This window comes from Apteryx rowi, unplaced genomic scaffold, assembly GCF_003343035.1.
Source record: "Apteryx rowi isolate R43461 unplaced genomic scaffold, aptRow1 scaffold_123, whole genome shotgun sequence".
NCBI classification, from domain to species: Eukaryota; Metazoa; Chordata; class Aves; order Apterygiformes; family Apterygidae; genus Apteryx; species Apteryx rowi.
In genome coordinates this window covers 88,809-152,670 of record NW_020447453.1, presented here as the reverse complement: position 1 = coordinate 152,670, position 63,862 = coordinate 88,809, and the positions used below count along the sequence as shown (strand labels likewise).

The window sequence follows — 63,862 nt, the reverse complement described above, 5'->3', positions numbered from 1 at the left end:
TACAAAGGACCTGCGCGTGGGTTCCCGGGAAGTGCAGCTGCCGCCCCGAATCGCTGCGCTCAACGTGCCCCGGGGGGTTGTTTAATCAGCGCGGAATCAATCCGCGGAGCCGGATTGTTGGCGCGTTCCGCGGGCGCTTCAGGAAGCGCGCGGCTGGGGGGTGTCGGAAGGAAAGCCAGGCAAATGAACCGTGCATGAGATGTTAGTGTTCAGTGCTGTTTTTCCAGAACAAAAAATTCCTATTAAAACAATTCCAAGTATTTTTGCTGTCTATTTCTTATATGTGCTTTCATAGTACGGCACTACTTCCTGAAATAGAGCTATTGTCTTATCCAAAGACACCAAATATGCCTCGGTGAGTATTTGCTAGAGCAAAATCCCATTTTTATCAACGTTATTTTTAAAATGAACAGCACTAAAGAGTGATCATGTGGGGAAAGGCCAGCACCTCACTCGAGCTGAGCTGCCTTCTTTAGAAAGCAAACACCAGTAAGTATCCTTCAGAGCTGCCCTGCTTTACTTGGACTGAAATAATATCATTCTAAACCATTCAAGTTTCAGAATATTATGAGCAAATTAGAACAGTCTATTATAAAAAAAGCAGGATAACTAAGCTATTTGTATCACTGCCCATTACCATCCTTAAATCAGAACAAGGAACTGGCGTGATAAAATGAAAAGCTGGTAGTATTTGATTGCCAAGATAAAAAGAAATCTCTAAGAGGAGAAGACAGTTGGGGAATATGTTAGGCAGGTGAAAATCAATGCGGGCAGGTACAAATGATTACACATCAGAAAGAATAATTTGAATTATGTGTACGTGAAGTACATCTATTTCAGTATCTGTCATTAACCAGGAAAAGAATCTAAATGTTGTGGAATGATTCCCTGAAGAGGTTTGATTGCTGCGCGATAAGCAGGTTTGGTTCTGGACAGTACTACAGTTTTAAAGGAAGACAGCAGCATTAAACTGCTGGCTTGTTGTTTGTTTGCTCCTTGGCAGGGCTCAGTTTTGCTTGCCACATTTAGGAAGCCAAACATAGCAAAACATTAGCATGGCAGAGACTGCATTTCTGTACAAAGAGCAAAATAAGCTATATAGTTTGGAAAAGGAAAGGGATGATATGCCAAAAAAAAAAAAAAAAGCACTCATTTTAATGAGTCTGTCAGCAGGGCTTCCTTATATCATCTATATAGATAAGTACTCATTCTGTGCCAGCTGAAAGTATTAATGCCCTTAGGGCTTTTTCTAATCAACTTTGGGCAGTCCGCCACTTTACTTGTAGGCAGCTTCATGAATGTCTTTAATTAACCTCACTTTGATTGAAGTGAGTTGGGGGTCTCCCACATCACGGCTCCTCGGAGGGAGCCGCTGGGGGCAGCCACCCAGCTGCCGAGCAAGAGCGCCGTCTCTGGCCAGCACAGCCTGACAGAGGAAGGCACCTGGGCAGAGCTTTACTCGCCCCATATGGTAGTACACGTGGGACTGAAAGGGCAGCAAACCCCAAGAAATCAATTAACAGCCAGGGCACATCAATGAGCACAGCTTTTATGGTGCTTCCTTTAGAAAGTACATTAATAGATTTAATAGCAAGTGAATTTTGCACTGTGTTTGCCAGTGACTTTAAAGATGACAGCCCTAAAGCATAATGCACTAGCAATGTAATCTCAGAGTAACAAAGGCATTTACGAAGAGCATGAGAGCCCCCTCCAAACAGGTATGTGTGCAAGACACATAGTACTGACAGCTTTGGAAAGTGCTGTACCAAGGGAATGTAGCAATTCAGTTTCAGTGATTGGCTCCCAAGCCTCTGCACTTTACAGAGAATTTGCCTCTTGACTTTGGGGTCTGATTGCCATTTTCATTTTGTTTTCCCCTGCATTAGTAATCCCGATTCCTAATAATCTCCATAACATGATATCAGAGCATTCTGGCATTCTAATTAACTTGTAAAATTTAGTCCAGAGTACTCTGGCAAATGATTTAATAGAATTCACAAACACCACGAACTCGAAGGGAAAGATGTCACCCATTCCAGTCCAATATAATGAGAGGCTGTGACCATTTCCTTCTAATGCAATTTTTTCAGCTTTAATTAGACATATTCTTATGGTGTTCTGTCTCCAGAGCACTTTAAGTGCTCTTCTTCCATTATTGTTAAAATGCCAACATGTAGTACTATGCGGGTACTCTAAAAACAGTCACAGAAATGACCATGTTGAATCTCCATGCATTCAGAGCTACACAGATTATCAGCATTTCTGACATCGAAGAAACAAGACCGTTACTATAGGCCTGGGGAAGAAGTGAGGAAGGAAAGGTTACTGGAGAGGCAGACAAGAAAGACGCTGCTTGGTGAAAGAATTCAATAGCCTGTCTCAGCAGTAGGGTGACAGCTGTGATTACATGCATCACTATCTTTACATTAAGTTCTTTTTCATTACCTGAAAAGTATTTTACGATTTTGTCATAATGATATGTAGAAACTTAGAGTAAATAGGAAYCCAGGCACTGAAAAATTAAATATCACTGCATAATCTTCACTATCTCTTTAGCTGCAGTATGGCTTTCGGTAGATCTTCCTTATGTAAAGGCTTCAGTCTAGAAAGACAGAGGCTGTCAAGCAAAAAAGTCCTAATTTAGGATTTACTACCTGGGGTCCTGTCTGCTCTCAACTTCAGATTGCCATATTTGTTCTAGCTTTTGCTTTTTCTCAGAACTTCATGAAACTGCAGATGCTATTCTTCTTCATGCTGTTATTGACTCTGAGTGCCTGTTAACACAGAAGCTACACATTTGTTATCTTAATATAATCAATGGATTTCAACTGTAAACAGTGTCAGTGTTCTTCATCTCATACCTTCAAAGCTATGAAGCTAAAGCAGCAGCAAAGGCATCCTTGAATGTCTTCTGACCATTTAAGTATGAATAATTTTTGAGCACAGGACATTCAGCTGAACATTCCTAGCAACACCTTTAATGAATTCACAATTCACAAATTATTTAGGTTTCACATTCCTGCTCAGCATTAATACTTTTTTCACAGCTCATTTGTAGAAACAAACAAACTTTGACCACTATTTGATCTCTATAAAATATTTTTTGCTATTTTTTTAAATAGCATATAGCTTACTCAGAATATGAACAGGCTTGTTTTAGTGATCATTTTGACTTACTTATTAAAGCAAAATCAAATTTGGGAAAACAAAACTGAGAGGAGTGGTTGATACACCAGATGGTTGTGCTGCCAGAGGGACCTGGCCAGGCTGGAGAAATGGCTGACAGGAACCTCATGAAGTTCAACAAAGGGAAATGCCAAGTCCTGCACCTGGGGAGGAATAACCCCATGCTCCAGTACAGGCTGCAGGCTGACCAGCTGGAAAAGTAGCTTTGCAGAAAAGGCCCCGAGTGTCCTGGTGGACAGCCGGTTGAACACGAGCCGGCAATGTACCCTCGTAGCAAAGGCGGCCAACACCATCCAGGGCTGCGTTAGGAGGTCGAGGGAGGGGACCCTTCCCCTCTATTCAGCCCTGGTGAGGCCACATCTCGAGTGCTGGATCCCGCTGGAGTACTGGGTTAAACATGGGAACAGGTTGCCCAGAGAGGTTGTGGAGTCTCCATCCTCGGAGATATTCAAAACCCAGACATGGCCTGGGCAACCTCCTCCAGGTGAGCCTCCTTGAGCAGGGGGGTTGGACCAGACGATCTCCAAAGCTCCCTTCCAACCTCAGCAACTCTGTGAAATTCTGCTTCATGCATGTTAGACACTTCAGTATATTTAGCTTCACCTTTTCTTGGAGGATGGAGAGGGACAGTACAAGAACGGGGATATCAGTTTTGTAGATCAGTTTCAAAAATCTGCAAAAGTGATCATTAAAATTCTGTATTTAACAGTAAAAATTTCTGCTTCATGACAAAGTGAGTAATTGGATGGAAATACTAATGGCTACAGATAAAGCCAAAGTTCCTATGGTATTTTCAAAAGTAGCAGTGGCTTTTAGTCATCATGATGTTATGCCTACATTTTTATTTAAACTTGTATACAACTTGCATGTAACAGAAGAATGTGGAGAATTGCCAACAAATGTTTATTGTTAGTGATGCTTTAAAAAAAAAGTTCAAGGTGTCTATTCCAAACTGAAAGCTAGTTCTACATCAATACATAAAGCTGTAAAAAGAGTTTATTTAGTACACACAGTTATCCTATTTGTCATGCTATTCTCATTATGCTCCACCCATCATAAAAAATAAATTACCCTCTGAACCATCCCAAATTCCTAACCCACTCATCAGAAATAGTCTTTCAAAGCCATCACTGTTCATCTAGAAAAGCTGGGGAACACATCTGATGGCAAATCCTGCTAACAAACCCCTTCCTTTTCTATCACATAAAGACCATTATTTTAGCACAGGCGTTTCTATGTATCACAAGATCCATGGTACCACCAATGAAAAAAAGTCATTGCTTAGGGGTGACAATTTGATGGAATCAATTAAAACTACATATGCAAATACCAACAGTTTGTGCTCCACTCAAAGATAAAAGGCCAGGACTGCAAGTCTTTCTGCTAGCCCATTCACAATGTCTACTCCTTTGTATGATTATTTGGAGACTTTTGCTAAAACCAGGATTCTGAAGTCCTGCAAATAGAGAAAATGTGTCTCAAGAGTCAGGAAGCACAGGAGGCAGTCAAATAGCTGGCTAACTTCCGCTGTTGGGATAAGTAGAAGGGAAAAAACAACTCATAACTCAATGTAACGTAAGTATGCAATTTTTCTGTTTAAAGCCCTTTGTCAGTGCAATTTCCATCCTCCACAGAACATTACAAAAATCTATCCTCCTGCAGGAAATGTATGATATATCCACCATCCCTTACCTAACTCTCTGCAAACAACTGGTTTACCTAGTTTCCGCAAAGAAAGGCTGGTAGGGGTGTTAGAGCACTGACACAGAGTCACCACATAAACAGCAGGAGCTGTTTTAAGGTTTTATTGCTTCCATCTGCTTCTCTCTGCCCTCCCAGAGGCTGTAGCGCCCTGCCTGTGGCGCTGACTGAACACCTGTCTGTCTGCGTGCAAAGGTTGGCAGCCTAATGCAGATTGCTGTGGTTGCAAATTTAAGTAAATCTTGTGAGTAGTCACAATGGGAGGTATTAACTATTCTATATAAATATTTAGATACTAAAAGTCAAAATGATATGGTTGGCCTTCTGCATTGCCAAAATTAATGCTGAGCATCAGCAACTTAACTCCTCCAAGGGGAATAAGGACAATAAAGTCCATATAAATAAAATACCGTATTTAGGTAAAAGTCTTTTATGGCATTATGTAATGGTTTTCATGGTTTTTACTCTCAGATGTTTTGCATGCTACAAAGGACAAGAGAACCAAGAAATAATACGTACATCCACTTAGGAAAAGGTTTGAGTGTTCTCAGAAGAGGCTTCAATTTTCAAGCCATTAAGGCTTCCAGGAGAAGCAATTAAAAAACAAAAAAAACCCAACAAAAACACCACCACGTTAAAGAGCCCTGTATGCATATACAGCTGCTATCCAATGCCTATCAATTTCAAACACTTTGAAAGGCCATTATAAGAGGACTGGGACTATGCCCAAAATAGCACATTGGTGCTTGAACTGTCTGATTATTTTTAGCTTTTTTCTTCATAAGAAGCCTACAGGCATTCAACTGATAGCAAAAAGAATAAATTGCTAATACCAAAGAGTATTTAATTGCTGAAGCAGAAACTGATGTGTATATTTCTACTTTATTTTACTATCCTCTATCTTCATTATTTAGTCCAGCCTTCATCAGTAGGATGAGCCAGAGGAACACAGGCCTGAAAGGAATCTCTTGAACTGCTACTAAAATCTGCCCTCTTGTCCTTGATCTATAATATATTGGCTTACAAGTTCCATCCCAACAGTAGCCAGATTATTCTTTTCCTTCCTCTAAGCATGTATATATTTATGTGAAAGCTGTTCAGGTTAGAAGTTCACTTTAAACTTCAGGCTTTCTTTCTTAACTGACTATTTTATACCTATTTGTTCTTATGTCAACATCTTTTCTCACCTTATGATCCTCTCCCTGACCGTATGCTTGTAGAATAATCATACCTTAAAAAAAAAAAAAAAAAAAAGCCGAGGAGATAAACACACCAAGCTCTCACTTGAGAAAAAATACAACCAACCTATTTATTTGTAGAGCATCCTTTTTGCCCAAGGATGGCTGTGTAGATATCCCAAAAGCATCATAGGGAATTAGAAAAGAGGTAGTTACATCCAAGAATTACTTCAAAGTTGAGTGCTATTAGCAAGGAGAGTTCAATGTTGCAAGAGTGCTGATTTATAAGAATAAGATGAAAAATCTAAATGCAAACCTTTTAAAAAGCACATTAATACTTTCTGCATCCCTCCTCCCCTCCAAGTCAGATATTATCACTAACAATCTAGTAACATATTTGAAATAGCTTAAATCAGCAGTCATTTTTGAAAATTTAATTACATTTTTTCTAAAAAACAATTTTTTTTTCCTCTTTCATCCAAAGAAGTATCCAACACGGTTATCATGTTCGAAAGTAAAGACTGCACTGCTACTACAACAGTCCTTCTACAGTAGATCCATACACTCTTTTCTCTAATACCACAGTAAACACCCCTTGGTTTTCTACCTTGAAACAAATCATCTGATCAGCATTTTCTCAGGTAAGAASAGGCATTCGAGGGGACAACAAAACAAAAAAAGGTACACAGCTGAGTAAAGATGAATTTTATTGAAGTGATGGCCACATGGAAAGGACACCACTGCTTGGAAAGTCATGTTTCCAACCAAAACACTTTTATATAGTCAGACTAGCAATTCTGAAATTACTGCAACACATATTTTTACCTCTTTATACATGTTGTGTCTCAGACGGTGGGTGATAACTGCTGTTTGCAAGGTTCTGAAGGGAGGCATTTTCACAGTACCAGCAACAGTAGGACTATTAGGTGAAGTTAAGGAAGTATTGGTGCACCAGGTGAACCCAAGGCATAAGCCAGTGTAGGCAGTAAAGCTGCCTTCAGAGCCTCTTAGAACATCATTACAAACACAGGAGTTTCTAAAGATCCCTCCACAATTTCAGGATATATTTTTTATTATCAAATCAAAAGGATGGAGGGAGATAGGGAAAGGAAGATTAAGATTTAGAAGATAATCTAACCACATAGTCTCTCAATTATGCTTTGAGAAAAGAAGATGGGGAAGCACCTCTATTTCCCATGATGTACAACCTCTAATACTGGTTCCCTTTGGCTGTTCCCTGAACCCCAGATCCAACTAGCCACATCTGCACTACAGCCTTACAAGTTCTTGTCTTCCTGTTTCTCTTTTGGAGCATATTTAGCTTGCACAGATGGGTATCCCTTCTGTGGAAAGGAAGAATACAGAAGGCACATACTGTTGCCAGTCCAGTACAGGTAGTTAAAATGCAGCCACAGTGCACACCCAGGCCTGGGAACTCAGAAGCCCTCCCATTTTTGGTTATTTGTTTGTTTTCTACATATACTCTACACAGTGACAATAGCTAGAGTCACATTTTTAATGACTGTGATCTCCTTAGGCTTGGGCTGAAGGCAGGCTGACAGAAGAGTAAAATTTGGTCCTAAGCTTGTAAACTCTTTGGGCAGGGGTTACATTTTCTGGGAAACATCCTAACAACTATGGCACTGTAAAAAAAAAAAAAAAAAAAAAAAGCATCATAGAACCAGAAAGCAAAGTCACACTGCTCTTCCAAGAAAGAACACCACAATATGACAAGGAGCAGCAGTACTACTTATAATTAAGATTACTTTTTGACAGCAAATCACAGCTAGAGTGCTATACATTACAAATGCAAATATATGAAATATAAAATGTTTACTATGCAAAATAATCCTGCTTCCAGTCAACATTCTTCTATGCCACTTACTGCAAGTGCATTTTAAACCTTGATATATTTGCTTTCTTCAGACAGTAGCCACAAAGGCAAGTTCTGGCAATCTTAGCTATAGAATACAGTTTAGTAGCAGTTATTAAAATATTTTTACATTAATCTTTCAAAACCTTAAACTTCCATAATAAAAAATAAATAGTAATGCAAGAGGTGTCCATTACATTCAGAAGTACAATACTTGAATTCTAGTAAAATCAGTGAGCATGCAACTCCAACCTGAAAAAAGTCAATAAGGAACTGGTATTTCATACAGCCAGGGATATATGCTACTTACATATATTTATTCACAGTTTACAAAGTTAAATAATCTACAGTTCTGAAATATGTGCACTTTAAAAGAAGTTGTCACAGCTATTTAAAGATAGTTGAGCAGGTATCGTGCAGAAGAGACTAAATCAGGTCAGCAAACTGAATTTGAATTAAAAAAAAAAAAAAAGTCATACCATTTCACTCATGTGCTTCCATTGTTAAAAATCGCAGCAGGAGAATGACCTGCACTTATTTTTTATGCATATTTGAAATCCCTCTCCCCTAGCTCCGGTCTGGCATACTTTTAAATGACATTAATGGCATCCAGATGCAAATTAGAAGAGTTTGGAATTAAACATCTGAGATCTGGAGCAAGTCATGAATGTTGAGGATATGATTATGGTTTCAAAAGCAAGTGAAAGAAGGCCCGAATGTAGCCTCATGTTTACTATCTACATTTCCAAGCTGCAAATGCCTAAGAGGCTCATCCTTGCTCTCCCAAATGTCAGTTCTGTGATCTGAAAGTCCACACCAGGTGTTTCCAGTTAGAGCACATGGTGGGGAGGGAAGGTACTTAAAACCATGTGGAAAATAATTAAAATATCTAAATAAAGTCCTTTGGCTTTGTCAACTGAGTGCTGAAATATATATAAGAAGCAAAAAATGAAGAAGCCAAAAGCACAGTTACTGAACAGTTTATTCTCAAGGTGAGCTAACTTCTTCTGCTCTTATATCCAGATTAATCTCAATCCGGAATAAGGTAATATTTAAGAAGTGAGCATGATTTCCTCAAGGGCCTCAACTAGGATAGACAGGGAAGAAAGAACACCATTTAGTGTAAGTATGTATTCCAGGGAATGATTTAACACTGTAAAACAGCACAGAGAAGATGAAAATAAAAGTGTGATAAAAAAAATCAGAAGACTCCAGTTGGAAGATGAGCAGGATGTATAAGGAGATGTACACATTTTACTAACATACAAATAAATTAAGATAGTGAAAGGCAGCATGGGCTAGAAAGGGAAAAAGAAGACCGAAGGGGGGGGGGAAGCTGTGTTCATAATAAAAGAAATAGTTATATTGCAGTGATGTATTATTTCTTGAAAAAAACTGTTCCACTGAAGAGCCTAGAACAGAGCCTAAATCACCCGTGAAAAAGAGTTGTGCAAACGAGATGTGTGCAAACATGGAGAAGTGAGAGAGAAGGATGTAACTTCTTTAATCATGTACCTACTGGCAAATGCTCTTTCCTTTTCTCAGAAGTTATTCTTAGGAAGCTGGCTATAAATTGAGACTTTCCTTTAGTGTCTCTATGACTTAGTCAGTATGAGCTGTCTTTTCACTCAAGCACAGGCATCACTAAAGAGTGATGCTACACTTCTTCCTTGTCTTAAATGCAAACTTCCAACCTCAGTCTTAAAAGTCATAGCTTAAGCCCCTTCTTGTGAAGTTACAGCTCACTTACAACCTCTGATGCTTGAAGTAATATCCCAAGACTTCCACAGATGCCATTAATCTCTACTACAGTACCACACCCCAGATGTGTCAAGCATACTTAATAAAGTTTTATGCAGCTGTGACATTTTGTAGACCCTTGCCTTCCTATTTTCAATCTACCTTTAGCACAAAAATATAACCAAGACTAAATTTTTAGTCAGGTCAAAACAGAAAATACCATTTCTGTTTTGAAATGATCTTACATTTTAGAAGTATCACTACAGAGAGGAATTACCTTGATTTTTAGCTTCTTCAACATGCAGAGAATAGCATGAACCATACAGAGTAGTGAGCTGAAGGAAAATATGTGAAAGAAACTGTAAACACTTCAAAATTCTTTAAATCTGAAGTGCAGTTAATTCCAGTTACTACATTAAATTATGTTTTTAACCAATATCACAAGACCTGTCACAGGTGTGTCAAACTGTTTCCAAGTAATTTACAATCAATTTGTCACTTCTCATTATGCTTCTGATCTTCAGGGGKTTTTTTTGTTGTTTTTTTTTAAACATTTACAAGAGAACTAAGTAGTTCGCTGCTGTCAGGACATAAAATAGGACAGTCTTTCAGAACTACTGAAGGCTTCTTTCTTAGACTAGTCTACAAAGCTCAAAATAATACATGGAAACAAAAATATATTGGTCAATGCTACAATACCTCTGGTTTACTCCTCTACATTAAGATTTCTCTTTGTGCAACTGTGGAATATATTTAAAGACTGGGTGTGTCTACTGTCTCATCGAAGTCCTGACCAGCTGTGGAGGTACGAAGCCCACCCAGAGGGCCGTGAAGTACTTTCTTCCTCGCCTGAAGGAGAAGAAAAACATATTTTAAATTAAGTTTATTATACCAGACATTGAATCATTTGGTTAAGTGACCTTGATTTTTTTTTCCGCCCCTCTGTCAGTTTTCAAATGCTGTCCTTGTAAACCTGCTGATAAGGTAACAACACTCAGTACTCATACTCAGGTTGCCAAAGTCATGTACACGTATTTTACCACCATGTACGCTTTACTTTGGGTACTTAAAAGGGCTTCTTAAAATTTCCTTATCAGCTTTCCCCTGAAAAATTCAGTCAGCGTTCATTAACGGCGCCAGAACAAACATCCCAATTCTATGGATTTAATTTACCTCTCATCTTTCCAAATGCAAACCCTTTCATGCAATGCATTACTTTACTTTTAAGCACTAATAACTAGTGAAAAAATATCCCACATGAATAAGGATTGTGGTACTGCATTTACTCTTGATATCAATTTTTAAATAAAGTACAGGTCAGCTGCTAATGAAGCACAAGCAGCTACATGTTATTGAGAAGATACAGAGAATCACTTAAAAAGTTTAAGAGGACAAACCAGAAAATAGGGTATTTGAAGAGGGGCCAGAACACTATTATTCAGTCAGCTCTTTGGGTTAATTCCTTGCAAAGGCTTAACTCTTCTCCCTCCTTTCCAAGTCCCTATATTTCTTAAACTAAAAGCATGTTCTGTTGAAGTGATTTTCAAAGCTAACATATTGATACTAGATTGATATTAGATCTGCAATACGGCCTTGTGAGGACCACTTTTAGCATCTTTTCAGATCATATGCCAAAAAACAAAACAAAACAAAAATCCATTTATAGGAACCTCTATTTCCACGTCACTTTGATAGAAACCTTGTAATTCTATTCAAAACATGAACCCATTAAATTTTTACAACTTGCTGTCATTTTTCTAAAAAACAAAAAGCAAACATAAACCTTCTCTTGTTATAAAAAGTCAAGCAAAGATGTATAATTGTTTCAGAAGAAGTTATACTTTACCTTAATTTTATTTATACTTTGGAGGTATTTGTTCTGTTTTATGAAAGGATGAATACTAACTCCCTGGTTTATTGCTAGCTCATTGGCACTGAGAAAAAAACAAAGTGGAATAGCACAAAGGTCTACATAAATTAAAGTACAAAGCCTCAGTTGTCTTTTCTATATTCACTTCTCTTTTTTATGACAGTGTTTTGAAGTGAGCATACCTTGGGCAATTGCAACTAGCTTTCCTTTCTCTTCTGGGCTGAGCTGCAGCATGGTATCTATTACTGGAAGAAGCCTCTCTCTCTCACTTCCCGACTTTAGAAATATAAATTGCAATAGAACATTCTTCAAGTATTCTAGGTTAGCCACAGACTTTTCTCTCTCTTGATTTCTTTCCAATCTTCTTATTTCATTCTTAAGAAGCTGCAGATGAAAAAACATGCAATATTCTTTGCTTCATATAACAGATAATTGAACAAAGGCCTTTTGAAGAACAGAGCAAGTTATGCAGCCTGCTTCTGAAAGAGTAACATGAGCACAGCAACATACTTGGGACAGAAGCCCCATGAAACCCGAAAATGTGATAATATCGTCCAGAAATAATTTCTTATTGATCTAAAATAAGTTATTCTACTTAAGAGATATAGTATTAACTATTCAATTTCAGTGATCAGGATTAAAAGTTGAACAGTTAAAACAAGCAACATGGAACAAAGGTTTAACAAAATTATCATTAATTATGAAGCTATTTATATAAGAAAGCTTAGCATGTTTAGCTAATAGGTGGCTTCAAAAATGTTCACAGAAAGCTCAGGGAGGTACAATCAAATCAAACCAAACTCTATTAGTACCTGTATATCTTCAAACATCTTTTAACTTAAAACAGTTAAAAGGGGTTACAGAAAGAGAAACCTGACATAACATTTCTCTTTGCATATACCGCTTTTATCTGAGTGAAAACAGCAAAAGGCACTTTATTAGATGTTAAAACCCCAGATTCTGGGGGTTTTGATAGTAGTTTTTAAACAGCCACCCCATCCCCCCAAAACCCTTAGAAACTAGAAAAAAATCGAGGCAGACTTTGGAAGTGTTAATTAGTCCTACAGAATAAAGCACAGACACCCCCAGCCAAATTAACTTTTTTTAATCACCTAATTTTTAAATACTGCAATTTTCTGAAATATATTTGGTATTAAACATTTGGTCTGGGACATAGACTGTAGGAGTTAGAGCTGTTCCCACATTTCCAGCATGTCTGCTAACCTTGATTTGTTCCATTAAGATTGCATTGGTTGCTTCTGATTCACGAAGTAATTCATTCAAGTGATCAGCACTCTTTGCTGTTGTGTTTAGCTTCTGAATCAGTTCATCCTTGGTCAGCTCTGTTTGCCACTGAGATGGCTCTGCAATTAATTGGAAAAGAAAACTGAGAAAAGGATAAGCCACGTGCATTTACTTTATGATACTAAATTAACATTAGGACTTTATTAATGTAGTTTTAGGTCTATACAGGAAATGAAATCCAAGCAAAGTTGGACTTCAAAATTAACAGCCATCATTGCTGCTGCTGCATGCTCAGTTTGTTACCTACTTTTGTATATGTAAGTGTATTAGAAGCAGATCGGTAAATCAGTTCAAAGTAAGCCAGGATATATGGTTTTGTTTTAACCCTCGTTTCTAATCCATAGATGGGAACTTTCAACATTTCTCCAGAAGCTTTCAATAGACTTCTTAAACCTGATTATATGCTACCATATATTTTCCTACTTTTTAGGACTCTTAAGACATCATTCTTCATGCTGGCTTTCATTTTCCTAAAAAACCTAATCAATGAATTCCTGTTCTACTTGGCCACATTAAGACAAACAGACATTACATCCTTTCATTAAATGAATTAGATCAACATGTAATTGTCTCAAGTAGAGACTAGTCCAGAATACTCCAACTCCTTTAACTATTCACTGACTTACTGACTCATCCATTCTTTTCCCTTTAGGAAGTCAATATATACGGAATCTTCAAATCATAAAATCCTGTAGCAAAGTTTTATTGTTAGCCCTCACTCAAGGACAAAAACCATATTGAAATTCAGGACACCGTACACTCAGTGGCACTAAATAGACTGGTGTCTTGCACCTAAAAGCATGAAAACATAATCTTCTCAGATATTTTAAGGGTACAAATTTCTGCAACTTATATATAGGCAAGTGCTTTAAAAAGCCACACATTCTACTTACCATGTTTTGCTTCTGGGGAGTTCAGAAGTTGTTCCAAGGATGGTACATAGGTGCTGGCAGAAGAGACAGACTCTGTGTCAGTTGTTTCCATACCTTCTCCCTCTTCCCTAGCTACAGCATGCATATCAAGAACAGGAAGGTCAGTGTTTCGCCGTTCTCTTAAGTTCTTCATTGCTGGATTTGAAACAGCTGGACCTGAAAGATATCCACTGATGTTTGTCATCAGAAGGAAACTGACTGGGCTACTTCATAGGTGTGACTGTCTTAAATTATAGAGGAGTATATAAAATGCAGCCTTTTAAAAGGCAGGGGGAGGAAAGGTGAAGAAGAGGGAGAAAACAGGATACACACCCACCATTTACAATAAAAAACATAGCCTTTCACCTCCAAATAACCATTTAAATCAAAGCCATTTTCTAAATCTGCACTTGATTAGCAATGTTAACTTCATGCAATTCTGCCCGCAGATGTGTTGTAGCTATGACAGAGCACCAAGTGTTCTTCACGCAAAATAGAATTAGCTTCTTTGAACCAGTCCTGCAGGTGACGTAAATAAGCCTGTTTATTACTTTGCATGTTGTCCTGCTGCTGCAGCGTAATCAGTTACTGCACTACAGTTAGGGGACAGTAACACATGGAAAGAGTAATTTCTTGAACTGCTACCGCTGCTTGGCAAACAAATGTCTGACTACATCCTAAATAGCAACTTTAAAAATAAAAGTATAAATGTAAAAATAAATATATAAAAAGATATTAAGTATAAAATTGTGCGCTATATGTTAATTATATAAAAATATATAAAAATATAAATAGAAAAATATAAAAAAGCACTTCAGCTTGACACAGTAAAATAAAAAGTTAAAAGACTCAAATAGCAAATGTACCAATAACGAACAATGTTAAAACAGCTACAGTGCAATCATAAACTTTAAGAATTTAGGCGAAGTCCAGTAAACACTCCAAAATCTGAGACAAATTGATAAGAGCACCACATCATTACAAGATGATTTTCTTCCACCTTTCTGATGATGCAGATACTGCAGAAAAGAGAAGTGATGCTGATTCTGAAGTGGCAGTAATAACAAAGACCCTTTCTTTACTTGCTATTGGTGGATTGATATGTCATGCTGCAAATTCTCTGGAAAAAGTTTCATGTATATTAGAGACTCGCCCATAGCAGTGAAATTTCAGACTCTGTCTCAGGCACACAAATTTCTATCTATCCCAAGAAAACCTGGTTTTATGACTGAAAGTTACCTTTAGTGTTTGGTTCACTCTTGAGTTGGAAGAGCTGGGCTTCTACCCTGGACAGTTGTTGCTGAAGTGTCTCTACTGTCTTCCTGTGCTCTTCTTGCAGGTTCCTGACTTGATCTCTGAAATTGTTCCGGAGAGCTTCATTCTGGGCTGTCAGCTGACTCAAAGTCTGGGCATGCTCTGTTTTCATGACCATGTTCTCAGACTGTATTGTGCAGAGCCTGAAAACAGTGCATACGCAAAACAAGAAACAACAAAAAACTGACAGTGAATTTTACATGTCACAGCTTTTAGAATAGTAGTTTTAATTTTCATGTCTATAATTGTGTAACTTTTTCTCATTTAAATTTCTCTTTTCAAAAGGCAATTCTAAGACTGAAAATATTATATTTATTCCCTATCATACAAATGCACTGTGCTAAATAAATACTTGGTTTCTATTTCAGAATACAAAATGCAAAGATCTTTAGAAAAAAAATGTAAGTATTGGAAACACTCTGGTTTACACATTCTTAAAATCTGAAACTGCAGCATGACTGTTCACTAGTGTTGTACAGGCCAGGTCACTTATCTTGTATTTTTCTTCCTTTAACATTTCTTTACCAAACATTTATGCAGGACTTTTGAAAACGTAAGGTTCTAAGAAGCTAAGTTGGATTTTTTTAGCTTCAAAATCCACTGCAAAAAAGGGCAGAAGAGTGCAGTTGTATGCAAAAAAACAGCCCATACTACAGCAATTGTACTTGGTTTGAAGGCACTCTAGAAGCAAGATAATACTATCAAGAGCAATTAAACAAGTGCATGTATGGAAAGACTAATCGTGGGATTTACCCTTAAAAGCCTGCAAACTGAAATCCAGCCTTAGCAGCCAAGAGCTAGTCTCTATGGGTATACAGGCAACCTACAGTGATATAGGCAGTTTCTAGACAACTGCAGAAGGCCACATTTAGTTAGTTACAGTGTATCATCACAAGGATACAAGGAGCACATAAAACAGTGCAAAGATAGACAATTAAGTCAAAAATTCCTAAGACTGAGCTGTAATTTCCAACAACTGTCTCATGAGAGTTTATTTGTAATCTAAAAAGAGAAGCAAAGGCAAGGAAAGGCTCTTTTTGAGAGCCCTAGTATTAGGTACCCCTGTGATTTTCAGGATCAGATACAGATGATAAGGATTTCTTTCATTTTGAGAGAAATAACAAATTAGGATTGTGAAAAGCAGATACTTCATTATCATCTGTAAGATAGCCATTTGGTGCACATAGGACTGGATATTCTGTCAATGAAATTGTTTGCTCTGCATATAACTAGGTTATTTCTCCCATAGGCAATGGTACATAAAATTTAGTGGAGTACACTAACATAAATGTAGTGATGAGCATCACATTTAAAAGTAGTTATTAAATTCAACACATTTAAAAAAAAATTTTTTTAAATGTGATAGTTAAACAGGAAGGTAGAAAACTTGCAGAAACCTCAAACTCTCCAATTGGCTGCTACATGGTTTTCATTGCTGAAACTTCTGAAGGTTGATGAAAAGTAGCAAACAATCCCTTTGGAAATTCCTTTAACTTTCTCAACAATTACACCCTTTCCTTGGGAAACACAGTTCAAGGCCAGTTGCATGCCCAGGCCTTAGAAAGTTCCCAAAAAACAAAATTTCTACACCTATTCAAACAATCATACTTTTCCCGGAGTTCTGCCTCTTTTGCAACCGTCTCTTGCAGCATCTTATTGTGTCTTTCCAGCAGGGTGTCATGTTCAGACTGCAATGCTTGGAGTTCAGCTGCATTGATCTGTAAATTATGCTGAGTGTCTTGTAGCTTAACTTTAAGTTGATCTATCATCATTTCCAAGTGTTCTCTACATGGGGAAAAATGAAAAGAACAGACTTTAAAGAGAGTTGTATTATTTCATAACCTACATTATATCCACAACATTTTGGGTAGCTGATCTGAATTAATCTGTTTTTTTTTTTCCCCAAGCATAACCGCAATAATCCTAGAATGATTATGATTATGAAAATTCTGGCTGAACTTCAGCACAATTGCAAATAGATTGATCATACCCCATCTGAATGGCTGGAAACACAACTAATGGGGTAGAAAGTGTGGCTACTGTAACTTTTACTTTGAAGAAGTTCAGAGGAATAAAACAAGAAGGAGAGTAATACATGGGATGCAGATGGGAAAAATCAATTTCTGCTTGAAAGGGAGGGAGGTTTTTTGTTTGTTTAATAAACACATCAGCTTGATGAGACTGAACACAGGAGAGAGGAGGTGGTTGGAGGAGATTTTCAGCAAAGGAATAGAAAGCAACATCAATCCATAAAAATGGGTAAACATTCCTGGTCACAAATCAAAATCGAACTTTATTCTCCTTTTCCAAGTCAAACATGTTCTTACTCTATGCTTTCTGTATTTTCATATGCAGTCGTGTCCATCATTTCCTAAGCTACATATTTAGTTAACCTTTAGAGTTGATACTCAGAAATCATTTCTTTGAAAATTGTTTGCCACTTGTTTATTGCTTGATTACTTGTCTACTTAGTTTCCAAAGTGACCCTCTTTCACAATAGCTTAACAATACCAGAACTTCTTAAAATTCTGCCAAGAAGAGAGACAAAGAAATACAACTTTTGCAGTTTGCTAGCTTCAGAGAAAAGAAGAGGTAGATGGAAAAACAACCCCCCCCCACACACACACACCTAATTCCGCTAACAAAACACAAGTCTCCCTCTGGTGGATTTTCAGCAGCAATTGTACATACTATTTTCAGAACTGTGCCAGAAATTACTTGTGACATCTTATGCATGAAGTTTGTCACCAAGGACAGCTATCAACGACTTACAAAAACAAGTCATAGGAACTTTTAGAAACAGATCTATTTGACATAGTATTTGGACAGATTTTCTGAAGTGGCTCTGAATTTATATGGCTTACAACTATACTTAAATGATTTTCAGGGAACTTCTGGCAATGCAACTTTTCAAGTTTTCCCTTATGTAATCACTGGTAAGATCCTATTATTTCATGAATCTGATGGGAAAGTCTAAGTTGATGATTGAAGTGGCAGCTAGAGCCTTATCTAAACAATTCTCAGTTCCTGCAAAAGTTCAAATGAACTCAGCTGAAGAGTAGCAATCTCTTAGATGGAAATGACTTTTTGCTGCAGTGATTTATGTCAGAGAAAATGACATGTCAATTTTACACAGAAAGCGAGGATTAACTCTGCTCATTAAAAACCGGGAGAATCCTCCCAACACTTTACTTCTACCTTGCACTGTGACAACAACAGGTAATCTGCTCAAAAATAAATCTATTTGAACAAAAGATAAATAAATCAAGGAATTAGAAACTAACATAGTACCAGTTATGGACTAAGATGTGGTACAGACTGATGACCTTCTCTTTGGACAGCTAGAGCCACAATTAGAAACTCAGGTTAGAGACGAGATAGCTCTTTGTTCCCTATCAACTCAATTTTATTCAAACCAAAGGAACTGGGAAAGCAAACTGCCTCCCTTCTGTCATTTAACTTATTCAAGCAACAAGTTAAACAGTGGAACTTGCTTGTGCTTGCCTTCGCTAGTCTCTGATCAACAATACCCAGGAATCTGTATTTGCTGTATGTATATAAAATAATTTTGGTTTTACCTTTCTTGCTTGGCTCCCTCAGTTTCTGTCTGAGAAGCAGATTTGTTCTTTTGTTGTTTTAGAACGTTATGAACACGGACTTTGTAGCTCTCAAATTCGGAAGTAACAGTTGCTTGTTCTACCTATCACGCAGAAAACAAACCCGTAATAGATTATGCTATTGACTACTGCCCATTTATTTTCTTTAAAGTGAAATGCATCTTGCATAAAATATCAAATAAATGAAGTACCAGTTGCATTTCCTTCTTTTGAATGGATAATTAAAATAACAATCCTAACAGAACATATTTCTTTAGTTTTTAATCAAAGAGTGTAAAAAAACTTGAAAAATAAATATAAGAGAACACTGATATTATAACATACCAGTTGTCAAAAAATTATCTTGCAAATTCAAAAGTTACATTCAACAGATATTCACAACCAAAAGACTATCAAACAACTTTAAGGGAATACAAAGATGGAAAAATAAATAAATAAATGGATAATCCTGTTTTCCTTTTCAACCACCCAGGTGTCAATTCAAAGACATATGAAAGTTATTCACTCTTTTGAAATGTTTGAGTCACTCTTGTACTGGTAACACAATGGAAGACATAATATTCTAGTTGACCTTTGTAAGGGTATTTGGTCTGTCTTCTCTTCTAAACTTACTCGATACATGAGTTTGGTTTTTGCAGACGTACAGAAAATTACCTCACAAAAAAGTGGCTTCATCCTTTAGTATACAACAAAAATTATTTCCATCTGAAAAATACCAACCTTCAAATACTCATGTTGTGCACTCCTCTAAGAAATCACAGACAGGTTTTCATTCTTGGCTCTTAAGAGAAGCTCATRGGAGTCACAGTCTCAGGTGAATTAATTACTCATCCTTGAGATTACCAAAATCCTCCTCTTGGATAACAGAACATTTTAGTCTGTTTCACTTCAGCTGAACTGGTGAGTGAATTTCCACAGTGCTGAGCCTAACTAGCCACTGCTCCAGCTCTTCTGGAGTCTGAAAGATTTGTGCGTGTTTTCTTTAAACTAATCTYTCTCTTTTCCGCTAGTCAAACCATGTTTGTACAATATTTCAAAGTCCTCAGGCATGCACCCTTAAATGTCAGCATGACTTTTGCCTATTCACCTACTATCTGCTCTGATGTCCATCTTTCCTTTGGACAAGATTTTCCGTCTGCTGTATCAATAACCCCTATTTTTAATATAGGGCACCTAAAGAGGAAGGCTGGTCTCCCAACAGCTTTAAGACACGTCACCATGGTAGATCTACACCCTGAATAGTCTCATGATATCAACAAGCAAGTGACCACGGATAAGTATACCTCAAGTCCTCAGTGATAAAGATGGCATTTGTGAAATAGTGATCCATATCTTCAAGCATGACTCAGGCAAGTTTCCTGCAGCAGCAACCACAGAGTTTGCCCATTTCACTTCACCTTCTTACAATTTAGAAATTTTTTGAGGCTGCGTTCAAATCTTGTTATTATTTATCTGCACCTCTCATGCAATAGCTTGTAGTGTGGTGCAGTAAGCTACATAAACACAGTTTCAACAGAACAACAGTCCTACTATATTCTGAACCTGTGGGTTTTTAATGTAAAGGCTAACTTCCAGGAACATCTGACATAGTATCATATAAGGCCAAAAATAATTTAAAAAGTAACTCAGCAGTAGTGTCAATTTCATGCATAGCTCAGCTTCCAATTAAAGAGCTGCTCATAAAGCAGTGTATTAAAAGGTACTTGCAAATTCATTTTCCATAAAGTAATTTTTTTAAGTGATAGCTATGTTAACTGTTCTTACATGGAGCAAACAATATTCCATCGCAGGGTACTTCTGTTTGTCTTTTGGGTCCCCCCCCGCTCCTTTTCTTTAACGACTTACTGCTACTTGTCTTTTCTCCACAGTGTATGTTTGCTGATCATCTTAAATAAACTCCCTCTCCTTCACCCTACCACAACATTTTCAGTTCTAATGCAGGCAAAAAGACCTACTGGAATATAAGATCGCAGTCCAGACGTTCCACCAGAAGTGGTGCATGACAGTCAGGACAGAGTCCATTTGTCTTTTATACCACTACTCAAATACTTCAAACGCTGGGATAATTCCCAATTTTTGACAGACAAGTAAGCAAGAGTAAGAGACCTGTAAAATATTTTTAGAGAAGCAGACACCGAGTAAAGTATATCTCCCTTTTAAAGGGTCTAACTTTATTTCTTCTACCAGAGTACCTGGGCCGTTCTGCATTCTTCTTGCAAGGCTGCAATTTTTAACTGGTAAGCAGCCAATGTACGCTGGTGTTGCTCCAAAGAAGTTCGCAGATGTTCCTGGACTTTATGCTTTTCTGATGCTAGCACAGCCACTTGAATCTGAAAAAGTCAGTTTGAAACTTAAGTCTTCAATAAGACAGAGATTTTTCTACACCCTTCAAGGGGATATGTCACAGGGCACATAGAATTCTATTATAGTAATTTCTGCACAAGTTTGGTGAATGTAAAATTAAAATCCAATTAAAAAAACAGCATAAAGAAGGGACATGGGTTGCGATGTGCTTAATTAAAAATAAAAGATGTTGTTTAAAGAGACAACTGAAGAGGAAAACACTGTGATGTGAGGCAGCATTTGTTAAGAAAATCATCCCCTCTTCCTTCCTCTCTGTTACCTTTCATTACATTCAATTCCTATTCTGTCCATCTAACAAAATTTACACAGACGAGGAACACTGCTACTAAAACTTCACTGATAATGTTTTTACTTTTTTTTAATTGAGCAGCTTCCATATTTAAAGAAAATATTTAAAATTTATCCTGGTTACACGCTTCACATTGATCAGTCTTCACTTTTGAGGGAAGGAGAAAGGAAAGAAACAAGAAGGAGTAAGCAGCAAGCTAACTGCCCTCTCAAACCAATGAACACCCTATACATCGAGCTTCAAAACACAACAAATTAACAACTTAAAACCTCATTCTCTTATTACAGACTTTTTTATATGCTGTTAATAAAAATTCCAAGGCCGCATATTGAGCGAGAATACAAAGAACATCATGCTGTATGCGTGCATCTATGCAGGCGCAAGCACACATATACGTATGCTCTTTTTTCCTCAAGTCATTATCATTCTGTGGAAAAAACGAGGCAAGGATTCCATACAGAAGTACAACAGCCCACGAACTGTGTATTTTAGAAGCTATCAATAGCACTCAGAGRGAGAAACCTGTCAGCTTGCACAGACAGACATTTTCATTTCTTTTATTTCCAAATCTGGTAGAAATTCAAACATTCACAATAAAAAATAAAAAAAAAACAGTGCACAAACAATTCTGTAGCAGAAATATAACAAAGTGAGTCGGACAGGGTGTTGGAGGGGAAAGCACAAGTCTCAATACTGTGTATATTTTAAAATAAACCAAATAACTTGAAGTATTTTGCCATGCAATGGGTAATAATGAAAAAGCCCACTGCCACAGGTGTTAGAGAACCCAGAAGCATAAGATGAGCTTAAAAAGGAAATTATTTTCATTAATGAAGGAAGATTCATCATTGGCTATTAAAACAGGACAGCTGGATGCTACCCATGGCTTAGGAAGGCCTTGAAATGCTTACTGTTAAAGCTAGGAGCTACTGCAATGCTGTACTTTCCTCTAGCTTCTTATGCTTTTGACATTCTGTCCAGCACTGCCAACGGACATGGGAATGCATCTGATTTTGCAAATCTTTCTTCCAAGCTCGTGAAGGTTGGAAATAAGTTGGGAGTAAAATAAACAGACAGAGTTCTAGCCCACTTATCTCCTCATATGCAATTAGCTTATCATCTTTGTCACTCTTTGTGCTTTCTTTTCTATTTCCACCATTTTCTTTATTCCACATCATCTAAATGATCCCATATACATTGGCAATTTAAAGCACATCACAGGGGAAACATTTGGGGGAAGCAGCAAAAAGACAAAATTAATTTAAGAAATAGAACCAGCGACCAGGTACTAAAAATAGCATATTTACTTATTCAGTAAATATTCCATCTGCCCAGTACAAATCACACCCTTATTACTTAAATAAGAAACCTTTTACTAACAAAGAAGTGAAGTTTCTTGCCTTATAGGCGTCCACTTGCTGTTGACTGGCTTCTAGCTCCCCTTTTAATGATGCCTGCAGCATTAGGTGGTCATTTTCCTGCATGATAAAATTAGCTAGTTAATTAAAAAAAAACAAACATAACCTCAGCAACTTAATAATTCAGCTACAAGTCCAGATTTTAAAAAGTTGGCTTAAAAATAAAATATATAGTCATGAACATCTGGACTTACAGCTTGTTTTGAATCAGCCAGTTCTTTTTTGGTTTTCACAAGCAGTTGTTTTATCCTGGCATTTCTTTCCTCATTCTGTTGCATAGATGACTGAAGTGACTCTAATGCAGAAAACAGCAATTATGTGCAAGGGAAACTTCCCCCCTGTATTTCCTTAAAGATATTGAAAAAATATTTAAACAAATTCTGACAGATTTCCTAAGAGAGCTGCAAACAATAGCTTGGAATAAGTTCAGCATAAGTATCACATAGGTTTCTAAATAAATAAAATTGCTTTAAGACTTACACTTAAGGATAGGAAGAAATGAAATTTTAAAAACATTAACTAGCAAAATTTTATCACAGTGGTATGTCAGATTGAAATCCCCTGTCAATTATTCATTTTCCAAAATTATGATTAAGTTAATCAGATACGAAATACAGTTTGAGTAGGCCCTTTGGCTTTTATTTCTGAGTACTAAAGTGACTTATGACCTAGTAAAGTTTATTTTATGGAAAAGGAATTTTGACTTTGTAACTGTTTAGTATTCCCTGTAAACCTTTCTCTTAGCCACTGACTTGAGAAAATGTTTCTGAATTGTATGTTACGCCATTACTGACTATACCATAGTGACTCTTGCTCTTTATTGTTTACTCACTTATCTCTTCCTGTAGGGTTTCTTGTTTCTGTTTCTGAATCCCCTTTTCTTGCTCAAGATCTTCTATTCTACTGTCTTTATCAGTAATCTTCTGATTAAGTTCTTTTACTAGCCTTTCATAATCAGCTATTTCCATATCCATCAGTGTACTCTTCTGAGCATCCTGCAAGTTATACGCAGTGAAGTTACAACTTAATCTGCCTTGGCTGCTGTGAAAGACTTTTAAAATATATTAAAAAAAACTATTTTCCCCAGCTAACAAAGTTTATAACCTATCCACCCACAAGCACTACCTGCCCACCAAGTATTCATACCTTCAATAAGTAATCTGTTTTCAAACAAGAGTCAAAAACATGGAAAAAACCTGTTACTAGTCTTAGCAGTTTTGCCAGTGAAAAATTTTCAGGTACTATAGTCCCTACCACCTTCATTCACTAAAACAAGAACAGCTTCTGGATAATGCACCAGGGTTCTGGAGAGTATTCCAGAGATCAGAATTCTACTCCCATTTCTACTCACAGTATTTTGCATAACCTAAGCTAAAAAACAATAACAAAAACAAACAAAAAAACACATCAGGTCTCTAAACACAAAACCAGGGATAAAACTCGTCTCTTCCTTTTTGCATACTTTGGGCATTAAGGTCCTCAGAACACAGAGGATATTTCAAGGGCATTCAGCATAGCACAATGGGCCAAAACATTTGGTAGTCAGTTAAGCACTAACATGAACAGCAACAATTACTCTACCTTTCTGGCCAGCTCTAGTTCTTGCACGGTTTTCTGGAGATGCTTCTTCTCCTTCCGAAGCTGCATCTGAAGCTCCTCTAGATCTCTGACAGCATCACTATGCTCCTGAAATTTAAACACTTTCCAGTTACACAGTCTGATTTCAAAATACATGTCAGCATAGTACACAAATTTGCGTGCATATACCACACACACAATGAAGATAGAAGTCTTCAAGAAATGACTGTGCACCAAAGAACACCTCAAAAGATCAGGGAGTGTTTCACATTCTGTCACAAGCCCTAATCTGCTCTAAGTGATGGGTTTGCAAAGTTGTTTCAATAAACAGACCGAGCCTTCAAAAAAGGCTGAGCCAGGCAACAAGAAAAAGTGTGGAATTTGTTCTATGAAAAAAGTAAACCCAATAGAATTTACAAAACTCTACCGAAAGTCACATTAAGTGAAAGTAATGCTTCATCCCATTTACCTTCTCTACAAAGTATTACCTTTGTTTTCTGTTCTTTTAGAAGCTTTTCAGCTTCCAGTTCTTTGTCAACTTTTGCTTTGGCTCTTTGTATCTCCAGTATCTGAGCTTCCAGCAGCTTAGCATTAGATTGCAGTGTTTCAACACAAGCCAGGAGGTCTTCATTAGCAGACTGTAACTGGTCATGCTAAAGTGATCATAGTGGAAAGATTAAGAAAAAAAAAGAAAAAGATGAATTTGTGTGCAACAAGATACTCCCCATATTTAGAAGACAAACACTGATTTCCATCCAGTTCCCTTACAAACAGCATTCCTACAGATACTTAACTATGACGTTGTAAAATCTTGTCCAGCTTAATTATTTTGAAAAAGATTGAGAAAAAGGCTAAAATAAGTCACTAGCATAGTTAGATTATTTTGTTCAGAGTATTCGGGTATTCTTAGTGTCCCGTACTTGGGTTACAATGGCAACCATTTTAATAGGTTTATTTTGACATCTTCCATGTTTTACCTCAGTCTCTATCATGCAGGTTAAGAAGGAGGTGTAAGTGAAGGAAGCTGCCAAACACTTAAACAGTGGTCTTGTTTACAAAACACTTTGTAACAACTTGAAAAATTCAACTCCATCATAATCAGAATATATGCTACAATTTTTCATTTCTTCCTATACTATTCACTACTATCTTCCATCTACAAGAAAACAGTGGCCTAGCTGTATCTTGAATGTAGTTCAGCAGTGTAGTTCTCTATGCTTGAGAGTTTGAATCTCAAATCCCAAAACTATTTCAGTTAGTTTTGCAAAACATGTCTCACAGCTCCTTAATTAGCATCTTAGACTCTTTTGACTTCTGCTACAGTACTCCACAATGTGCCCCAAAGTTTCAGTTCTTGTGAATGATGTAAAATCTCATGATTAATTTAGTATGTTTAAACTCTCTTGATTAAATAACAAAAACACATTTTGACCAAGAAAAAGTGTTAAGGTTTTTTTTCTCTTAAGGTTACTGTACTTAATGAGAAGTGTGTGTGKGGGGGGGGAGAGAAATCAGAAATACCAATGGAAGTTTGATGTTGATACAACAGTATCAAACATTGTGTACATTTGATACTGTGGGAGGCATCAGGTACAAAAAAAACCTGAATTATGTCCAACTGAAGCTAGTGTCGATCAGCTGCTCTTTCCTGTGAGTTGCCTTGAGGTAAATTAAACCCTTTTTGTTAAAGAGTGAAGTCATTCTGAATATCCATAACTTTGTTTGTCACAGCGCAAATAGACACCAGTTTTTTTGTTTTTTTTTTTTTTGGGGGGGGGGTAAGAATTTCAAGTAACCACCCAAAATGGACTTCGGTTATGAAACTACATATAATAACAATCACAGGAAGAAACTTCAGTTTAATAGACAGAATAATTTTTACTGTAATTATGAATAGCTCAGACACATATACAGAACTAACCTGCTGGGATGACATCTGTAGCTGTCTTGTGAGGTCATCTATCTGACGTTCAAGATTATTTGCTCTGCCTTTTTCAGAATCCAGCTGTTCTCCTTGCTTATCGTATTCCATCAAAAGGTTCTTAGCACACACATATTAAAAAAAGCCTTAACTTTTACTATATACATTGTTTGTCTCAAGTACATTTTAAACCTCAGGCACCTACTTAACTTATTGCAACATCAGAAATAGAATGAAACTAAAGCTATAGTTCCATTATAGGCTCTGGCAGAAATTCTTTTGAGTCCACAGAATCAGAGAGTAATTCAGGTTGAAAGAGATCTCAGGAGGTCTCTAGTCCAGCCTCCTGCTTAAACAGGATCAGCTGTGAGGTCAGACCAGGCAGCTCAGGGCTTTGTCCCATCAGGTCTTGAAAACCTCTCAGGAAGGAGGTGACAAAAAACACACTGGTCAGCCTGTTCCAATGCTTCATTATCCTCACGGTGAAAAATTTTGTCCTTATATCCAGTTGGAACCTCTCTTCTTTCGATTTCTGACTGTTGTCTCTCATCCTGCACTGCCATAAAGAATCTGGCTCCATTTTCTTTGTAACTTCTTTGTATGTACTGGGAGACTGCTATTAGGAACCACCTGAAATCTTCTCTTTTCCAGGCTGAGCAAACTCAGTTCCCTCAGCCTCATGCATCATGTATTTCAGCCCCCTAACCATCTTGGTCGCCCTCCACTAAACTCACTCCAGGTTATTAATGTCTTCTGTGTAGCTGGGTGCCCAAGACGAGAGGATGTAATATTCTAGATGTCATCTCACGAGTGCTGACCAAAGGGAGAGAATGACTTCCCTCAATCTACTAGCTGTGCTCCAATTCATACAGCCCCGGATGCTGCTGGTCACCTTTGGTACCAGAGCACACTCTCGGCTCATGTTCAGCTTGCTGTCTACCAAGACCCCCAAATTCTTTTCAGGAGAGCTGCTCCCCAGCTAGCCAGTCCCCAACCTGTATCACAGCAAAGGGTTCTTCCTTCCCACGTGCAGGACTTTGCGTCTGTCTTTGTTGAACTTCCAGAGGTTTCTGTTGGCCCATTCCTCCTGCCTGTCTAGGTCCCTCTGAACAGCAACCCTGCCCTCAAGTGTATTGACTCTTCCCTCTAGTTTGGTTTGGCATCACTGACAAGCATGCACTCTTCCAAGTCACTCATAAAGAAGTTAAACAGGACAGGTGCCCGTACAGACCTCTGCAATACCCCACTTGTTACTGGCCTCCAGGTAGCATGCAACCCACTAATCACTACTCTGAACTCAACCATCCAACTCTTTTTTTCCCTTTTCTTTCTTTTAAACCCATTTAGAGGCCTACCCATCCAGACCATAACATCCTAACTTGGATAGGAGACTCTTATGAGAGACAGTGTCAAAAGCCTTGCTAAAGTCAATGTAAACGACATCCACTGCTCTCCTCTCATTTACAAATCCAGTCATTTTAATCACAGCAGGTAATCAGGTTGGTCAGACATGATTTATCCTTGGTAAATCCATGCTGACTGTTCCCCATCACCTGCTTCTCCTTCATGTGCCCAGAAATGTGCTGCAATCATCAGCTTGTGTCTTTACCACTTAAAGACTTTCTAACTGTTTCCCAATTTTATGTAGTTTGAAAAATTTGTAAGAACAGATTTGCCTTGGCAACCTGTTGTTTGATGCATATGATACTGTAGCTAAAAGGAGGTCTAAAAATAATATCCCATAGAAAGGAAGTGCCTTATTTTCTTTTGACAGCAGACACAGAGTTATACTGGAACATTACATTTCTTGATTTGACTATTCAGCTGCACTGAATTCTTTTGCCAAACATACTTYAGCAAAGTATTTTCTGACAGTTAACTGTCTTTTGTAGATATTATGCTAATCTTACCTTGTAGCTTTCAGCTCCTTGAATGACATCTTTCATTGAAGCGGACAACTGATCCTTCTCTGATCGAACCAACTCCAATTCTTCCCTCAGAGTCTGCACCTTATTACAAAGAAACATGTGTCATTAAAACGGAACCCCAAATGCAGTTATTCACATCAAGAAGCAGTCAGGGTACCTCTTTTCTGCTGGTATCTAATTCTTTCTTTGCTTTTACAGCAACAACCTTAATTTTATTAAACTTCTCAGTTTTTTCTGCAGATTCTTTTTCCAGATTTCCTAAAGTAAATAAAAGAAAATAAATAGTATCACTCCCCCACCACGAGAAATGAAATGAAATTCAATTATGACAAAAATACCAGCATGAATTTGAAACAAACCAAAACAAAACATCCAGTGCCAGTGGGAGATATTCATATCTTTCATTCAAGTTAAGCACTTCAATTCAGTTTGAAGATAAAACATCTAGCCACTACATTATTTATAGCCAATGTAGACAGGAAACTAAAAAGCTTAAGAAATACCAAATCATAACAGATTTCAATTGCTAAAATTATTTTGAATCCCTAATGGGGCTGATGGAATGTTTTGATGGAAGGGATGTTGTTTGGATATCTACTTTCCAACCTCCCTTGACTTATAGGAAATATAGGGTAATTATATAGAGAAAAAAAAAATTCAAAGTGTTTAACAATCCAAAAAAGAAAAACTGATTACATAATCACAACAGGGAGAAAGATACCAATTTTTTCCTGAAGCTCTGCTACTGAAGATGGTTGATCATTTTTCCCAGTCAACGTCTCCATTAAATCCTGTATTATAAGCAAACATACAAGAAGTATTACAAACATTTCTTTGTGTTGACTACCTTTTCCTCAACAAACCAATAAGAGCTCCAGCTATGGCTGAATTACGTCTACCTTCTGATTACCAAGAAAGCCTGTATGTACAATTTCATATTAGCTTGGTAACTGAAAAGCATACTTATGTTAAAAGGAAAACATTCCAGCCTTTTAACAGCTGCTTTCTGTCCTGTCCAAGAACAAAAAATGGGAGACTTAATTCTGACCAGCTATCAATCTTACATAAGCATCAAGTTCATAGAACCAAAGTTAGCAATAGCTTTGCAGATCAAGCAGCAGTTTTGTTTGAGATACAGCCATAGAAAGTTAGAGTGAAAGACTGTTAGGTCAGTTAGTCCATCTAGTTACGTGATGACTTTGTGGGGGTACTGACAGAAAGAGAAAAGACTGAGTACAACCAACTTTTGGTAAAACAGTGGTTTTTTTTTTTCCCCTGCCAGGAGAGGAGAGGGGAATCTGAGGTGCTAGGATACTAAGAAATGTGTGCTTTTTAAAGGGGAAACTCACTCTGAGCCAAAGGAGAAGGAAAAAAGAGAAAGAATGAAAGTATTTTTTGAACCTTAATTCTGAAGACTTAGAGGTTTAGTCTGTATACTTCAATAACAAAATATAACCTTTAGAGAACTCAGTTCGTCTTTCATATTTCTAAGTTCAGTTTCCTTTTGTTCCAGAATGAAATTTAGGTCTCCTTGTTTTTCTGTAGCAGATTCTTTATGCTGTTCCTGTATTTGACTTTCAAAAAAAGCAAGTTTTTGAGAGATCTCTTCAATATGAACCAAAAGATCTTGATTTTCAATCCTTGTTTTTTCACTGGCATTCTTCAGCTCCTGGATATCAAGCTGAAGTGCTTCTTTTTCAGTCAATGCTCCTTCCAATTCTTCTCTTAAAAGACCCTTTTCTTTTTCAAAGTCCTCAAGCAGAGATCTATGTTCTGTATATTGAGCCACGATTTCTTGCTCTAGTCTCTCAACTTCTTGCTGCAGATGAAGAGCTTTCTCCTCATTCTGTAGAGTAAGGCATTGTTCTTCTTTCATTTTTGCCAAGCATTCATTTGCAGTTTGTAGTAAGCTAAGAGAATCATGTTCCTCCTCAGAACCTGAAACTCTGGACCCCACTTGCTCAATTAAGCAGTACAGCTGAGTTCTGACAAGGGATCTGTGCGCTTGCTCACTTTCAAGTAACATTGATAAATGGTCTTTTTCTGCAGTCATCATTTGTAGTTTCTCTTCTAAATTTTCAGATTGCTCTTTCAACACTGACCAAGCTTCTTTTTCAGATGCAATCTTTTCCAGCTCTTTGCTTAATCTACCTTTTTCCTGAGTGATTTTCTTATTTTCCTCATGAAGAATATCTGCTTCAGATGAAAGGTTCTCTCTATCACGCACCAGAGATTCAATCTGGTTTTCCAGTTGCTCTAGCTTTTGTGCATTTTCACTATTCCTGTTTAAAGCTTCATTCAGTCTCGCTGTTAATTCATTTACCCTTTTTTTCAGGTCATTATTGTGCTGGTTAACAACATCTACTTCTTGCTGAAGTTCCTGAACTACTTCTTGTTCTTGCTTGCATCTTTCCTGAAGAGTCTCTCTCTCTTTACCTGAGCATTTTACTTCATTTAAAATATCCCGGTTTTGATTGGCAAGAACAATGATCTTTTCTTCCAGTTCTTTTATGGCAGTCTCTTTCTGGTGGACACAGCTTGTTACTGCTTCATTCTCCTCCTGAAGACTAACAATTTTATGTTTAAGTTCTTCTACCTCAAGCTGATTAGATGACAATTTTTCTGTTTCTTCCTGGAGGCGATTTATAGTTTCAAGAAGAACATCCTTTTCATTGAAAGCAGCCCTGAGTTTTTGTTGTAGTTCACTAACATCAGAAGCTTGCTGTTGTTTCATTGATTCAAACTCCTGGCTGATCTTTCCAGCAGATTCCCCTAGCTCAGTTTGTAGAGTTTCCAGTGTTTCTCTCAGGCTGTCGTAACTGGACACTGCTTCTTCTTTCTCCTGAGTTAGCTTTTCAAGTTGTTCCTTAAGTTCCTGTATTTCAAAGACTAATGCCATATTTTCTTTTTCAGCATTAGATAACAAAGTTGTATTTAGTTTAGAAATTTCTCTCTCATGTTGCTCTTTCAGAGCTTGAGTTTCTAATTTACGCTCTTCTACAGTGATTTCACAGTGGTGTCTTGCTGCTTGAAGCTCTGATTTTAGTTTTTCAATTACACAACAGTAATCTTCTTTAGTAAGTTGCAATTCATTTATCTTAAAATCCAAGTCTTCCCGCTCATGAAAATATTCATCCTTTATGCGACGGATTTCTTCTTCCAGTTTTAGTTTAACATTATTCATATAGGTTAGCTCATCTTTTAATATACTCTGCTGAGACTGGAGCTCTTCTAAGCTATGCTCTAGGTATCTAACCTTTTCTTCCACTTTTGCTTCTACAGAAAGCTCCTCTTGGGCATTTACAACATCCATCTGTTTTTCTGTATTTTTATGTAGGACTTCTCTTAACTGCTCTAAATCACATTCATGCTGGTCAGTACCAGCATATATGTCATCCTTCATATTTTTCTCTTTTATTATACCCCGCTCTGCCAAATTCCTCTGCAATTGATTTATCTGGTTCTGCTTTTCCTCATTTTCTTTAGAAGACATTTCAATCTGATGCATCAACTCTGAAACCTCTTCCTGATGGGCACTCTTTAGTTTTTTAAGCTCTTCATGCAAGTTATTAATTTCATTATGGTAACACTGAGAATTGCTTTTAATAGTTTCTTGCAGATTTGCCAATTCTTTGTTTTTGTCATCAGTCACAGTTTCCAACTGCTTGTTCAGACACAAAATTTGCTCTTCATAAGCAGATTTAATTCTCTGAACATCGTCCTGTAGTTTTTTAACTTCTTCTTGATTATTACTATGACATTCAATTTGTTCCACAAGCCCCATTTGTTTCTTCACTTGTTCCTCTAATTCTTTCTTCAGTTTTGTTAAATCCTCACTGTATTTGGATTGTGCATTTACTAATTCACTCTGCAGAGCTTTATTTTCTTTCACAGAGTCAATACTTGATTGCTCCAGTTGCTTCTGCAATTCTTCTGTCTTAGCCACTGCAGCCTAAAGAAACATGCAAGTTATTAAATACAGGTAACTAAGCAAGTATAATTTCCAAATAAACTATTTGAACTGATGAGTTTTAGGAGTTTAGTTTTAGAAATATCTGCAGTTTTTAAACATCCAGCTGTGTTTGGACAGCTCAGAGAAGACTCCGCAGCAAGTACAACAATATTGTTTGTAAAATGAGATAGGAAAACTATTAAGTCTTAAATCATGTTTATTAGCATACTCTCATGTAATGGTCACAACAAATTTCAGCTCTAGTAAAAAAAGTTCGCAGCTATTCTGATTATGTATTAAAGACCAATTTATTTTTGTCACATCAAATCCAAATATCTGGAATACTACATTTATAATAATGTTCATCAATTCCACACAATTGACTCTATACTCTACACTTTATTATTAACTGAGATTACTGACATGATTTAGGCGTCTTCGCTTACAGACTCCTTCCTAAGGATATCTGAATGTAAAACCATACGTTTTCCATGGAAAGACACAGTTAATTGACTGGGCAAGCCTACTAGTGCTCAGATTGAATTTCTTGAATTTCTGTAGATTTAACCAATGAGTCTAGGAACTATACATTTATTGTSAGCTCTATAAATGCCACTATAAATACTATAAATTAGAGCCTACAGATGAAATATGCTTTAACATATGAAACCTTTTGAATTTTTTTTAAAGGTACAACAGAACATAGCTGAAAACAGCTGAAAAAGACTAAAACAAAAGTGAAATATACGACAAACAAGACTAGGAAATGAAGTTAAATATCAGTCTGAAATATTTTTAGTAATGTTTTATTGCTCATTTTAGTACCTCTACTTCTTGTTTTCTTTGAATATTTTCTTTTTTCAGAGCTACACACTGCTGCTGACTTTCAGCTTTTTCCAGAAGTACAACATCCAGTCTTTCTGTGAGAGCCTAAGTTTAAGGGAGAAAGAACATTAGAAGAAGGGTTACTTAAAATGGAAGCCTGAGTAATTTTTGCAGAGCAGTAAGAACTCAGATACTGGTAATGGTTTTTTTTGGCTAATTAAATAAAACAGTCTGATCTAAAAAGTTACTTTAGCCCAAATACCACAGATAGGGAATAGGTACACTAATACAATGATGTTGAGTAATAAATTCTGTTCAAAATCTCTCTTCTAATCAGGTTATTTATTTACAACCAGGTGGGAAGAAGGGAAAAAAGTTCCCCTTCTTTGGAAGGCAAATGAAATCTCCACCTAAACTATTTGAAACAAGTTTCCAGTTGACAATTGCCCCCACCACACACACGGTTTTCACTCTGATGTGCTTTATATAGCCTTTACTTTTAGAAAGCTAGATGTTCTTCCTACTAAAATAAAATTAAAAAAAAAATCCAGTTACATTCCAAAAGATATTTCTTGTGACAAGCACTTTAATTCTGTGAGTTTCTGAACTTGTCAAATTACTGTCTCAGAAGCCTCCTCGATGGCTGAAGTCTTTCCTCACCACAGTGGTCATTCCAAGATCAACGAAAGCCTCCCTAACCTACTACACAGGGACAAACTCTTGCCAAAGAGATTGTACTATTCTATACAGTTATTTTCTCACAGAACTAACACTGTTTTCTGAAAAGTAAAGCAGGGAGGTGGGGGGATTAAGGAAGGAAGGGAAGAAGAGGTTTTGGAAAGGATCTTGAATTTCTGAAACTGATCTCAGTCAATCTGAGTAGGTTTCACAGCTATTCGCTATATATCAGAAATTATTTCTGTAAACCTATTTCAGTAACAATATATAATGTATCAGAAACATGTTACATATTCCTACCTGAATAATATCATCAGCTCCTCCAGTAGCTGCTTTTGATCTGAGTTCTTCAATTTCTTTCTCTAGTTCTTAAAAAGTTGTATAGAAATTTCACAGCAAACATTAATTGATGCTCTATAACAGTATCAAATTATTAATAAATCCAAAACACAACACAACTGTCCAAATCTGAGATGTCTTTTTCATTACCAGTTTTCATTTGTTACTGAGTAATACTACAAACAGCTGAGAGAGAGAGAGAAAACAAACATTCAGTACTCCTTCCCTGGTCCTGACATAATCAATTTAAGCCAGAGAAGAGAGATTCAGCTCCTATAGGTATTCTAAAGGTAGGCAGCACGTAGAAGAGCAAGACCTTATAAATGACCCCACTGGAAAAGAGCCCAGCATAGCCCATCCCTATCCTTATTTTTTGGCTGGGCAGTTATCACCAGTCAGCATAACTGTAACTCTAAACAAATGGAAGCGGCAAAAGTGTGGGTACGGGGACACCAGAGGAAGAGGTGCAACAGAGAGGAGGGGAACAGAACATGAGAGCACAGACGTACAGTGGATGCTGAATATAAAACCTTAAGAAACTACGTTTAGTTAGTTCTGCTGGTCACAGAATACATTACTTCAACTAGGTAGTTTTTTAGGTGGTTAACACACAATTCCGTTTGGTATATTTTACAATTTCTCATTAAAGAAGTAAATCAATCAAATATAAAGCAGCTAGCCATTTTAAAGATGCTATTATGCTCTGCAACAGGATTAATTATGCACAATTAATTACACAAAATGTATTAGAAATTTTGCCCCTCCTATCTGCTTCCTGAAAAGTTTATCACTACAACAGATATGGGGAACAGATAACGACAGGTCCCACTTCAACTTGCACAGGCTACAGTGTTTCATCACACCACACTGCCTGATGAGTCAAAGTTAATTTAATACTTGACAAAAGCAATGTTTCTTTTTTTTCTTCCCTCCCTTTACCTAAGAACTTCAGTCTTTATGCTCCCACAAAAATAGTGAAATCTCAGGGAAAAAAGAAAAGTCTAGGATATTTGCCTAGAAATTAAGTCTACCTAGCAAAAGTGTGCTGTGATATTAAACAAGGTCAAGTAGTAGCAAGCATTAAAGTAGAAATTATTCCTTCAGTAAGGTACCTGTACACCTTGACTTCACTTTCTGTATAAGCATCATTTGCTTTTTTGCAAACTTGATGAGATCTTCTTTGGGCAATGTGTCCAGCTGTAAGAAAGTACATATTACACAGTAATAGTGCAATAGTGCATATTATCAGCTTCCTAAAACCCAGAGGTAAACAGCAAACAGGCATTTTAGCATCCGGTTTCCAAAATGTTAAAATTTAGGGCAAGAAACTGTCTTACCATGTATCTGCAAGGATGTAACAGTGCAATAACAGAAACTACTGTTAATTCGGTGCTTTTCCAAAATTATTCTAGAATGTTTAACTGGGAAGCATCAGTTAGAAATGAAAACTTAGTTGGGCAGGACTCCAATACAATAGATAGGCTGAGAGATACCAGAAAAAATATGAAGCCTATAAGCCAAAAAAAAAAAAAAAAAAAAGTAGCTGGGTCTTTGGAGTAATATAATTTGAACAATGTTTTGAATATAGCATGCTGACCTAACATTACTGTTTTTTTAATTTACTGCCAATATAGGCAAGGAAGTGTGGGTACATAAGGAAACAGACTGTTTCCAGAACTAGATGCTATAAATATCTGATCAAATATTATCATAGGAAGTGGAACAAAAATTCATTTTAGTGCTTTCACAATTTCCAGAATAGGCTTTCCTGAGCCTAGCATTTGTAAATCAAATTTTCAAGAAGTATAGAAGACACAAAACTGCATAAAAAAAAATCTTTTCATTTTCCTACTAGGAAGCTGTGATCCTCTAAACCACTGCTATCCAAATAAATTAAATTTGTGAAGTCAGATTACCTTTGATTTGCCTGTTCCTGGTGTGACAGGAGAAGCCACCATCTCTTGCCCAGCATCTTGTACCTACAATGAAATAAAGTATGTGAGAACTGAACTTTTTTATGCAGAATACTGAAGGAAGTAACTGAAAGTCTGTACATACTGAGAATAAGCAAATGTAGTGGGAGCTCAAGAAAGCTAAACCATTTGTAGGACTAGTCAGAAGGATAATGGAGGAATTTTCCTTAGAGATCTATTGCAATTAGTCTAATACAACAGTGGAATAGAAAACTTAATTTCTAAATCAGTATAATCCTACAACTCCACTACTTAACTTCTATTCAGAGTTAATATACTACAGAAAAATCATTTTATTTACAACTGGTTAAGAAAGTGTGACTCAATATCTTGTTATTAAAAGACTTGTTTAAGAAAAAGAAGGAGTGACAACGCTTGTAGAGGAAGGACAGTTAAATCAGACCTAGGGAATTTTTGAAGAAAATATAACACAGAATGACTTTTTTTTTTTTTTTTTTTTTTTTAAAACGCTCTAGTTAGCAGTAAAAGCGTATGGTAGTGGTGGTCTGACAAATGTATTTGAAAAGGCTCTGCAAAGCCTGGCCTCTCTACTCCCAACATAAGCGTATAACACTTTTTACTGTAAGCCTCCTCAGATCTAATCTGGGAGACTCTACATTACTTCAGAGTGGGTTTATACAAGATATGCTTACATATACTTGCGAACTTAAAGAAATAAACATAACTAAGATGCAGTAAAGGAAAATGGGACAGACACTTCCAATATATTACAGCTAGCATTTCCAAGCTTTGAGCTTCAGCTTGCTTTTTCTTTCATACTATCAGACTAGATACTATACCTTCAGTTTCATTTTGCTACCCTCTTTATTCAGATAAATAAAACCTTGTAATAGAAACTCTGGAAAAAACAAACTGGATCTCAGTATTACTGGTAGGGATAACCAGTTAACTGATTAACAATTTAAAGAGAACAGCTGATAGAGATATTAAGAAAGGCCATAGTTAGAAATATGAGTTCAAGTACAGACCAAGGACAAAGGCAGCTACTGTATCTCTCTGTATTACATGGGCTAGAATTTTTGAGAAGGCAAAGGCAAGTTTATGAGAAGATAGTATGTCTGTTAAAGAAATATAGGACTTAAGAAATAACACTATAAAGAAGTTTAAGATTCAGATTTTTTGGGACAGAACTTTTTCAACATTTAAATTCTTAATATTTGAGCATGGTTGCTAGTAAAACACCGCCACTACAAACAATACGCTTACATAGAATACTTAGGTACAACAAATTGTCTGTACTGTTTAAAAATAATGATAGCATACATCTCTTGATGTTAGAATAAAGCCAGATAGATCTACATGTTGCTTTTACTCTTCTTTACACCAATGTACACAAAGGCAGAACTTTGTATCGCGCAAGGAGGTGCATCCAGTTTTGCTGCTCTGGTAAAAGATATCACAAGCAGCTCATGTAGAGGGTTTTACTTGTTTTAATTAAAAGAATGCTGAGAAAGATAGTAATTAAAAACCCTTAAACTTGATGGATTAGGTGCATCTGAGCTGTGAGCCAACACAGATAATACTCTTAAGTACAACGCTGAAGATAATCCTGTAAGGATTCCCAAGTTTCTACTCTATTATTCTGAAAACAGCATATGCTTCCATGCTTTACTGATAATTGTCTTTTTTTTTTTTTAATTTAAGGCCTACCTCATTTACACTAAGGTGTTTCCAAGCCACAGTGTACCATGTTTTGTATTTTTTTTAATTGCTCTCTACTCTTTACTTTTACAAGAACTAAACATACTTTTGGAAAGACTAACCAATGTAGGAATACTATATATTAAACTTTGACATAACCTGTGACAGCAATGACCATCCTGAACAGTGATTTTCTGAGAGTTTTACATGTCCCCAAATCTGAACACATCAAATCACATTAAAACATTTTGAATTCTGATTGCTTTAGGAAACAGGGGTGTAATTAGAAAGTGCCCAGCTCAGCAACTACTGGGAGTTAATTCCACATATAAAATTTAAATTCTTCAAGATTGCCTTTGAATTCATCTTGGTAGTTATGAAAGATACAGTAGACACATGTACTTCAGTGATTTGCCTATGCTGGCAGACATTTCATAGTTAATCCACAGTTAAAGCACTAGGTCATCTTCATAAAAAAAGGAATGCCTGCTCATTCACGCTATTTTTAAAAAAAGAGGCGTAACGACGCACGACATGCATTTCATCTCATCTGAACGTTCCCCCCCCCCCTTGAGTTAATACCGGTCGCTCTCCACCAGTCTGTGCAGTCAGGATGACACCTCCACCTTGCAGCAGGAAGCACTAGGCAACTCGGGCGGCCCACAGGCTCCCCTGCTGCGGGAGGCCCACCCCATCCCGCACGGAAGGAGCCAGGGCGCCCTCGGCGCAGCCCGCGAAGGTGCGAGACCCACTGCCTACCGCTCCCCACAGCGGCAGCTCCCGGGGGCGTTAAAGCCCAGCGCGCGCGGGGAGGGCCGGGAAAGGGCGGCGGGAGGCCCCCGGGCCACCCCGCCCGCCACGCCGGCTCCGCAGAGCGCCAGGCGGCCGCCCCCGAGGCGAGCGGCGCGGCCGATACCCCCCGACACCAACGGCAGGGATCGCGGGGGGAGGGGGAACCGCGCACCAACGGCCGCCGGAGGGGGCTGCGCCGCGCCGCGCGGCGGGGGGCGGGGCGCGCGCGGGGGTCCCAAGGTCACGCGACCCCCAACGGTTCCTCCCAACGGCTCTCCCTGCTCCCCCCCCCAACACACACCCCCGCGAGGCGCCCGCCCAGTTACCTCCATGGCGGAGCCGGCTCGCTGCAGGGGCGGGCAGATGGCAGCGCCACAGCTACTGGCAGCGCCGCTACATCCCCCCCCTCCCACCAACCCTGTCTCCGCTTCCGCCTTCGTCACCGCCCCACGCCTCTGACGTACAGCTTCCCCCGCCCCCCGCCCGCCCATATGATAATTAACGAATTATCAGCCGCTGTTTTGAAGACCTAAGAAGCAACCGGTGTGGAAAAGCGTACGCGCACAGAGCTTTGCCTTTCCTGCAAAGCGGGTGGAAAGAAACTGAAGACAGACCAGTGACCAAAAAAAAAAAAATTAAAATCACTGAATACTCTGTATGAGCTCATATATAACCCACTCACCTTCAAATAGTGCCTAGAGTATTCTTTACCTGTTTTCCTCCTTGCCCTATTTCAGTGGTATTTTTATGATGGGAAGATTTAATACTATCATTAAAAACGAACTCACTGGATGAGGCGTAGCTGTGGAGCTCCTGCTGCCCAGTAGCATACACCTCTGAAATAACAGCTCCTGATCTCTTCCAAGGGAGGCTTAAACAACGGTTTTAGGTATAATATAGCCCTCTAAAGCAAACATTTTATGACAGATCATCTGCTACGGTAAGGCTGTTTAACGTGCTGCTTCAGCAGCAAAAGCAGCCTGAAAGATGGCTTGAGCCGTGTGGTGGTAATTCTCCCGTTACAGGAAAATCTTCAGGTTGTGCGTGTCACGCTGCTGCGTCGGAAAAGTGGCCTGAGGGAAGGGGTACAGCTGCAGCGCTGTTGCGCTTCGCCTTTCCCCATTACTGCAGGGTGCCTTCGGGGCAGGGACTGCTGCAAGGGCATTTGGAGATGCGGGGAGCCTGCATTTTGCTTTTTATTTTAATCATGCACGCACTTCAATAGTGCTTGAAAGATTTCTCACTTTTCATGGTAAGCAATTGATTTTTAATGAGAAGTTGCTTGGGAGAAACAATTTAGGCATATTATTCTGCTTACATTCACCAGATAAATATTGAATATCACCGAATTAATTATAGTGTCATGAGAGATTATCTATTATTTTAATGAAAAAAAGGTCATGTTAGTCAAAATGCTGCTCTCATAAGGGAGGAATAATTTGCATTTTTTCCAAGTCTCCTTATTGTCATTCTTATTTTAAAATTCAAATGACAAATAGTGACAAAAGGCAGAAAGGTTGTTCACATATACCTCAGAAATTGATTTCCTTATCTTTCTTCCCCAACACATTCACTATATATTGTATATATTTGTTGTCATAATGTATACGCGTGAACAATTGCAGCAGCAGCAGCAGCAGCGTATGGTCCCACGCCCTCACGGAGATTGTTGACAAAAGATAGATCTCGATAACCAAACCCCAAGAAGCTGCATTTTCTTGATTTCTATTCTAAAATTAGATATTATATTCTAAAGCACTAGATAGACTAGAAACTTTCTTTTCTCATCCACTTTGGGACACTCTGAACTGGGCTCCTAGGACAGTGCTGCCATGGTCTAACATAGGAGTTTCAAATGGGTTCAGGAAGAAACTTTCTGCATAAGAGTCCTTCCAAAAGCCTCTTGTGGCAATAGCTTTTGGCCCTAAACTATGCCGTACTGCACTGCTTTGTCCCTCCAACTCAATCTCTGATTGAAGCTGCAGGTCTGGAGAGATTATAGGATAGTTTACCTTCTTTTTGGAAAAACTCAGAGAAAATAATGTTTCACGTAAATTTGTTCCTGCCTTGTATCCTCAAAAAACGTTTATTACAATTCAGTCATCACATGATTTAGCCTGTGAAGAAACTGATTTTGGAGATGCTCCAAGGCAGGTACACAAAGGTTTTTCAGATGTGTTTGTACAGAAGACAAGAACAACCAGCTCCCTCATCACAGGCTTTCTGAAACTAACTTGTTCTAGCTAGAAGGCACTCAGCCCCTGATATAGCTCCCTGCTCCTGGGACATAAGTATTTGACAGAGACAGGCCAATCTCCACCCCTCCTTTTCCCTCCATTTTGTGCAAGAAGGATTTGGTTAAATTTTTCTGATGAAATACTTCTGACAGTCATTCATTTTGGTCTTAAATTGCAACAGCAATTGCAAAGCATCCTGAGAGACAGTAGAGAATAAGAAAAAGGTTGTTTCTAGAATAGCTAGAAGAAAAAAGATTGAGGATTTCGGCTGTTGATTGGTTCAATTTATTACAATAAAGTACAAGTTGATCCATATTTCATGGGAAAAATGTTGATTCATGTTTGCAATTGTTTTACATAATTTTCTTAAGCAGATTATGAATTGTATGTCTTGTCCATCTAGAAGGAGTTCAGAAGATGATATATATTGCATGCAGCTAATTTGGGACAAGATAAATGAGAAAAAGAACAATAATTTATATGTTCCATGTATTCTATAATTTTATTATCTTTGTAAAAGGTAATTAGTCGTCTTTTTAAATAGCATGTTTTAATGTAAAACAAGATTGCCAAGACATTCATGAGATGCATTGGGGCAGAGCATAGCAGATTTTAAATTCTGCTTTCATCGAAAGGCCAAGTTCCACAGGACTGGGATTAGTCATTCCACTGAGGTGGTGTACAAATGCTTGTTCACCATCATTGCAATTATTAGACCAGCAGGAATTTTCTGAACTGTATAGAATGAGAAAATTGCTATAATTTTGCAACCAGTGAATGTGTTTTCAGCTTACAGAGCTCATACTTTAAACAATTGCAACTGTAGAATCTGACTTTCCGACAGCTTCAGAGGATAACAAACTCTTTTGTCTGTATCTTTGCTTTGAGCAGCTTTTATGGCTTTTCTATATGCAAAAGTAGTGTAAAGTAAGGCAAAGTATGAATTTACATCATTTTAACTGTTTTTACTGACTTCCTGTTTGGAAACTTAAAATATTCTCTCTTCCCCATGCAAATGAACCTTAAATTCTTTGGCTGACTATAGCCATTTTGTTGACTTGGGTTCACTAGGGTATTTCTTGTAGTGGAACTGAACAGACTGCAGGTATAGTGAAAAATTTAAGGGGTGCAAAAGGGAGCAGAGGGTGCTAATATGAATATTTGTATGAGTTAGTAAGATGCAGGGGTAGTACTGCCCACTGTATTTGTACTGCTTTGTTTGTGAAGGATTGGTTATATATTAAAGAAGAAATTGTTCATACAGTCTTTAATTCTGGTCTTAAATTGCAACAGGACACTGAGGGTTAAGAAGTTCATTCTTCTACTACTAATCTGCAGAGCCCACAAAGACGTGTTCAAAGATTAACTTTAAACTGAGACAAGGAAACTAACATTGTGTTTGAGCACTTAGGGTTGGGTCTGGCTGTTAAAGACTGTTTCATTGTTAGCTGAACACAAAAGCACTTTTAAATCTGGTATGCAGAAATGGTAGCAAGTATAGACCAATGTGGGTTATCAGTACAACAAACAGGCTACTATGAATGAAGAGGCTCAATTTTAATAAGTTTTCTAAATTCCATTACCTTCATTTTTAAGGGCCTAACCTGAGACTCTGCCTGTATCTATACTGCCCCTGCCAGTGCAGGAGCCAGAGTCACTTGACTTTGACATAAACTCTCTGTCTCCGTGACCATATGGTAGATGCCCATAATTCAGCTGTGAGCCTTCACACTTCACCTAAAGCCAGGCTGAGCTCACAGTGCTTATAAATACCAACTGCCTTTGCAGCAGGTGATGCTGAAGCCCATCCAGAAAATGAACCATTACTAATTTGCCTCTTCATGCGCTGCCACATGACAACATTCCTGGTCCACCCACATAGTGCCTAAGCCTGCACTTGGTTTGGAGGGCAGGCAAAGCTTGAACAGGTCACCTTGTTATGCAGCCAAAGCCCACGGGTTTAGGTCTGGCAGCACAGTTTGGTTGCATCCTATGAATATGAAGTGCTTGTACTTTCTTGGTGTGCCTCTAGCCTCACCTACAGCCCACATTGGAACAGGGCTTACATCACTCAACAAGGTCACAAGGGAAATGGAAGCTTCAAGTCCAGGCTTAAAATATAGTGTTAATACACCTCTGGAATATTCCCAAATTAACCTTGTTGTAAAGATCAGTTTTTTCCTGAACATGTTAATATAAGTCAAATCATTATAAAAATCATATGTTTTGTATATCATATACATGCATAGGATTAGTGGAAAAAAACCCCTACTTTCTGTCTGTGGTCTGTTTTCTGACTGGGTAAATAATAATTTTCAATCCAAACATGAAGCAGATCATCTACGGTAAAATTAGTGGAATGTAAACCAGTGTTTCTTCTGTCTTGGAATACTAGGTAAGAACACAGAATAGCCCCCTTCTCTGCCACTTTCTTTAATTTTTTTAAAGCTTGATGCTTCTTCCAGTCCGCTTCATAAAAGGTTGCACTCCATGTGGTAGTAAAATGGCTCTTCTAGTTCCTAGAGGCAGTAAAGTTAAAGGGAGATTGCGACTACCCTAGAATTAATGCTTACTTAGCAGCAGTTCTGTTAAAAAGCCCATATCAAAGCAAGAATCTTCCTCCACTCCATTGAGAGGATTTGTTTTGGTAATTGTTATTGTACAGCTATAAGACAGGCACATGTGAATAGTTAATATGTATTAATCAACACTGATTCTCAAACATTTGCTGGAGATGAATAAAAAGGATTCTGAGCTATCAAAACTCTTCAGGCATACTTTCTTATAAAGGAAGAGAGACAAGCAGCATTAAAGAAGCTGCTGGGGGGTTACATCAGCTAAACTGATACAAGGCCACTTTAAACTGACATAAAAGAAGTTGCACGTGTGTAAGCGAATTAGTAAAATCATACCTCTAGGTAAGTGGATGAAAATAATGCATCAGAGTATATTCAGTGCATATCTCTAATTAGAGCTCTGTACAGAGTTCTGTCATCATAGTAAACACAGAGACTCTTGTTTGCACAGGAAACTTGACGATAGTTTAAATTGACTAGAAATAATTTAGTTAAACAAGTACAATCTCCTTTTGCAGATGCTCACTGATTTAAAGTATCTTATGTCAAAATAAATTACACCTCTCAATAATTTATGTTGGTATTAGTAAATAATCTCTGTATCACACATCATTTAAAGCTCCTCTGTACATAACAACTGACAAACAAAGATATGTAACTTAGAAGAGCTCTAGATGTAGACACCCTCCAGTCATCCTCCCAGAAGCCTGCACGCATCTCTGTTTATTGGCATACTGTCATAACTAGGCACCAAAGCATCCTAGTCTCCAGGCCCCACTGGGGGATGCGTAAAGCCTATTAACCCTTTTTCCTAAACTATCCCAGTAGCTCCAGATCCAGTCATTCTCACTGACAGCAAATGGATCTCTTGAAGCACTGGCACACTTAATTGTTCCCTGAAGTTTTACACTGGTGCAATTAATATCATATTACAAATTATGACTGAGTCCACAGCTTGATCTCTTAGTTATGCTGGCTCCAGAAGGCATAAAAACAGAAACACTCTCCTTTTCTGCCCCTGCCTGCTGTGTTTGGTCATAAAGGTTAACACTTCTGTGTCTGAATATGTATAAGATCACTAAGATAAGGAAATCCTGATTTTATATAACCACGCATCTAGTGGTTTTTTTACCCCCTTTTTCCCGGACCACACTACCTGACCTGTGTTACTCTTTATCAGTTGTTCAGAGYGGCTGAATTCCAGGCGGGCAAAGATGAATATTTGCCTAAGGAGGGGAGAGCAGAGGTGACTCAGCCAGTGTGTTGTGAGCCCCTTATTATATGGTGCCTCTATGCTTGGTGTGGCTGTGTGTCTCCCACTCATATGGGACTGCAGCCACCCACAGCACTTTTGCACTTTTGATAGATTCAGGGGTTTCTAAGGAGGAACAAACAGATCATCTGTGTGACCTTTTGTACAGCACAGCTCATAAAACGTCACCTAGCTACTGAGTTAAGCATGTTTTCCATATTCTAATGGCTCTTATGACACTGTGAGATTAGACTGACAAACTGAGCTGATTCATGCAAGTTTGTGGCATGACCCAGCGGAATGGAAATATGCCAGAGAGCAGACAACGCCTTTTCCTCCTACTGCTGATAGTAAAATAGCAAAATAAGTCAATCATAAGCAAAAACAGAGAAGTGACAGAGCTCCCCAGGCTGATGTTCAGCCTTGCTGTGTGGAAGGGCAGCATGTCTGCCAGAATTTTTTTTCTCAGGTACTCACTTTACTAAGACATACTTTATATATGGGCAAGAACCTCCATTGACCCAAAGCCATTCAAATGCTCGTGTTCACACCAGTGTGGTAAATGACTGGTTCCAGTGCCAGTGTTTCCTGGGCTTTTGGGGAGCACTTAGGGGGCCAGGATCTGACACCATACCTTTTAATAGCAAGCCTTCCCTTTTGATTGTTTCCAAACTTGATGCAAGATATTGGTGCCCTTTAGAKAACTGCATTCAATTTAGATATTTGGATTAAATCTCTAGCCAGAAATGGACCCTCTACTGGCCAAAGAAAAAACACCCCCAGCAAACATTTTTTGTGTTAACCTGACTGTCAAGACTAAGATGGCATTTTCCTGCAGATGCTGCAGTCTGTTATTTTCCCTCTGACATTCAGCAAGTAAACTCAGTGAGACAGAAGCTCTTTGGGGACTTTTTGTGTGACAAGCTCAATGGCAGCCCTTTAAAAACAAAATTCGTAAACAGGTGTCTATAACTGAATGGGTCATAAATTGTTTTAATTCATTTCCCACAGCTCGAAGAATGGCCATAGCACTGCTGCTAATGCTAAAGCAGACCTGGTCAGGCTCTATTGCAACTGAAAGTCCTCATTGGAAGCTTGGTATGTTCGGTCAACAGGGGAAGAGTGAAGAAAAAGAGGAGGTAATAGCATGATGCATCTGCAGACCACTTGTAAAAAGGTGAAGAGGGAGCGAGAATATGCAGTGCTGACCCTTGTCCTCCTTCACAGCAACCRTCAGAATTTTCCAAACATTAGTGGGATATCACACTATCCATTTCAAAGGGCAACAATGAAGAAAGCTTCTTGTCTTACTGCAGTAGGAACTACGACCTCCACATCTAGATTGTAGCTAAATGCCTGTAGGTAGCCCTTTAGTAATGCTTTATCAGTGGACATAATGGGTATTTGGTATTTTTGGAAATGCTGCTTTCATCTCAATGGCATTTATGATGTCCAGCTAAAACAAGAAAAAAAAGAAAATGATGCTATTTTGTGCACTTCTGTTGCTTTGTTTATACTTTACTATCTTTAAAATTTTTTTAGTGGTATTTATTAATTACTGTTTGCACAGCGTGAGAATAACATACAATGTTGACAGCATCTTTTTCACTCCTTTAACATCTTTTTTTCCTATTGGTCTTTAATTTCTGTTAGAGGTTGATTTGAAAATGCCAACAATACAAACTGCAGTTTTACAACGACAAAAACTCAAGGCATTTCTGAAATAATTTTGTTAATACAGAAAATTACCATAGGAGAGATGATTGAGAAGTATCCAGAGAGGGGATTATTTTCTTCAGGGAGACCAGTCTAAACCTCCACATAATTTGGGTAATCGTATGATAATGAAAAATCAGTGGCATGTGAAAGAAAGCTATTGGAATCTTGGGGACATGGATATTTTGTGAAGGAAAAGCAAAATATWTAAAAAGGGATAGGCTGATAGATCACAAAGAATAATTCCCATTTGCTAATGCTCAGAGTTCTGTGCGAAAAACAAGAGCAGTATCAGCCATTTTCTTCTTGTAATCTTCATCAAATTTCTCATTCTGCGCCACAGTGAAATAATTCTTCCAGTCCCCAACGAGCCCTACAAAACAGCAAAACAAAGCAAAAAGATTAATTTGTCAGTATTTCTTGCAGCCCATTAACCATAACTCACTAAATACTTGTACTTCAAATGAAGGATTATTTCAAAACAAACAAACAACCAGGAAGGCAGAGTTGATGCCAAATAATAAACCTCAGCACCTTTTCTCATGAATGGGGAAATGGAGTGATCCATTATTCCCTCAAAATCTTTAGTGTAGTTTGCCATGGGATTTTCCTTCATTATCTCAAATGCAGTGTGATGGAGTATCTCATTTAGAACCTCCTTTTCCACATCCGTCTCCAGAAACTTCAGAATCTTTTGAATTTCACGCTTTGGATTCTGTGCAGACAATGAAGTGGGATAAGATACGGAGCCACGAAAAACAAAGAAATCAAACATAATGTTCAAGTTATAATTGTTGCCAGGATGAAAAGATCAGATTATTTGAAGACTTACTGATACAGCAGGCATTACAACAGAAAACTGCTGAGTGTATGTAATAGCTACTGGCTTTCCAGATTTCAAACAGAGCTGTATACGTTCAGCCTTTTACCTCCTTCATATCTTCATAGAAGAGATAGAGAATAYGGTGCTTATCTTTTGCCTTCCACCATCCTTTTACATGGTCATACCAGGACCCCCAGAGCACTGAAAAAAGAAGAATGTTGTCAGTAACTGTAAATGCCCAATTTGTCTTACAGATCCCTGGAAATTATGTTACCCCCATAACCAGTGTCCGAGCACTTCCCAGCTGGTTTTGAATCGCTGTGGCCATGACTACTGTGTTCTGTGCTGTACATAGCATTCACGTTAATTATATCCCTCAGGTGTATGGATGTTCAGAGTAGGATTCATGTCTGACTTTAGATGGCAACAAATGCAGATACTTACATTGAATGAAACATCTAGGCTGCATTTACAGTCAATGGAGAGAAACAGACATTGCTAGAGTGTGATTTATCTGATCAGCTGGACAAGACCACTCTTAGTTGGCCCTGCTTTGGGTGAGAGCTGGACCAGAAAACCATGGAAGTTCCTTCCAGCTTGCATTACTCTATGATTCTACATAGTTTAAATATTTAGTATGCTATCAGAAGTGCCTGTTTCTTTCCAAGAAGTATCCCAATCCTAGCTGGTCAAACACAAGACCCAAAGTCTCCCTTAGACATGAGACTGTCACGCTGGTCAAGATAGTGGTGTCTCTAGGCCTACATGGTGGCAAAACGTTAAGCATCTACAGAAGCTTTACTGACAAAAATTGCAAACTCTCATCCACGTGCGTAGGTTTTTCTTTCTTGAATATGGGCACTTCTTTTAGGAAAGGAAGAATCAGCTTCTGGGGGTGCCTTTCTCTAGAGCTAGATAACTGGCTTTGTCTCAATGTCTGATTTTTAGACAGCTAAATTTAGGTAAAAAGACTCTCTTAACTCAAATTCGCACTTCACAGAATTAAATTTTGTTTTCTTGTGTATCAGGCTAGAATACAGCCATCAAACCACTGTTCCTTCCCCTCTGACTTCCAAGCAGGTTTCTTTTATCCTCAAAGAAAGAAGAGATGAAACCTGAAAATTGGATGTGATGATAGAATAAAGAGTAGCACATTTTTCATAATGGGGCTATAAAGAGAGCATCCATCTTTTAGGTACTAATAAAATCCCACAAATGAAGATAAATTACTCCTGAAACACTTTCAGTAGATATCCTCCMTCACTCTGTCAGCACTGGATTTCAAAACATAGCCGAAATAAATAGATCAAGTTAGGCATTTTTAAAATCTCTTATACAAATTATTGCAGTTCATCACCTTTTCCGGCCATGAATTTCTCCACAAACTCCTCCCAGGTTCCTGGATCAGGCATTATTTTACTCATTCTGTGGAAATGGTAGTATGACACCAGGTTGTCTTTGGCATTTCTTGCCACATAGATTATCTTTATTGGATGTAGAAACAAGAGAAATATGAAATGTGAGAAATATGGAATTCCACATATCTCTATAGATGTTAAGCGTCTCCTGGAGTTTTCTCTTGGAGCCTGAGTGACAAAGGCTGAAGAGATTTTGCTTAGATTTTCTGAAATCCAACTAGGGTAACTTAGTCATGACTTCTTTAGTTTCACGCACACATTGTACATTAAAGCGAATGTTGCTGGGGAGAACTCTAGGTTTCACAAGGATTCTGGAAACCATTTTCAGTCCTGTTTTATCTCACTTTTTTCCCAAGTAAGGTAGAATTGAGTCCTACCTCTCAACCTTACCTTGCAGTTTTGTTCCCAGAAGGAGGGGGGTACCAGCTGCACAGGGAGATGAGTTTTTAGTGTTCGTGGAGAAGGCATAGCTTCAGCTAATTCCAGGCCTGTGGAATGTTTCATTGTAATGAATGACCTGTTTTCTAAATTCTGCTAGTACTTTTTTGCTATTCTCATATGTGGCTTTTTGACTGTGACTTTTTAGCAGTCACCTTGCAATTCACCTTCACCTACTATAAATTATATGGCAGTATAACACATATACAAGATTGCATAAGAACCCAGAAGCAACTTCAGTGCTTCTGGTGGAATTTTTACCTGTGTTTTCAAGGAGGAAAGGGGGAACAGTGATTTATATATTCTTTTTGACTCCCTGGACCTGTGTCTAGCCCCCTTATCTGCATCCCAAGGGAGGATTATAAATACCAAATTATATATAACCAATCAGTCTTTCTCCTTCACAACATTTGGTGATCTCCATTTTCTTTGCAGGTGAGAGACAGTTGTTTCTTTCTAGGATACAAAAAGAATATGCTGGGTGACCAGACTTTCTGAATGGCTTATGAAGGAAGACAGACCAGGAGAGGAATGGATGAAGTTCAAAATCTTTGCACAGTGGATTTTGAATAGTTTTGGATATAGGCAAATACATGGCAATATGTGGGGATATGTAGATATATATTATTTCTTTCTTTTCCCATCCTTTTTTTGTTGCCTCTATCAGAGAGAGGCATTCTTTTGTGTCCATATATGTCAGCCCAGTCTGGCTTAGAAGAGAAAAATTAACACTCCTACTGCAGAGTCAGAGAAACTGTTTAGCTTCAAATGTCAAGAGAGTCTGGCTTAAAGATTAGTGTGCAATGGGAGTCTTTGCTGGAGTGAAGGGTCTTGTAGGAAACTCTCTTTGCAGAACAATCAGGATGCCTGAATGCCTGATATCATGTTTAGATGACTAGACTCTAGAATTTAACAGAAGTTACTAAAAATAGTAGTAAAACCACTGAAAACAGCATCCACATTCTGGGAATACATCCAAGACAGGCTTCTGTTTCATATAATGTGTAATCTCAGAGTGAGATTCAGTTGCCCACATGTTGCTATTTTACACATATCTGCTGCTGTGTTAGGTACTGTGGAGTATCACACATGGCTTTCAGATGCCGCCCCAGAATGACATGCTTTTCAACAGGGCCTGTGTCATATCTGCCAACCTTGCCTAGGCTTGGATAGTGCTAGATATTTATGTTAAGGCAACCAAATTGGGCCCTAATGCCTGACAGTGCACCGTACAGTGACAAAGCAAATCAGACCTCTCCTAGGAAACCTGTGTTGTGAGCAGTGGATACTGTCTGGGTAGATCGTGTTGTTTCATTTTGTCTGAAACACAAACCTATCTGTATGATATTTACCTGAGTAAGTCTGAATTGAAGACTTTGGGACAGACCACTCAAGGAAAGGATGCCGTTTGTAAGTACTGGCGCGTCTACACTTCTGAATATCTCCATTATGTTGAATCATATCCACTATCTCCTGTGTCCATGTGGTACCTGAAAATATCAGTGTTTATATTTTTCTCTCAGGAAGAGCTGAGAGTCACTTCTGTCAGAGAACTGGAAGCCGAAAAGATGGACTCCATATTAAAGGAGGAAGGGACAGCACAGAAGATGATGGACAAAGTGGAAAGAGRTGATAGTGGGGGAAAAATGCTTTATTAGAAATAGAGAAGTAATTTCCAAAGCAAAGTTTCAGGGACTGCAGTTTGGGACAGTTTTCTTTATGCTGACAGAAATACCCTCATGCCCACCCCAGTGTTAAAAAAAGCTCTGGGATAAACTCACTATTATTTGGAGGCTATATTATTTGCAAGAAAGAGTGAAATTCCCTCCTCCTTATTTTCATACCTCACAGAAATTCAGCTATTTCAATGTTTTTATCCTGAATTTGAATGAAAGATTGAAATATCTGAACTTTGAGTGAATTAAAAGTTTCAAACAGTTTAGAAATATAGAAAGGTTGCAGTATTTCCAATATTCTCATCTGAAATGCTTTAATGAAGGTCAGTATAACATTAAACTTCATCTGCCTGAGCTATTGCAGCATCTTGTAAGAGTTACAGAATCATGTCTCTCATGTACCTCTTTTCCCCTGTGGCCATGATCACAGGCTTAATGACACTTCCCCTGAGGTACTGTGGCAGGTCAACTAGAGGACAGGCTAGGGGATAACATGGGAAAAAATGCGGGCATAAAACCGTGCCCTTAACAAGATGCTTGAACTATACAGTTTTGGCAAGGCAACATAATGTCAAATTGACTCCTAGCTGTTTATTTCCTTTCAGTTCAATGGTTGAGGTATTTTAATCAAAATATCATCTTTTGCTTTCACTATACCTGAAATAAATTAAAAATTTTGAGCAAAATTTACTTTTCCTATGAAAGTAATCAATTTGTGTAACAATCATTTTTTCTGCTGAAAAAAATTAAAAAATTCTTGTTAACTCCAGTCATTAATTTCTAGTGATCATCAAATGTTCCTGAATTTATTCCTGAATCCCCTAAATTGTACATGCTTTTATTCATCCAGAATTAATATTGAATACTTGTTATTCATTGTTTTTCTTTGTAATAAGTATAACGGGGCTGGTCAAGAGGAGAAAAGGTAATACACGAGTTACGTGGCCAGTCTCCAATTAAATACAAATATGAGTTAGCTAGATTGATGGTGGGTAGTTTATTGGCTGCCATTATTAAGTGAGCTAATTTGGTGATTTCTTATTTATAAGTAAGGCATTTCCAGAATCAGTACTGGTTTATACCAAGTCATTAACCAAATCATAGTAAGATTAATAGTTCAGCCAGTTTCTATTATTACTGAGTAAACAATGATTTTAACTAGGTGTTGTTAAATCATTACTTATTGATTGAAAAGTTCTAGTGTTGTCATTAATATATCTGTACATAATCTAAATCAAAGAAAACAGCAAGTGTATGTAACCAGACTTTGACCATTTGAACATTGACAGTAAAGGATTATTATTATTTCATTTCCCTTAAAGTAATCAGAAGTTACAGCCACAGCTGTCAGAACTTCACCTCTTTAAAATGTAAGTCTGCTTTGGGATTGAACAAATCTCAGTCACAATAGAAAACCTTAATTTTCAATTCCAGCAGTAAGTAATATCCCAAACATTTCTCTCTGTCTCCTATGCACACAAACCTGCTTTTGCATAGGTTGCAATGAGCAGATCATCAGGTCTGGCTCTGAAGTTCCAAACTTGATCCCACGTGCTGCATATTATTTTTGTAAAGGTAACACCTTCCACTTCACCTGTCTCAGGTCTGGTCAATGTCTCTTGCAGACTCAGATCTTCCATTTTATCCAAGGCCATTGCGTACTTCTTGAAGAAGGAAAGGGTTGGAAATGAATGTGTTTGTTCTGAAAAGAAACCTAAATTTACTCTTCTATTCTCAAGGTCTCTTTTATTGACTTTATTGATCTTCTGATTTATTTGCCTATGATTAGACCTATTTATCTATCTATCTATATAGACTCCTTACAGCGTGATCTAATTTTCAGAAATGCTTGGCATATTTTTGCTGTTGGTTCTCAGCAGCTCTAAAAATCACTCCATTTTCTCAGATTCCAAAAGAGAAAAAATACCTTATTTCCATGTTTGAACATTTTAGCAAACATATTTATGTAAAATACTGACTGGAAGTTGGTTGCCTTTGAAAGGCAAGAAAAAGTAGTTTGCAGTGTGATTTAAAAGAGGAGAGAGTATGTTCAGTTCCCACTGAAGTCAGCATAAAGGACTCAAACCTTCTTTCTTAAAGAAAATAAGCAGAAAGTCTTGCTGGCACCCCTTGGGCCTACCTATTTTAACCGTCACTAACAACAGAATAATTAGAAACAGCATGTCTGCTACAAACTGATACTCACAAAAATATTTGCAGAGCTCTTCTGTATTTCGTTCCTGGAACTTTTTACTTTCAGAGTTCTTTGCAGTGCATTGACATTTGATGCTGATAAATAACCTGAACCAGATAGATCATTAAACAAAGGTTGTTAAACTTTAATAATTTAAATCAATCTAGTTAAGTCTACTACCTATCATATACTTTTACGATAACTAGTTATTCATTTCTGGACTTCTCCCAAGGAAGTCAGAAGTTGTTAGTCATAACCTTCAGAGCCCCAGAATCTGATCAGAGGAAAATTCTGCTTAAGGGCAGGAGGGTACAGAAATCATCTCAATTATAAATATCAGTCAGAAAAGAAAAAAGAAACACTTCAATCTCAACAGCAAGCATTGCCACAAATATTTCCTTTCATTTCCTTGTCTACTTACACCTGCTTTTGTATAGATTCTGTTGAGCAGATCAAGAAGTCAGGCTGGTGGCTGGACACTGACCCATGAAATTAAAAAAAAAAAAGAGAGAGAAAAAGAAACTAGCCAGAGATTTTTTTATACTTGAATGTCTTCAGTCCTTGGATGTATTAATAACTGTGCACCAACATTGATCTTCAGGCATAAGTAGGATGAAAGCTTGGGTGGAGTTTCTATTCCTCCTATGAATGTGAGGAGAGCGAAGGAGGAGATACAGCAGCAGCCAATAGCTGAACAAATTTTCTGCCTGGTTTATGAACTCCTTTTTAATCCTGTGAATGAAAACTACTTAGAATTCTCGTCTAAACTATGATTCCTTACCTGTAACAGCATTAAACATCTGCCAGTAGCTCCAGCAAGATTATTTTAAACTTGTCTGTATTATTGTCAATAGTCTTAGAATAATTGATTTTCTTCCTAATATTTAATCTGAATTGCTAAAATAGTTTATTGTTTGTTAACACCAAAGATCGATGGAACTGCATGAATTAAAATAAATCTGATTCCATTTTCACCATATACTGCACACAGCTTATTTAATGTATGTCTAAAGGTCTGTTTTGTCACTGGGGTCAGCAATTTCAGTTTTATAGCACTATCTAAGCAGGTTCACTTCTTAATTAGCATGACATCACAGGGTTTGGGTTCACTGAATGTTGAAGCAGTGTTTCTTTATAAAGTTTAAGTCCCTGCCTATCTTTAAACCTATATACTGATGTGCCCCAGACTAACTGCAAACAGCATGCTAACGTTGGCGACCAACAATATACCAGTGATACTTTAGCATCTAGTTCCCAGTCCCTGCAGTCATCCTGAAATGTTTGTATGCATTGAAAACGTTCTTGGGCAAAAAGTAGCTCACTCCAGCTGAACTCAAGCAATCTTGAATTGATTGTGTTCATAAAGGAAAATTATTTTAAAAAACTAGCTCACCGGCATTGCTTCTGTCTTCCATTGAAGGCATGCAAGCACTGTGAGTCCTCAAGGTCCCGCTTGGTCATCCTTTGGATGGCCTGGCAGCATTTGTATCTAAAATGGCTTTTTGTCATCTCCATTGTTTAAAGACTTTTCATACATCATAACCAAATGAGGATGTGGCCATCCTTGCACTAATCCTACCTAATATGGGGGGTAGTCAGCACGGCCAGTGGAGTCTGAACAGTGATTCAGCTGCCCAAATGTGAGCTGACTTGTTCTGCAGAGTCCATTAGCTCTCCACTGACTGTAGTAGGGCTTATGGAGTGTCACCTCTATTTTAGGGCATAGGTGAGAAGTGAGGAGTACGTAGCAAAGTACTGAGCTGTGTATTTGTCTCTATAAATGAATGAGGAGACAAAGAGAGAAGGTGAATGAAGGATACTCTATACACAGAAAACAGGACAAGTAGGAAATATGTGGAATTGTGAGAGAGAAGGGGAGAGAGATGGGTAGAGTGACAATTTTTCTCACGCAATTAATAACATAGAGTTAGGAGGTCCCCTTTGAAGAGCTGTGGGAGGCAGTGAATTGGTAGCATTCACTGTACAATTTCAAGAAAAGTTTCCAAAAAATCATGAAACAAAGAAACTGAAGTGACTACTTGATTGACTTTAAGGCAACCACTTGATCTTTTTCTGGCTTTGAGACAAGATTTTTAATCTGAAGGTTGACAATACCGGAACTAACAAGTAACACGGAACAAGCAGAGAATATAAGATCAAGGTGTCACATTTCTCTTTCTGTTTTCCATACTTCAACGTGACCATTATTCTCAGGTTCTGTAATCAGAGGATTTGTCATTTTCCTCGCTGTGGAAGCCCATGCTGATTTGCTTTGTCCTTCTCACACCTGCAACTGAAAGTTCATTGACTAGTTTGAAAGGGTATTCACACCCCTTTTAGTTACACAATCATCTTGATAATGCAGTAATCCCCAAAGTAAACCAGCTAGCCTGTTTGAACAAAGTAAAACTGAAGAGCTGCCTATCATGTGCTTCTCCCCTATTGCAGCTGCGAATCTGAGCAGCCTGTGAACAGCGTGCTGTGCCAGATATCCTGGAGCAAGGTCATAGAACTCCACCTGCAGCTTGAAAACTGCTTCCAAAGTAGGCAGGGGGTGATGGATTTCTCCTGTTGTGAAACGGGGATGTGGGAGGTGAACTGGCTGGGCCATGGTCTGGGTTTCTGGGTCAGGATTGTGGGTTACTGGGCAGCTCTGAAAAGACGCCAGGCATTGCCTGCAAAGAGCTTCCTCAWGCATCCCCATGTAAAATGCACTAGTTTTATGTTAGCCTGGGTGAGCATACTTAGATCTTTACCTGAGAATGGAAAGCTACAGGCCATTCAATGGAAACGGTCATGGGAAGAGACTGTTGGGAAGACTGTTGGGAAGAGACTCACAGCATGGAGACAAGTGACTATGAATCAGGAATAAGGCTTACTTGCCCTTGAAAGCATCCTTGCTGTACAGCAATGCAAGTGAAGTTGGGGTGGTTAGTATTAGGTTTGGTAGTCCTTGGGCTTCATGAAATCCGTATCTAATCATCAAAGGAAGAATAGAGATACGTTTATCTTACATTTGTCCTCATCTACATTCCTTAAATCTGCACGTGGTAAGCCAGCAAGTTCTTATTTATCACCAGGTGATAGTTGTCTATGAGTGTCTCATCTAGTTCCACGTAAAATTGTCTTTCCAGTTTTTAACAGCCATGGAGAGCTTCAGGAATACTACCTTGCAAGATAACCAGATTTGTCTTGTGGCACTTCGGAGTACTTAGTGCTTGGTCGAACTGCCTCCCTCTCTGCTCACTCTGGTGATTCAGCCTCCCTTTGGCACAGCGTCACCAGAGTTGCTTCAAGGATAATGACGTGTTTGCACTATTTATTTCCATGCTTTTATATAGTGGCATAGATTTATTACCGTTTCTTCTGGCTTTGCCTTGATGTGAACTGAAAAACAGAAGTGTGCAGCCTGGGGGCCCTTAAATGGTTTTTTGACTCAGGACCCCATTAATACATGCTGCTGCTATGCTTCGTTACTTTCCATGCCCACACCATGCTGTTCTTGACGTTAATATGACTACTAATATGAGCAGAGATGCTCGGTTGTTACTGACTAGAACATCTGAGGGAAGTTAAGCAAAGATGAACACCACCACAGTGGAGTCAAAACTAGGAGAAAGCAGATGAATAAAGACGGTTTATTCTGTAAACCCTCAAGGCTCTGGAGCCAGGTCTATGTTATGTTTTGCTGTTCTTCAGGTGGGATCTTTAGAATYTCTTCTTTTACTCCTACTAAATATATCATTTTTTAGGCTTTTTTAGCTCGAAAAAAACTGAAAAAGAGATTATTTAAGAAATAAGTTATGCTTCCAATTACTATCTGAAGCTTTCATTTCTTTAAAATCATTAATAGAACATTTTTATTGTAGATAACTGTTTTAATTTTTATGTTAGATTTAAGCCTTTTAGCATTTTAGATTTAATCAAGAATCACAGTCGGACTTTCGAAATTAGAAAAAGAGTGTTTTCTGTTGTTGTTCATACCAGATCGGACTTGTAGTAAGATGACGGCTGTGAATCTTGCAACAATATCCAGCACTACAAATATTGTTTTAAGTCTGATTTTCTTCAGATTTGGCCTATATTTAGTTGTCTATATGCTCTAGGGAACTATGCATTAAAAATTAAAATCTATATTAAAATCTACAGCTGATATATTTGAACTTTTAAAAATATTTTTTCCTTGTTATGCTTAGTGTTTATACTACATTTATCTAAAACTCTCGTCTCCCTCTGCTGGACAAAAGTTGTTAACAGAATCATCTTAACATTATATTTGAAAGATCTTGAAATCCTTAGGTACTTACCTGTATTTGCCATCCAGAAATATGCGTACTCTGAAGAAACAGAAGAACATGCAGAACAGGTCAAGGTTTCACTTTTGGGCTTTCTGAGTTTTAAAGCTGGGTGCCCCAGTCACTTGTTGGCAACTAAATAAAAAGACCTATCAGTCAGAGGGGACAACCTGAGGCAAAGAAAGCTTTAGGTATTGCAGGACATACCTAGAGTTAATCGCAAATATGTCCTGTAGTGGACTCTGGCTGTCACAGCCCATACTTTACCAAGAACATTCCTGCTGATATCTGTAAAAAGGGAACATTACTTCACAATCTATGTTGTAATGGTTAATTAATGAATGTCTGGGTTGCAGCCATATGCTGTAGAGATAATCATCATAGATATATTTATATAATAGCAAAATAAATACTATGGAAAACAGTAAGTGTTAAACATGGAATGGTAAGTCCTAAGGCTTTGATTCAGCAAAAAATTTAAGCACAATACTTAAATACATTTCCTATCAGCGAAGCACTTATGATCACAGAATCACAGAATCACAGAATGGTTGAGGTTGGAAGGGACCTCTGGAGATCATCTAGTCCAACCCCCTGCTCAAGCAGGGTCACCTAGAGCACGTTGCCCAGGACTCTGTTCAGACGCCTTTTGAATATCTCCAAGGATGGAGACTCCACAACCTCTCTGGGCAACCTGTTCCCCTGTCCAACCACCCTCACAGTAAAGAAGTTTTTCCTTACATTCAGACTTTCCCACTTAGCCCAGAAGCAACGAGAGGGGACTTGGAAGCAGAGGCCAGTGAGGGCTCAGCAGGCGTCAGGGAACACGAGCTGCGCAAAGCCTCGTGTTGGGCAGTGAAAGGGGAAGGAAGAGCTGGGACGTCCATTCCCACCACGGGACATCCCCGCACATCACAAACAGGGGTGCCTTCCTCCACCTGCCAGCTGCAGGTGGAAATAATTGGCAACTCAGTAGCTATATATGCAGAAAAGCATATGTATTTATCCTCATTTCAGGGGCAGGGAAATCTTAGAAACTTCTGGCCTCAAGAGACCAAATTCACTGAGTCCTTAGAAAAAACACACGCAACTCACTGGGGGCAAGGAGCATTGCTAGAGCGAGGTGCGGGCTTTGCCACTGGCTGTGCCTCAGGGGACCTCCCCGTCATCCCGGGCTCCCAGACCAGCCTCTCAGCCCCAGGCACCGATTCCCATTGCTCTCCATGTCTATGAACCGCTTGAAAAACCACCCAGCTCTTTCTTTGGCTGGGATTTCGGCAGCCTTACTAAGGAAAGAAGATGCAATTTTCTTATTAGTCTGAAACAGAAATGTGCTCTTGCATGAGAGGTTAACAAGGTTTTAAAAACACTGTCCTCATCTTCTTCTGGTACAAATGTAAAACAAGCCATTTCTACTGACGGTGAAAATGTCACCTCTTGCATGAATTATAAGTCGCATACCTCCACAGCGAGAACAAAACTGGGTTTCCATTGCACGCCTTTCCAGATAAACTACATTCGTCCGCTCTCCTCTAAAGTGCTATGTATATGTAAGTAGAAATAGTGTAGTAAGACTAAAGAGCTGGATCAGAGCTTAGTCTTTCTAATTAAGCATCACAATCTTAATTTTAACATTCTTATGGCAGTTCAAAGTAAACTTGGAAGGCCAGTTAGACTTATTAAGTATATAAAATCTAAAGTMAGCTCCCAGTTCTCTGCTCCTGGTAACCAATCAAGTTAAAYATTCGCTGTCAYGCGTTCCTCAAAATGATTAGTTTRTTCRGGTTAGCTCATATATAAAYGYCAATGTACTCGGAATAGCTGTCCTYTCCTTTTCAGCCTAYGCTCTATCCTTCATCCCTATCTCCAGCCGTACAGAACAGCGTAAGAGGTCTTCGCTTTCTCACGTTGCTGTAACTCTGCTAATCAGCGGTCTAATGGCATGCAAGAGTTCAGTGAATCAGAATTCTTCTTAATTAGTTTCCTTGCTCCCTTTGTGATGGAGGTGCAACTCCAATGAAAAATAGGTTTTAATTATTGAAAGTTTCCCATTGAATTTAATCAGTTATACGGTCGGAACTGCACACCTCACTCTAAAAAATTAGAGCTATTGGTTTCCTAAATGAATTGCAGTAAATATTGCTGCTAAAAGGAAGCGCTTTCATGGAAGAAGCGATGACCCTCATAATTCAGTATGCAAATCACGGAAAAAAGCAATACCCACTTTCCTCATCAATCTTACATATCTGAGGAGGCATAACAATGTTGTATCTAACTACCAATGTCTATGAAAAATATAATGGACTGAAACAGGTGATGTTATAGCAACCGTATCAAGAGTCTCATTAATAAAAAGAAAAAAAAGCATCACACTGCAGAAATTTATTTGCTTTAAGTATCTCCTCTCCTGCAGAGTTTCCTGTTAGAGGAGGTGATGGAGTCCACAGTTCGTATAATTCTGTCCAAGCTCTGCACGTGCTGGGGTCACAGTCACATTTTTTACAATTTTGTTATTGTGAGCATGAATAGTCAGGTGATAAAGTTTAATTGGACTCCTACAGCTTTTTCCAAATATTTTTTCCAAGAAAATATGCATATGAAATGCTGCAGTGTCACCCTGCCAGCCGCAATACATGCTTTTGGTATTGTTTCTGGAAATTACTTTGTAGAAATAAAAGGTCAGGTATTCACTAGGCAGGATAACACATTCCCACTTGTAAATGAGATTTGATTTAGAGCCACAAGGGAAAAACAGAAGCTTGTAATAAACAGTTACAGAGTTTGATGCCCTTTATATATGAAATGATGGAATTTATTTACTTACAAGCATTACTTAGCATGTTAATACATGATTCCCAGTTGCATGTAGACTCCACTTTGCTAGCAAGCTCAGTTTGGACAATGCTAACACAGCTGGCTTTGCTTGATATAGATGGGATAAAAGCAATTCATTTGTCTCAGGCTGATTGTGATGAATTCAGGATCAGACCTAAGCTTAAGGCTGGATGTTTCTTCAAACAAAAATCTACATTAGAGGACTTGGGAGCATAGCTTGGATTTGGGTGCATGACACAGCTGTGTCCTCGTTCCCACTTGAAGGAAGCCTCAGACTACATGACGTGCCTGACGCTATGGGGGATGGGTATGCCAAGAGCCCTGTTCATGCTGTGACCACTCAGAGGTAAAGACAGATGCAGCCTAAGAGCAAATACAACCTAAGAGCCTATGGAGCACAGGCCAAGTGTATGTGTCCAAGCTTCCAGGTAGCTGGCATACATGACTCAATGGGCAAATGCTAACTGAGCAGATATGTTCCTTCTCCTCAGAGCAGTGCTAAATAGAAGAGTCATTTACTTCCTCTGGTCCTGCCTGTCAACCTGTCCTGCAGCTGCCAAATTACATTAAGAAAGAAATGCGTTCTTAAATATGCACTCTAAAAAATAATGCAAGTTGTCCATAGGTCTCCATTGATTCATTTGTACCAACATATGAATCTCATTCTTAAAGTTAATTCCAGGATTTTAATTCTGTTTTTAAACAGGATAAGGTGCTATGCGTTGTATTTACAGATCCAAATATATGCTTCATGCCACAGTAGTAGTGAGGTTTCTTTTATCAGCTGTCTTGTTGAACTGATGTGGAAATATTTCTATTTGAGACAAACATCTGCTCTGTGGCTTAGCTACTTGTGACTGTCTATGCTTGTATTAGGTGAAGTAATTCAACACACCATTTGCATGATTCAGTTTATTGAGCCTTCTTTACAGATGTAAGCAAACCCTCTTTGGAGGGATTTTGTGAACTGACGTATCTGTCCTCTTTCAACTGGCATTTCTTTCTGAGGCCCCAATTTGATCACATATTGAGAGTTTCTACCACAGTATCAGAACAAAACAGCCTGAAAGCCAGGGAAAAAGTATCTGCTCTTAAACCACTGTATATCTATATATCTCCCATACCCCTTTACACAGCATGTGAATGAGGAAAAATAGCTTCACTACTTTGGAACCACTACCATTATAACGGGCCCTTGAGACTGCTGGCAACCACAGTGAGTTAGATCTCCTCAGAGGCCATGTGAAACTGGGAAACCAGATCAGAGCAAAACGGAATAAGACATGTGCAAAGGTGATCATTTTTATAATTATTTCCTGAGAAGAAATATGCACTTCATTATTGCTGAAGAGTGAAGACTGAGAATTTAATTCTTGACTGTTCTGGCAGTGTATGAGGATGCTCAAGTGCTATCCTGTGCTACTTGAGGCACTAAAACATCTTGACCTTTCATCTGGAACAATTAAATGGAGTTTTGCTTAAGTGGCACATCTGCTGTTCAAGCTGGGACTTTGTTGCATGAAGACTGCCATTCCCAAATCAAAAGACATTTGCTTATCCAACCAAATTATAACTCTAGTCTGCTTTATACAAACATCTTCTTGGAAGCAGTGAAATCTCTCTGAAAGTGAAACATCAGAAAGCAGCTTCAGAAACTTTCACGCAGTGTCAAACTTGTGATCATTAGCCAAATTTCTCTCTGAAATTCTGCAAGCCCAACAATAGTACTTCTTCACTCTAGTGCTGCTTGGTTCTGGGAAATCCTTATATGAATATTTCATAACTTAATTAAAGGAATCCAGATACTACAAACAAGAAAAAATTCAAGCATATATGCTGTCATTTTTTCATAACAATAGGTCCATGTGTCACAATACTTGTTAGGTAGCAGAAAGAACATTATATGTGAAATATCTGAGCAATAAGAAACGCTTACTAATAAGGGTTATAAAAAGTTCCCTCTTGGCGGCGACTATCTTGAGGTATGGTTATAAAAAGACCTTACTCAGTTAAACACAATGCAGTGAGGGAAAGCAAGACTGTAAAAATTTTTAGTAAGTTTTGTTGTGAGTATAAAAATTAAATTATTACCACCAACATTTTATCAGGAACATTCATTAACAGATTAAAATCTTATACTCTCCATAAGTAAACAAGTGGTGTTTTCACTTACCTGCATGTTCTGATACAGGAAGGAAGCTTTAGCTTACAACAATGGTGCTTTAATGATACACATTTTGAAAGGATTTTATTTATTTATTTTAAAAAGTCTATTAACATTTTCAATCACAAAGAAATTTTGACTGGTTGAAAAGGCCCTGAATTTCAGTTGAAACAGACTGAAAAAAAAATTCTGTAGCAAATCAGCAGTTTACCACTGGACAAATGTCAGGATGAGGTTACCTGGTGTTAGTGAAAGCTGGAGTCTAGGCGCCTTAATGTTCATCAGAGTTTGCCTGTTGCGACATTGTTGGAACTTATACAGACTGAAATATTTAAGTGAAAGATTTGTACTCTCTTTTTCACTATTCTTTTAGATTTTCTCATCTTACTGATAAAATCTACTCAGTGCTATGTATCTGCTTCTCTCCTCTTACGGGCACTCTTTCAGAGACTATTCCATTCACATCAACAGAACTGCACCCATGTATAACTAGGAGAGAGATTGGCATAGGGTTCATAGGGTTGATGTTGCCATACATATTTCTTCCCATAGGCTAATGAATGAGTTAATTTGTTTCCTTCAGGCAGCTGAAATAAAACCAGATAGCAGTGTTTCTCTTTTCTGAAGAAGTAGCACCATTCTGAAATGAATTATCTGTATTTCAGTGTTACATGACAGGCTTGGGACTATGCTATTCATTGTGGGAACTTTAAATAGGAAGAAGCTCTCATGCTTTAAGACATTACCTTGGGGCTTAAAATGTCTATTACCTTTTTCCTTAAGATACAACAACAACAACAAAAATYAATCCTGAAGTGTCAAAGGCCAGAAGGGCCTCCAGAGAGTTCACATCACCCARCCTGTCGATACAGTTCTTCTGTTCTTGTGTAATTCTTGTAGAGTGGAAAGTGTAATAGAAAAATCCTTTTCTGAACAGGTCATTTGTATGAGTCAAGTGTGACAAGTTGTTTTCTCACATCAGGGTACCACAACTAGATACTACATATGCAGTCATTCATCTCCATACCAGTTGCAAAGTGTAATAATTCAAGTTCAGTGATTAAATGTTGTAAAAGAAATCAGTTGCCTTCTTCAGATTCTCATTCATATGAATGGTTACATGAGAAGTACTGACAAGGTTAGGAAAATAAGATTCAGTCCATGTCATTTTAGACACTTCAGAGAGACACCTATTAGGGTCTAGTATAATCCATTATTATGCAGTCAAAGCTTGAATTAAATGGTCAAGGTATGTTCTGCAGCATTTCTTCCATATTTTAGTAGCAACTGGTTGCATTGCCAGATGTCAGTCTCCCTTTACAGGGCTAAAACTACATGTGCATGTTATCAGCATTTTTAGATGCAGTTGAATTGCCTTCTTGGTGGATTTCTACCTCTCTTCATTGACAACTGAGGCAGCTGAAGCAACTGGACTGCTAATGTAGGCACCTTTTCAGGTTCCTGAAGTTAGGCAAGGTAGATCTAATGTGCTTGCCAATACAACAGGTTCAGAACTGTACATTTTAAGTAATCCCCCCCATAAGCCCACATATAAGAAATAGTGACCTGTATATAAAGAAACATATCCCTATATATACACACACATATATATACATACATACATATATATATATGCAGAAACTAAGAAAATTCTTTACTCTAATCTTTGTTGTCTAACCAAATGTTGAATAGATTTGAAAAAAAACCACCAAAGATATCCTCATTCATAAAGTACATGGCTAATCCCACTGCTTTAGAAATCTAGGGCTATATATCTATAAATTTAATAGGAGAAGTACTAGGCTGTGATGGTGGAATATTCAA

At 38.1% G+C, this 63,862-nt stretch overlaps 2 protein-coding genes across 10 annotated transcripts; both read right to left on the bottom strand.

The window, feature by feature from the left end:
- Window positions 1-3,332: 3,332 nt before the first annotated feature.
- Window positions 3,333-38,835, bottom strand: GCC2 (GRIP and coiled-coil domain containing 2). 9 transcript variants are annotated; one of them, XR_003251872.1, is made up of 25 exons: window positions 38,741-38,819; window positions 35,904-35,966; window positions 35,100-35,184; window positions 33,949-34,016; window positions 32,971-33,075; window positions 29,650-32,145; window positions 28,915-28,984; window positions 28,351-28,451; window positions 28,176-28,274; window positions 26,266-26,385; window positions 24,833-24,997; window positions 24,348-24,452; window positions 23,599-23,761; window positions 22,961-23,061; window positions 22,749-22,826; window positions 20,888-21,025; window positions 18,657-18,778; window positions 16,687-16,863; window positions 15,004-15,221; window positions 13,747-13,941; window positions 12,773-12,912; window positions 11,731-11,932; window positions 10,378-10,527; window positions 9,956-10,013; window positions 3,333-3,859 (listed from the first exon to the last, which is right to left on the bottom strand). XR_003251872.1 is itself a non-coding variant. In XM_026055487.1 (23 exons), the coding sequence occupies exons 1-23, from the start codon at window positions 38,744-38,746 to the stop codon at window positions 10,457-10,459; spliced, it is 5,088 nt and encodes a 1,695-aa protein (XP_025911272.1). In that variant the 5' UTR covers window positions 38,747-38,835; the 3' UTR covers window positions 7,794-10,456. The 9 variants fall into 9 exon arrangements, 2 of the variants coding, with proteins under 2 accessions (XP_025911272.1, XP_025911271.1); XR_003251871.1 differs by lacking the exon at window positions 3,333-3,859 and adding an exon at window positions 6,756-7,708; XR_003251870.1 differs by lacking the exon at window positions 3,333-3,859 and adding an exon at window positions 7,794-8,190.
- Window positions 38,836-46,455: 7,620 nt separating this feature from the next.
- On the bottom strand, window positions 46,456-53,474 carry SULT1C4 (sulfotransferase family 1C member 4). The gene is made up of 8 exons (XM_026055466.1): window positions 53,272-53,474; window positions 52,034-52,211; window positions 50,227-50,364; window positions 48,827-48,924; window positions 48,376-48,502; window positions 47,125-47,219; window positions 46,730-46,910; window positions 46,456-46,568 (listed from the first exon to the last, which is right to left on the bottom strand). The coding sequence occupies exons 2-8, from the start codon at window positions 52,203-52,205 to the stop codon at window positions 46,456-46,458; spliced, it is 924 nt and encodes a 307-aa protein (XP_025911251.1). The 5' UTR covers window positions 52,206-52,211; window positions 53,272-53,474.
- Window positions 53,475-63,862: the final 10,388 nt, after the last annotated feature.

Excerpts from the sequence above, each read along its gene's own strand:
- GCC2 (XM_026055487.1), bottom strand. Across the intron at positions 18,779-20,887 it reads AAGAATGCAGAACGGCCCAG|GTAGAACAAGCAACTGTTAC; the intron begins GTACTCTGGTAG and ends TCTGCGTGATAG. Across the intron at positions 11,933-12,772 it reads TCTTAATGGAACAAATCAAG|CTTCTTAAGAATGAAATAAG; the intron begins GTTAGCAGACAT and ends TTTCATCTGCAG.